The sequence below is a fragment of the Humulus lupulus genome, chromosome X, assembly GCF_963169125.1.
Source record: "Humulus lupulus chromosome X, drHumLupu1.1, whole genome shotgun sequence".
Lineage (NCBI taxonomy): Eukaryota > Viridiplantae > Streptophyta > Magnoliopsida > Rosales > Cannabaceae > Humulus > Humulus lupulus.
In genome coordinates, this window is record NC_084802.1 from 186,394,752 (window position 1) to 186,466,840 (window position 72,089).

Below are 72,089 nucleotides of genomic sequence, written 5' to 3' on the forward strand. Positions count from 1 at the left end.
ATGTATTCAACCAATGAGAAACACTAGTTATATTTAGAAATTGACATACATTTAAAAAATGAAAAAGTTTACAATATTATGTTTTCATAATAAATGCACATTTTTCATCAAGTAACCCTTCCAAAAATTTGAAAAAATCAAAATTTATTTTTTAGAAATATTAATTAACAACTATAAATATGAACCATTGATCTTAATCCAATGATTAATATTAAAGTAATCATCTATGGGTAGTAACCATTAATAGTGCACCCATATATATATATATTAAAATAGTGATCTAGTTTTTATTAAATTTATAGACAATGTTTACAACTCTAAAACCTAAGCAAACGTGCATTGCACGTTGCTTCTACCTAATTGTCGTACAAGTATATAAGTGTCAAGTGTATAAAAAAATTTAATATACAAAATTTTAAAAACAAAAATATTTTTTATAAAGTCAAATAAAAAATTATTTTTTCAAACACTCTTAAAATTAATTTATTAAATATAAAACGAACCAATTCCAAGTAATTAAGTGTAGAGAATGAAATAATTATTAGAATGAATTATATAATCCTTTTATATATTTTGATTAAGAAAATAAAAATAAAAACATATCAGAAAGATTAATTTAATTATTATAAAAAAGTAATTCTATTAAGAAATTTAAAATAATTTAATTTCACATAATCACTAAATTCATATTTGTATATATTTATTAATGTAAAATTCTTTATTGGCTAACTTTAATTTAGAAAAAATATTTTAAAGTTATTGAGGAAAATCAATAGCATATTCTAATTGATTTGTGATTTAATTATCAATTGATTCATCTGTTTTTTAGGGTGAAAATATATATTTTAGTGTGAATACATTTTTTACCTTATTTATCACAAATAAACATTATTTGATAAAAATATGTATTTCAATTATCTTGAGATTATTTTTAGGGATTATGTTCATTATGGAATAAAGAAGGTGTCGAAAATGAACATGGTCAAAAGAAATGACCATGTTCGTTCTGTCAGATAAAACTGATAGCCTTGATGACTCATCAGTTTCATTTTCTGTCGACACAGAATTCATCTAGCTGGCTGATTTCCTAAATCAAAGGAATTTGCAAATTGATTACAAAGATCTCAGAAAATGATGGCCTTGGACGATTTCTTTTCCCATAAATACATTGCCAAGGCCTTTGGAAATTTCACCTCTTCCGTTTTGAATATTTGTAAACATTATGTTATTTTGAAGAGTGTTTTATTTGTAAATATTAAGTTTGTTCACCTTAATCTTTGTGAGAGTGCTGAGTGTATTTGTGGATATCTATCTAGTCCCTTGTAAACAAGTAGTGTCTATTGTGAACGTGTTTTATAAGGATCTTCGGGAGAGGTAACTATCTAAGTCCCACTTCGGTAGGAAGTGAGCACTCGCTTTTCTTTGAAGGGATTTCAAGAGAATCATTGTTTCATCAAAACCAGATTCGTAGAGAATAGTACAACAAGATTGCGACAATAGATTAAGATGGAATCTTACATTATTTGAGTCAATGCTTTTGTACACATTATTTCTTTACTAATTGGTTTATTCTCTGGGCGTGGCCCCGTGGATGTAGGTTATCTGAAAGGATTTCTGAACCACGTAAAAATAAGAATTTTTACATGTTTTTCTGTTTCTATTTAAACAGTTGCATAAGTAGTGTTAACAAAACTTAAATCTGTCAAAACAACTTAATCAGTATTCCGCATTTAATTAAGTTGTTTATTTTAAACCACTTGTTAATATTAAAATACGGAATTTCAATTAGTATCAGAGCAGGTCACTAATCTTTTAGTGAGATCTTGTGGTATTCCGTTTGTTTGTTTGTTATGTCTTTCTTTGCAGAAGGTGGCTCAATAACACATCCCCCATTACTGAATGATTCTAACTATCCTTATTGGAAGGTTAGAATGAGAGCTTTTATTAAATCTCAAGAAGAAAAGGTGTGGAGATCAATCTTAACCGGTTGGACATCTCCATCTGAATCAAATGATGTAACAAAGGTAAAATCTGAACTTAACTGGACTGATGCTGAAGATAAATTGTCTAGTTATAACAACAAAGCCTAGCATGCTATCTTTAATGGAGTTGGTGAAAGATACATAAAATTAATCTCCTCTTGTGAATTTGCCAAAGAAGTTTGGGAAATCCTTCAAACACAATTTGAATGAACTGTTGATGTCAAGCGTTCTAGGCTTGTTATGTTAACTACAAGATTTGAAAATCTTAGAATGACAGAAACTGAGTCTCTCACTGATTTCTATGAAAGACTATCTGACATTGCTAATGAATATTTTTCCTTGGGTGAAAAATTGGAAAATAATGTGTTAGTTCGAAAAATTGTTAGAGTGCTTCCTAACAGGTTTCAAACTAAGCTCACAGCAATCGAGGAGGCAAAATATCTTGACACAATGAAAGTAGAGGAGTTGATGGGTTCACTGCGAACGTTTGAACTCAATCAGCAAATTCACCAAAAGGAAAAACCAAGTGCTCCCAAAGAAAATCAGTTGCTCTCAAATCGTCAAAGATGAAAGATTCAGATGAAGATGATGATGATGATGAAGATGAGATGGCTTTGTTGACCAAATTTTTTAAAAAATACATAAAAAGATTGGTAACAAAATATCCACAGTCAAATCTTCCAAAGGTAATCATTTCTCTAAACTTTTTGACAATAGCGATAAAAAAAGGTGTGCAATGCAGGGAATGTGAAGGATTTGGTCATATTCAATCTCAATGTGCCAATACACTGAAGAAAAATAAAAATGCAATGGCAGCTACTAGGAGTGATCAGGTGTGATGCCCCTAAGGTAGGGTACGTCTGCCACATACTTGTAATTCCAAGGTTTACGAGTATGTTAGGCACTTGACCAAATGAATTAAATAAAATGATACTAAGAAATACAAAAGAATTAAAACTTTTATATAAACTTATTAATAAAAATTATTACACGTATGAATACTTTAAATTTAATGTAGCAATATGAAAAACCCTAAACCACTATTGCATTGCAACTGAGTCCGTGCTCCACAAGTTGTTCAACATCTAAAGCCACACCTAGAAAAATGTTGGAAAATAACATAATGAGCTAATGCTCAGTAAGTAAATCTCATGCATACACATACACATGAATGTCGTGAGTTTGAAGTCCATATATACTAATATGCTTGTTGACGCCGTTTTTCGTCAACAGATAAAAGAAGAGCACAAAAACAATGAATGACAATGGCCAAACGGAACAAACAAATCAAACACACGATTTTTTACGTGGTTCAGCAGTTAAATCTGCCTAGTCCACGAGTCTCTATTATTAATCTCAAGATTATCTCTGAAAAATTCTTTAGCATGAATTCTCCAGAGTTTTCTCTCCAGGATCAGAATTTCGGTCCTTTACAATGGTGCATGGCTTCTCTATTTATAGAGAAGGATGCAGAATACTATCCCACATATTTTGGGTAGTTACTCTTTTGTGAATAAAATAAATGGCTTTAAATGCCTATAATCAGATAAAAAAGGAAACGTCCCTGAAGACCAGGAAACGCATAACTGATTAAATAATATCCCACGATTCTTGGGGATTTACATTAATAAATGAGGATTACATCTCATGTTTATAATACTTGTTGATATTCAAAGCGGCGATCGCGTATCTCTAAGGCTCTTGCCTCCCAAGTTTCCCATCATTGCCCGAGCCAGTGACATCTCCCGAGCTAACGTGGCTTTCGAGATAGTACGTCGAGCTCAAGACCCCTGCTCCGAAGTTCCTGAAGATGAGGGTGCTCTCAGAGCTACCTTTCGAGATCGAGATCATTTCGAGGTCACGATACTCGAGGTCATGTATCATACTTTGCAGGCTCGATTTACAATCCTAGAGCATGCCCTAACCCTCACGAGACCATTTATTGCGAACTCAGCTTTCGAGGTCATATTTACTATAGCTCGAAATCTGGGTATAACAATGCTGACTTATATACTTATGCATTTCATTTATTGCTCATGCACTTTCAAACTTTACTTTTATGCTCTTTCTTTTACTTTCACATTTTTATGGGCCCAATTTCACTTGTGCACACTGTTTGATTCGACCAATGCCTGCAGGGCTTATTACACATATCATATAAAATCTCATGGGTTCTCCTCCGACTAGCCATCATCACAGCTAGGCTCATCATAACACTCATTTCATCGTTGTCATAGCAGCCATACTTATTACACATATAGAGGAAAAAGATGGGAACATGGCAAACATATCTGAATGACCAACTCTGACCTAGCCCACACTAGTGGGCAGCCACTATAAGCCTTAAAGACCTTCGTTTTCTTTACTGAACTTACTTAATTGCTTCATCGAAACAGTGACACCTTTTTTTTTTAACATCTTATTATCACTTTGCTTAAGCCTTGTGTCATTAAAATGTTTAACTTTACATAAGACTTTTCAAGGCATTTCACATCTTTTCTCATATTCTTATGCATGGTCTTATATCACATAATAATGTATCACGTAACTGTACATGCCATGCATACATGCTGATGCTGAAATGTCAATGTTCATGTTTGTGATTCATGTTTGATGGTATTCAATCAAGGCATTGTATCACAACTCATATAACTCAAAACACCTTTAGTCATAATACATGAAGCTTTGGGTTGGTGGCGTTGTTATATCTTAACGTAGAACTATGGCTCAGGTCTAATGTAACGACCCAAAATCGCTAATAAGGCTTAAGGGCCTTGATTAGTGTGCCAGAAGGGCATGTTGGGATTTATGTGTGATTTTATGAGTTAAATGCATGGTTATGATTTAAAGCGTGTTATGTGACTATTTGATTATTTGAGATGCATGACTATGTATATTAGTATGCATGTAGGCCCGGATTGTGTTAGAAGGGCATAATTGTAATTTTGGCCATGTTGGGCATAACTGTATTAATATGTGATGATTGTTGAGACCACAGTGGTATGTGGGTATATCCGTGATTTGTAACTTTCGGCACGAGGCGATCCTAGAGCTGGATAGCGGGGAAAAGTCACAACGGGGCATTATGATTGACTTTGGACAAGTCAAGGAGTATTTTTTATATTGGGTTATGAAAATAAATAATTGGAGATATATTTGAGGTTAGGATGTCTAGGCGGGAATACTGGGGGATTTTACCATTTTTGCCTCGGGGATATTTTGGTACCCCGAACCTTGAGGTAACCAACTTAAGTTATAAAAACAAAACAAATAAACCATTTGGAGACTTAGAGAAACCGACCCAGCCTCCACCCTCTCTTCTTCTTCTTTCTTTCCTCTTTCTTTCATGAATCCACAGAAATCTTAGGAGAAATCAAGCTTGAATTTCTGAAAATTGATGGTGGGATTTGGAGGTTTAGCTCAATGGTAAATCAAGAACAAATCAGGGTAAAGGTAAGCAATTAATTCTTTTCTCAAGTTAAATTCTAAGATTTTGTTGGGTTGTGAATGTTTATGGATTTTGATATTCAAGGTGGAGTTTGAGGCTTGAAACTTTGAAGATAGGTCATGGGATCCTTTGGGAAACGATTCTACAACTGAGGTAAGGTTTAAATTAAAGTTTGATGGTTGAAATTGAGAATTTCCATGGTTGGTTTTGAGTTTTAGGTTTGAAATTTCAGAAATTTGGAATTTGGGATTTGGTGAGTGTTAAGGTGGATTTTTGGTGGAATTGAGTTGTTTATACCATCCTAATGTTGTGATTATTAATTGTTTTCGAATTGGGAGCTTTGGGATGGCTTAAGGTGAGGTTTTAAGCTTGAAAATGGTGGGTTTTTCTGGGTTCGAAGGGTCGGGCCGCGGCATGGTTCTTGGAGGGCCGCGGCCCTTGAAGGCTAAGATGTGCTGAGGATGGAGGGCGGGCCGCGGCATGGTCCTTGTAGGGCCGCGGCCCTTACCTGTTTCTGGGCATTTTGTGGCCCTGTTTGGGGGCCATGCCGCGGCATGGTTGGGCCATGTCGCGGCGCTTAAGGAATTTTGGGATTTTGAGAATTTAAGCTTGGGAATTTAACCACGGGTGCTCGGGATTGAATCTTTTTATATTTTTGGTGAAGTTCAATGTTCCGGGGACTAGAACTTGGTTTAGAAACTCATTTGAGATTAATCTTATTGGTATCCATTATCTTGGTTGTGACTAGGTGTTAAGCTAGTGCTCGGGAAGTGGATCGTGCTCGGGGGCCGTCATTTTTCTATTTAAAGCATTTGGAATTAAGGTAAGAAAACCGTAACACCCGATAATAGGGCATGGCCCCACTGTGTGATTGTAGGGCATGGCCCCGGATTGTATTATGTGTAAATGTTTAACCTTAAATGAACAGTGATGTGTGTGAATGTTCATTTCGAATGTACTATATGTGTGATTATGATGAAATGAACGGCAAGGGCCGAGTACGGCGTAGGCCGGGGCGGCCGTGGGGCCGAGTACGGCGTAGGCCGGGGCGGCCGTGGGGCCGAGTACGGCGTAGGCCGGGGCGGCCGTGGGGCCGAAAGTAACACCTAGCACATGGGATGCTATAGTCAGGGCGGGGCCCGGTGGATACATGTGTTATGCTATATTCAGGGTGGGACCCAAGGGATACATGAGTTATCCTCGCGGTGAGAACCGATACCCCAGGCTTCGGTAAGGCTCTGGGGCGGCTTGGCCGTGTTTGCTTAGTCTAATGGTTGACTTGTTTATCTGTGGGCTATCTGATATGATTAACTATATATATTGGCATATGTTATGTTCTGCATGAGTTTTCTTGCTGGGCTTCGGCTCACGGGTGCTCCGTGTTGCAGGTAGGGCAAAGACTGAGTCAACCAACCATGAGTACGGAGAGCGTGAAGCGACGCGTACATGTTTGGCCTGCCCGACTGCTTTGGTTGGGGGTTTGTTCGAAAATGGCTGTAATAATCTATGATTTTTATGATCAATCAACTGTAAACTCATTTCAAGATGTAAATAGTTTTCAAACCTTATTTTGGGATCCCAAATGTTTAATACTAGAAGTTTTATTGAAACGACGCATTTTTCTAAGATTACAGCCTTAACTTTTATTTAGTCACACTTTTGTTTAAAAACCTCGGTTAGCGAGCTCTTTGCACACTGTTTCGTCTTAAAACTCACTTAGTAACGGCTCTAAGGAAGTAGGGCGTTACATCTAAGGTTTCCAGCCTAAAACCTTAAGGCTTCATATATCATAACATGTAATAAAATCATGAACATAGAAGGTAATCCACGTATTCATCAACATGAGAACACATATTTGCACATAACTCAGATCAAACTTAACCAATTAAGACAACTTTCACATATCATGAAACTCATCTATTATATATCATATAATCCATTATGATATACACACCACATATAACTTGTATAACCATTCATAACATACTCATCATATGCATCATCATCCCATATTTAACTCATCAGACATACACAATCAATGTATTCATGCATCTCACACTTAAGCACAAAATGTGAAATTTACTTACCTTAGGTCCTTAGCTTATTTTAAAACTGCTCACCAAGAGTTAATCAATCCAATCCATACAGATCCTATTCAAGGTACATCATTTATTAAATTCTATAAAAATCGTAAATATACACTATTGATTGTGTATATTAACAATACCAAAAACCACATAAATGATAATAATAATAATTATTATTATCATCATAATGCTAATACTCTTCATGCATCATAATCCTCTTTACAAAACACTCTTTAGGTCTTACTCATAATATAATGTATTTTTTATGATACATTAATAATAATAATAATTTTTGTCTATAAATAAACTTATTTCAATATTAATAACAAAATACCCCAATAACAATACGTATGTGAGTGTATATATTCAAATAGTCATTCTATAAAAGAAATCATATTTTTAACATAAAATTGTAATAATCGATATAATGATAATAATATAAATATAAATACTTGTATTATTATTAATTAGTCATAATATCAATCCTAGTAATATAATAGATATATTTTCTCCAAAATTCACTGGTCTTACAAATATCAATAACTGTAAGAAACTAATATTTGATATTTTAATATTCAAATATTAACGAAAATATTTATATACAATAATAATTATTAAATAATAGGTTTACTATAAATCACATTTTTCATATATATATATATATACATACATGAAACTATATTCTTGATTTACTTAACAAAATAATAATTAAAATTAATTAATCGTAATAATTTCCATATTAATAGAAAATCAATTAAATATGTCTTTTTAAAATTTATTAATTGTCTATTATTTTCTATAAAATTGGGCAGCACAATGACTATAAAATGGACAAACCCAAAATCAAAACCTGTATAAAAAAAATACATATAATCTCAGACAGCTAGTATAATTATTAAAAATATTCACTACATCAAGAATATATAAATATATACTATAAATACACATAATAACAATTATTCTAATTAATCACAATATAGGTCAAAGAAATTATACCACAGAGCCTGTGCTGGTCATTGGGTCCCCTGACATTGCTTTGTCGTGGGGGGTCCCAGACCAGAGCCTGAGTCCATTTTCCTCCTGCTTCCTGAGGGACATTGTCCCCTGCCATAAGGGTTTTGTCCTCTAGTTGTTTGACATCTAGGGCTTCTGGGATGCTTTTCGTCCCTATTCTATCTGTGTTACTGAGTATTATCTCGACCAGCACGAGGGGGTGGTTGCTGCTCATTATTTTTGTTAGGATTCTGGGTTTGCCTTTCCTGCTGAGTAGCCAGAGGTTGTTCTGGTCTCTATGGACTCCTTGGGTGTGGCGAATTTTGAGGACACTGGGGTTGATCTGATTGTGGATTTTGAGGAAGGTGAGAGTTTGGTGGCTGTAACGCCCTGGCTACCCCAGAACAGTTACGGTGAACGGTGGACCGGAAATTTGACTCGTTACCCGAGTCCTTTGGTCAAAACGTGCTCTAAGTGTAATTAACAGGTTAAGGTGTAAAACCAATAAAAAGGAAATGGAGATTTTATTACAATTTGCTCTGCAGAGCTAAACAAAACATTTACAAGTGGTTCTCAGTACAAAATGGTCATTACAGTTTTAAATTTACAATCCCGCCGACCTAAGCGGCAAAAATAGGGTAAACCCCCTAGTTCCTCTGAGAACACCATGACCGTGGCGGTCAAGTGGCCGCATATGTACACAACACCCCATCAGCTCTCCACTCGAGGCTAGGTGAGCTTTTCTTTCCCTTTACCTGCACCACATAGCACCCATGAGCCAAAGCCCAGCAAGAAAACATAACATTTTTCAATAACATTATCAAATGATTATCATTATAATCATACTGAACATAAAGCTTTCCAACAAGCAAATGAACATCACATGATTTTAGCGGGAGAGTGGCTGTTAAGTAAGCCACTAGCCTCCAAGCTCTCTTTTCTAGCGGGAGAGTGGCTGTTAGGTAAGCCACTAGCCTCCAAGCTCTGTTTGTTCATCGACCCTCAGGGTCGGTCAGGCATTAATGCTCCTTGAGTCATTCAATGCTAATAATCGATTAGATCTAATCTCTATTGGCTTGCGTGAACCACGCTAAGTCCATCCTTGACTAATAAGTCAGCGCTAAGTGACCAGTGTCCAGTATCACCGCCGAACCTGACTAATAAGTCACAGCTTCACAGCTGACACTAACACCTTTGCCAATTCTGACTGACAAGTCAGTGCAACGTGACCAGTGCCCAGTACCACTGCCGAACCTGACTAATCAGTCACAGCTTCACAGCTGATACTAGCACCTTTGCCAAACCTAACTAATTAGTCAGTGCTATGCACAAGCGAACAACATACGCTAAGCATCCATATTCAATCCGTGTCCATATTACACAATCAACATGCCTTACAAATATCCATGCATGTCACACTTGGGGTGCAGTTTTCTTACCTCCGGTTCGAGCAAGAATAAATAAAAGAGTGACCCTGAGAACGATCGACTTTTTGGTCCTTTAGCGGTTACCTGGTCATAACCAAATTATAGGATTCATCAATAAAAATGATAACTGAGGGTTCCCAAACCAAATCCCAGTCCCCGAGACCTCAAAAATTACCCAACCGGGTACTAGGTCCAACCCCGAGGCCTATGGTTTGAATCCCTAAGCTAAAAACCACTTTTAGCAAAATTTGGCCTTATGGGTCACGGGCCCCCAAAAGCCGTGCCGCGGCACGCCCCCAAGCCCCATCTGCCAGACGCACATGGGCCGCGGCACGCAAAATCTGTGCCGCGGCACCCAGCCCACTTCAGCAACTAGCCCACGCACAAACCAGACTTTTCCCCCTGTGCGTTTTTCTCTCAAACCAGCCTCTCAAACCATAATAAAACCTCCTCCAAACATGTAATTAAACCCCCTTACAACATCCTTATCTCACTCACACCAAACCCCAATCAACTAACACCAAAAACCTCCTTTGATTCATACTTCCCACATCAAGAACATGAATTGAAAACTATAAACAAAAACAGAGTACCAGCTGTGTTAATGGCCAAAACTCACCTTGAAACTTGTCTTGAACCTTCCACACAAGCTAACACAAGTCTCCAATCCAGCCCTTAAGTTTCCCTAGCTTGAATCTCCACCAAGAACTCAAAACCCTCAAAGGAGCAATTGAAGAAGATGATGTACGGGTAAGGGAGAGGCAAACCCCTGTTTTTGTTCTGTTTTGTTCTACAACCTTCAGCTATCAAACATCATATATATATCCACCCCTAAAAAGACCAAAATACCCCTTATGTCATCTTAAGCCTCCAAAGCCACCCCAAGGGCAAAATTGGTACTTTACGCTAAACCCGTTAATTATAATTAACGCTTCCCAATTCCCGCTAATCTCAATATCCTCAAACATCAATATTTCATAACCCGTTACCCTAAAATCCCCGGTAACGCTATAACCTTTAATATCACCTCGAGACTCACCCCGAGCTCAAACCTGTTATGACCAAACCGATAAATCATGTTCTAAGATCGTCTCATGTCGAAATACTCGAACCAATCCACATTATAATGTGGTCTCACAGTATATCATTATCATACAAACAAATATTCAATTATACCCTCAACGGGAAAAATTACCATTATACCCCTGTAAAACGAATGTGGACTCACATGCATGCATTTAACATCATATGATAATATAATTCTCATAAACATGCATAAACACATTTAAATGGCATAATTAAGCAGTTATGGCCCTCCCGGCCTACTAATCCAGCCATTAACCACATTAGGGAATCCGGGGCATTACAGTGGCAGATCTAGCTGAGAGGTTGGTGCAGGTGGAACAGGCTGTCCTCGAGCCAACTGAATTTCTGCCTCTAAAGCCGTTGTGGCATCTCTCTGTCGACGATCCATGTCGACCTGCTGCTCGTTCAGCTCTCAGCGTTGCCGATCGATCTCTGTCTGTTTCATCACCATAGTTTCAGGCACATTTTCTTGGTTAGCTTTTAGAGTAGCTAACTCTTCTTGCAACACTACCAAAGTTGTTCGCAAGGTTTCAACGTCCATCTCCCCCTCTTCCAATTCCACTTGTGGCTCGTCCTACACTACACCTTGTGGAGGAGGTGGATTTGGTACACTTTCAGATTTCTGTCCAGTTTGACCCGCTCTCCTGGAGTTCTTCGCCATTGTTATCTTGAAGTTCTTGAGTTCAACTCTCAATGAAAGCACCAAAATGTTGACCCTCGATTCAGTCAACGAAACATAGTCACTAAAAACGATAAAATGATAAAACTGAACACAAGAAATAAAACGACATAATGATTTTATAGTGGTTCAGCCCCAAATATTGGTAATAACCTACGTCAACTTAGTGTTTTTATTGATGTAAACAACAAAACCTACGATCAATGAACTAAGTTTCACAAGCTCCAAAGTTGAATATAAATAATCGTGTATAAAAGCATTTGCTCTCACTCAAAATACAAAATACTGCGTATCCTCTAAATAAATTCCATGAGCCCTATTTATAGGCTTAAGGATGTACATATGGGCCTATGTGCCATTCTTAACTTGTGCTACAAGCATATTTAAATAATAACATAAATAATGATATTTACAAATAGAGAATCAAATATCCTAGAAATATATAATTCACAACCGTCCCTGAACTCTAACTTCGGTCTTACGAGCAGATGTGGTTGCATATGTCAGAACATTTTCCCCGTTGCTCAGCATACTCTTTGTGCCTATCAGTGTAACACCCTACTACTCGAGGATCGTTACGTTGTGCATTTTAAATAGTGATAAACTCGCTAACCGAGCCATTTGGTCATAATCATGTAACTAAGTATGATTAACAATTTAGGGTTAAAAAAATTGGTCAAAGATACAACGTTTCACTAAAACGTTTACTGTATACATTGGGATCCAAAAATATAATTTAAAGGTTAATTACAATAAAAGATTTACAGCCAACCGACCTAACAAAAAAATAGGGTTTAACCCTAGTTCCTCTTTAAACCCTCGGCCGTGGCGGTCGAGCAGCCGCATATGTACACATTGTCACCTAAGCTCTCCAACTCATGGATGGTCCAACTTTCTTTTGCCTTTACCTACACCACATAGCACCCGTGACCCGAAGTTCAACAAGAAAACTCAATATGCTCATGAACAAGTAATAACATGTTACTAAATCATAGTAGGCAAGCCTAGCAGTAATAATCCTACTCATGCATGCTAACAACTCCAAATAAATGTTTGTGGAGTCCCGTGCTCTAAGTAGATGACTAATAAGTCTCTCGCTCTGAGGTAGACGACTAATAAGTCTTTCTCTGAATAGACGACTAATAAGCCATACTTTATTTAGATGACTAATAATTCTATCCTTATGTAGATGACTGATAAGTCTATCTCTGTATAGATGACTGATAAGTTTATCTATGAGGTAGATGACTAATAAGTATATCCTTATGTAGATGACTGATAAGTCTATCTCTATATAGATGACTGATAAGTCTATCTCTGAGGTAGATGACTAATAAGTTTCTCTATATAGATGAATCTATCCTTATGTAGATGACTGATAAGTCTATCTCTGTTAGATGGCTGATAAGTCTATCTTTGAGTTAGATGACTAATAAGTCTATACTTATGTAGATGACTGATAAGTCTATCTCTGAGGTCCCATGCCTTCCTAGCCATGTGACGTATCAGTCACCTGAGCTTATAGCCCTGGCTCTATGTAACTAACCTTTAGACTAGACAAGCGCTTTTAGTTTTCATCGAACTTAAGATCGGTCAAGCATTTCTTACTTACGATGATAATGTTTATGTAGATTAGATCTAATCTTTTCGGCTTGTGTCAAACACGCTAATACCATTCTTGACTCATAAGCCAATACCATACGACCAATGCTCAGTACTACTATTGATATTGACTGATAAGTCACAGCTTCACAATCAATACTGACACCAATGTCGATCCTTGACTAATAAGTCAGTGCTTCCTCAATGAGGTAATGCAAACAGAATATATCATATGTCAAATATTTAGATATAAGGCATTTAGCATGCTTAATCAATAATCAAAAGCATAATTATAACCATGCACAAATACAGAGACTCAAGCTCTGATCAATCTCATATTCAACATTCATGCCATGCCCTAATCTCATGTATCTTATGCATTGTATGCATCACATACTAGGTGCAGTTTTCTTACATTTGGTCCAAGCATAGGTTACCAATGAACAACTCTTACGCACGATCCTGTTTCCATGCCCCCGGCGATAACCTAGTCACAACCATAAATGGTGTTTCAATGAGTTCAAGTTCCAAAACCCAAATCCCGGGACCAAACTTGCACTCTCGGGACCTCCAATTCAACCAAACAAGGTGGTAGAATCATCCCCCGAGCCCTCGGGTCAAAACCCCAAAAAGTACCAAAAAACCAATCTCTGAAGACTGTGTAGCGCTACAACGCTACCTTTGGGCGCTACAGCGCTACAAGCAGATCCAACTCCCCCAAATCAGAGCACCTAGCGCTACAGCGCCCAAACCAGATTTCTGGGTTCTAACTTCGTGTTCTTTGAGCTTCAAAGCTCCAAATCCGACCCCAACCTATCCAAATCTCAAAATTAAAGTTCCCAAACATCCTAATCTCCCAAAACCAATAAAACCCAAGCTTCAATTCATCCAAAAACTCATCAAAACATAAAATTCAATCAAAGCTTAAAAACTTTAAAAATTAAGAACTTAAAACTTGGATTACCTCTGATTATGTCGTTTCTCACTAAATCCTCCAGCTAATAAGCTTCTAATCTTCCCTAGAATCGCTATGCCTCGATCCTCGCTTGAATCTGAGTCCTAGAACTCAAGTTTTCTTCAAAAATGTGATCGGGTGTCGAAAAGGGAACAGGAGGAAGAGAGAACGTTCTGAACGTTCTTTTATAATTCTAACAGATTACTTCATGCTTAAGTAACATCAAGCAAATCCTAATGTTCGGGGTCCCGAAAACGCCCCTGGGGGTAAAATAGTCAAAATTCCCAGAATTTCCCCATGGTCTTACTAACTTCCAATTTATCATCAAATATTTATTTTCATTACCCAATATCCCGGTAATGTGCTAAATACCCCCTTGACTCACTCCGAGTCAAGTATAAATCCCGTTGTGACTTTCCCATTAGCTTGCTTCCTAGGATCGTCTCGTGCTGAGTAACCCTAGCATAACCAAATAATAATGAAGCACTATACACATACCACATATATGCCAAATATATCCAAAATGACCAAAATATGAAAATCACCCAATTAAACAGAAATGGGTCCGCATGCATATTTAATACACCTAAGCATGCATATCAAGTCATATTATGATATTACTCACATAATCACATAATGATACACATAAATATCACATAATTCCAAGATTTGCCATCTTGACCCCCTAATCAAGGCCTTAAGCCTTATTAGGAAATTTTGGTCATTACAATCGGGCAACTCAACTATCTCTTGATCCTCGTTGGTCGACCAGGCCTTCATCAATAAACCAGTCACGTGCAGTCCATGTGCACCTCAATCGTGCCACGTCACTATGCAAAATATTTGGGTAAACACTATCATTTTATTTATTTATTTAGAAACGTATGACTTTAATATAGTGGTATGTGTATAATAGTTTTGTTTAATTATTTTTTATTTTAAAGTTATATTGATTTTTTAAGTTTTTTATGGATTGTTGGTATATTATTTTCCACCTAGTGTATATATTTTTTGTGGTATGGTATATATATATATATTATGATACTTAGTTTCTATCTTATTATACATAATGGTGGTATATAATTTTGTTAGCATAATATATACATTTTTTAGTAATAACTTTGTAAGTTTTGTTGGTATATTATTTTGGAACTCAGTATATGTATTTTGTGGTATAGTATACCATTCAACAACCCATAAAAAATGAAAAAAAATCAAAATAACTTTAAAGTAAAAACTAATTAAACAAAACTAATATACAAATACCATAATATTTAAATATTTAGAATAAAATAGTAATTTGCTAAATGATATATTCTGTTGTAATATTAAAAATGTAATTAGGTTATTTTATTACAAAATTAAAAATATGGACATTTACTTACTTTCGTATACCATTAAAAGTCATTTTACACAAAATTTCTAAATAAATTAGGTAGGAATGGTTCAATGGAACCTGCATAGGATTTCTCCAATGATTTTTGAAGTTTCAAACTTGGGACAAGTGACTTCTAATAAAATACTTTGACTACAGTGTGTTGGTATTCAGAAAAAAAAAAAAAGAAACCCTAATTGACAACTAATTATTAATTTAAATAATAATAAAAAGAGGAACTAAGTTGTACTAGAAGGTCTGTATCAGGATTCAACCATTTTTTTAAGAAAAAAAGAAAAAAGAAAAAAGAAAAAAGGGTGGTGTGGTGTGGTGTGGTGTGTGTGTATGTGGAAGGAGTTTCCAAGATGGATCAGAAATATATACATGCAAGTGTGAAGTGTGGACTACGTTGGATGAGTTGGAAAGGAAACATTAGAAAAATGAACAAGTGGGTGTTGTTATTGGTTTTTACCAGGAAAGAAAATCCACAACTTGAGCAGCTGAGAGAATAAACTAATGTGATTGCTTGCCTTGCATGATTCATTGAATGAATGAATATATATCTAGTTTTTCTCTTATTAAGAAGAATATTGATTTCTATTAACGCAAGCAAGCAAGCAATCACCTTTTTGTTTATTTAAGCTATCATATTTTAATATATTTATTTATTTACATTTTTACATGTTCACGGTTTAATTTTATCGATTGAACTATTTTCTAATTAAAAATACATATTTTTTATAAATTGATATTTAATTAACAAAATATTTACATGGATTATTCTTTTTACAACAACCTCCACTATTAGAACACTCACAAATATTCATTCTTTTTATAATACACCAACAGAATTTATTTTTGTTTTATTTTACATATTAATTTTTACAATATATCATACATCAATTTATTTATAATTAAATATTATATACTTATTTAAAAAAAATATATTTATTTAAGAAAAATATACATTTCTTCTATATAAAAAGTGTGTAGATAACGAAAATTCTTAGTTTTAATGATTTTTTATTTTTTTTCTTTAATTTTAACGGAATATTCTTATATTTAACGGTAGATTGTAAACATGACTTAAACTTAAATAAATAATTAAAAAAATTAAAATAGGATATGTTTTAGATATTTTACAATAATAATTATTTTAAAATAATAAATCCATATATTTTATAACTTAAATAAAATTTAATTAAACTTAAATTTAATATTATATTAAACATATAATATATAATTTTTTGTTGTCACCGTCAAATTCAAAAACTAAAACAAACATAAACATAAACTTAAACAAAATAAATTAATTAATTAAAATATGATATTTTTAAGATATTTTATGATAATTTAATCAATTAAATCATGTTTATTTAAAAATAATAAATGCATACATATCATTTTTTTTTATCTTATAAATTTGTGTGATAGTTTTTTTTTATCAAGGATTGAAGCTCTTTTTCTTCATCAAAAAACCAAAGGACATTGTGAGATACATTAGAAACTAAAAATAGTTGATGCATGTATATTAATATCTACACTATGACTTTTCTATTATTATTTTATTTCTATTATTAATTTCTTTTTAAATATTATTATATTTTATATATTTGTCATGTAGTCATGTAAATTTATATTCATGTCAACGTTGTTTAGATATCATATATGTAAAGATTATTGATATAAATATTTATATATACTATAGAACTATAATTAATTTTATTATATATATATTTTTAAAATATTGTACCGATTTTTATTAAAATTATAATCAATATTTATAATTTTAAAACTAAACTTACTTCTATTTAGTATATATATATATCTTCTATATAATAAGTGTGTAGATAACGGAAATTCTTGGTTTTAACGGTTTTTTATTTTTTTAAGGTTAACTTTAACGGAATATTCTTATATTTAATAGAATATTTTTATATTTAACGGTAGTTTGTAAATACTTAAACTTAAATAAAATAAAATAAAATAAATAATTAAAAAATTAAAATAAGATATTTTTGAGATATTATACAATAATAATTATTTAACAATAATAAATAATTAAACTAATTAAAATATGATATTTTTGAGATATTTTACAATGATAATTATTTAAAAATAATAAGATCATATGTTTTATAACTTAAATATCATTTAATTAAACTTAAACTCACTTATCAGAATAATATCATATTAAATATATAATATAATCTACTATGAATTAGCAATAAATTGTTTTTTTTTTTTAAAACTAGCAATAAACTTAAATTTAAATTTCACACATTATATTTAATATTACATTAAATATATAATATATGATCTCCTGTTGTCCTTCCCAAATTCAAAAACTATAACAAACATAAACTTAAACAAAAATAAATAAATTATTTAATTAAGATATGATATTCATTTGAAATTTATATGACATTAATATAAATTTAATAAAAATAATTAATAAATTCTATAAATAAAACTAAACAGTGCATATTAAACATTGCATTGCATGTATCTAGTATATAAATACAGGTCGATTTTTTTTTAGAAGAAAATAATATATTATACAATAATACAAAAGTGATTGTGAGTGCCTTTAGACTCGGCAAGACTAAAGTTAAGAGGTAAACAAAATGCAGGAGAGGAGGCTTTAAACAAGTATCTATTTGTTTATATAAAAAAAAAATCCAAAATGAAATATTTAATTAATAATATAGTCCCAATTGTGAGGTAGATCATTAGATTGGGTTCCCTACCACGAGGAGAGGAGTCAATTATTTAAGGTTTTAAAAGAAGAAAAAATAAAAAGAAGAAGTCAATAATGGGAATGAGATGAGATATTTGAGAATAGAATGAGTGGACACGACTCTATCACTTTGGTTTTGGTTTTGGTTTTGGTGTTGGTGGTAGGCCAATCTAATCTAGGCAGCCATATTCTCCAATCTAATTACACACGGATTCTGATTCACATTCACATTCACATTCACTGCACCAAACCTTTTCCGCGTCCTTACTATAATTAATTGCTACTACTATTCTATAAATTATATTTTCATTTTCACTCCTATAATTCAAGTATGATAATATTTATTAATAACACTAACAACTTTTATATTCACTATAAATGAAGTGCTTTATTACATAATCGATCCAATGTTCATCCTCACCCAATCTTTTATATCCAATAATATATATAGGAAACGATTACAATGCATCTTTTTGTTTTACAACATTGGTGTATTTTTTTTTTATTTTGGCACCTGAAAATATATAGTCCCAATTTTTTTTATATGACGGTATACATTGTAGGTATTTAGAATATCTTACAAATTTTCAAGAAATTGTGAATAGTTTACGAAACCGAAAACATAGTTCAAACTGTCGAATTTTACACGCGTACACAAAAAAAAGGCATGCATGCAGCATAGAGTTTAGACCCTGTTTCGGTACCATAATTTATTCAGAATTTATTGAAAATTTGTAGGATGTTCTAGATAGCTATAATGTACACCATCAAATAAAAAAAAATTAAGATTATAACCATTTAGGTGCCGAAATAGAAAAAAGATGCACTGGTATTGCAAAAAAAAGAAATGCGTTGTAGTCGCTCCCTATATATATATATATTTTTAATATCACGGTAACAATAAATTTCTTAAATAAATTTGGAAGGAATATTCTGCAAATTAGTTTTTTTCTTCTTCTTTCTAAGTGGTTGTTTCTTGTTTTTAGTAAAAATAACTATATTTACTACAGGTACATAATATTTATATACATTTTTTTTTATTTTCAATATTATTTTATATTTGAATTGATCTATATTTTGTAATATAATTTATATCTTGCGTTTAAATTTTATTTTAAACAGTCTAATTAACTATTTTTTTAAAGACATTGTCAAGCTAAGCAAGACATATTACATTACATTATACCGTAAATAGGTGCCATTTGCGTGCTTAAAAATAGTCACTTGCGAATCTATAGGTTTTTTTTTTAATATAAATTTTATAGCAGAGTTTTTTTATTCAAATCAGTGCTGGTCCATCATATTTTCTTTTGGGCAATGATAACTTCATTAATTATTGTTAACTCATTTTTTCGTCAAACTCACCTAACACTCAAAGGATAATATTAAGAAGATTTGTAAGAGTTAAATAAAACATATAAAATGCTATCAGTGCCAAAAAATAATGGATAGAGAGAAAATCTTATAGTGGTTTAACCCACAAAAATGACCTACATCTACTTAGTCACTATCATTTATCTTGCCAGCCATGAGTTATATTTGTATTTAACTTTTAGCTATTTGGCTCCATTGAAGATGGAGAACTCTCTCTATAAAAAGCAATCGCCCCTCTCTCTCCCCTTATTTTTGGTCCTTACTCCTCTTATTTATATTGAGGATGTAAACACCTATTATTGGCTAACTATTTTAATAAATATATTTTATTATTTAAATTGTATTTTTCGAAATTATATATTGGGTATTTAAGTGATTGTGTCTCATTTTAGTAAGAATCAATTCTTTACTAAATGCATTTTATATATCGTCAAGTTTCCTTAAATATTTTTGGTGACCTTGTCTATAATGAGCATGTGCATTAAAGAATTATTATTTGTATATTTTCCGTTGATTTTATCTGTCTAAAATAAGGAAATTGAATGAAGCTTGTGCCCAAAGAAAGGAAATTTTGAAATGAATGAAAAGTTATTTTGAGTAACTTCCGAATTTGGTATAATTTAGGTCATTAACGGGATTGGCTGGCTTAGGGGTTTCTAGAACTCTATAAATACTAGACCTAAGTAGCAGTCATTCTTACCTCTTCACAATTTCTAACGCTTTATGCTTTTGAAGGGTTATTTTATTTGTAAAGAGTAGTTCTTGTTATACTATATCTTTGTTTGTTTGTGATTTGTATAGTTTATTCTTGAACATGTCATAAAGCTTGTGTACGTGACATACAAGTTTTCGGGAGAAGATTTCCATAAATCTTACTTCGGGATGAAGTAAGCACTCATCAAGATCATAAGGGATTTCATGCTCTTGGTGATTGTCAAAATCATATTATTAAAGTGGAGTACTTCAAGGTTGCAACAAAGTTTTAGAGGGAGGCTAAACTTGTATAAGTCAATTGCTTTTTGTACTCTTGAGACTTTACTAATTGATTTTAAATCTGGACGTGACCCTGTGGACTAGGTTTTTCGAACCACGTAAAAAACTTCTTGTGTCATGTTACTTTTAGTTTATTTACTTTCTGTTCATATATTCTGATTCATCAGCAATTTGTCTTGATACATCAGAATATCTGTCTGTTCAAACAATTGTTTAACTATTCCGAATTAATTAAATTGTTTGTTAAATTCAGTAGGTAATCTTAAAAAATGGAATTTCAATTGGTATCAGAGTAGTTCACTAAACTCTTAGTGAGATTTTGTGTTTTTCCTTCCGTTTTTTTGTATTTCTGTTTGCAACATGTCATTTTTTGCATAAGGAAGTTCTATAACTCGACCACCATTGCTTAATGATTAAAATTATCCTTACTGGAAAGTTAGGATGAAATCATTCATCAAATCTCAAGATGAGAAGGCATGGAGAATTGTTTTGACAGGCTGGTCAGCACCAACAGAAGTTGACAAAAAAACTGGAGAAACAGCGGTAAAATCTTAGTTAAATTGGTCAACAACTGATGATTTATTGTCTAGTTACAATAGCAAGGCCTTACATGCCTTATTCAATGGTGTTGGTGAATGATATATTAAACTCATATCCTCTTGTGATTCGATCAAAGAAGCTTGGCAAATTCTTCAAACTCAATTTGAAGGAACTGCTGATGTCAAGCGTTCTAGGTCCATTATGTTGCAAACAAAATTTGAGGATCTTAGGATGTTTGAGACTGAAACTCTTACTGAGTTTTATAAAAGATTATCTGATATTGCTAACGAATTTTTTGCCTTAGGAGAAAAATTAGAAGAATCTGTTTTAGTTCAAAAAATTGTTTGTGTCTTACCTGACAGGTTTAGCACCAAGCTAACGGCTATGGAGGAGGCCAAAGATTTGAATACCATGAAGGTAGAAGAACTAATGGGTTCTCTTCGAATCTTTGAACTAAATCAACAAATCAGACAAAAAGAAGAATCGACCAAGTAAAAGAAAACGAAAAATCTATTTCCTTGAAAAGTAATGAGAAGGTAAGTTTCTGAGGATGAAGATGATAATGAGTTGGCCCTATTGACAATAAATTTTAAAAAATATATGGAAAAATTAGGCAACAAAAATAATTTCTCTAAAGGTAATATATCTTCAAAATCCTCTTTTCCTAATAATAAAAATGGTATTCAATACAACAAATGTGAAGGATTTGGTCACATTCAATCAGAATGTGCAAATACCTTGAAAAGAAATAAAAAATGTATGAATGCTACTTGGAGAACAATGACTCTGAAAGTAGTGATGAAGAGAGAGAAAATGTTGTTGTATTCTCGAATTCTCTGTGTTTTTTGCAGAAAAATAGATAATTTGTTTGCCTAAACAACACTGTGTTCGGTAAATAAGGTTACTGATAATACGACAGGTACTACTGATGTTGTCGACACTGATTCTGATAAATCAGAAGTCAATGAAGATTCACTGGAAGAATCTTACAAAAAAATGTATGATGAATGGATTAAGTTGTGTGTTGTGAATAGATTAAATGCAAAAACCATTAAAACTCTTTCTTACATAAATGATGAACTTGAAACAAATGTTAAAATTCTTGAAATTGAGATTTTTGATAAAAATGCTGAAATTAATTGTTTGAAAAAAGAGCTTGATCTTTTAAAAGAAATGTTCAAATGCTTAATCCAGGATCTACAATTTTTGAGGAGGTCCATAATACAGGTCAAATAAATAATACTGGATTGGGATCTAAAAGGTTTCAATCAAAGGGAAATTGTAACGCCCTGGATAACCAAGACTGTTACACTGTGTATTTTAAAATAGTGCATGACTTGCTAATCAAATCGTTTGAACAATAATGTGTTCCTAAAGTCAACTATCAGGTTAGGGTTAAAAGATTTTGATTGTAAACAATTAATTTTCATTAAAACAGATGTTTGGTACATGGGATCCAAAAAACAAGGTTGAAGTGACAATTTACAATCCTCAAAAGTTTAATACAAACAAAAGCCACTCTAATGGCAAAATACAAGTTTTAGGCCTCTGTCCCTGTACTCTCCATCGGTCGTGGCGATCAAATAGCTGACTATGTACACTCCGCCCCCAGAGCTCTACAACTCATGGTTGATCCACCTTTCCTTTGCTTTTCCCTACACCACGTAGCACCCGTTAGCCAAGGCCCAGCAAGAAAACCATAACAACAAGCACGTATAGCAACAATAATATCCAGTCAATCATAACTCAACCACTTCAAACATTTAACATAATTCAAATATAAAACTAAGCAGTGGTAAACACTTCATCTCAAACACATATCAAAGTCAATTACGCAAATGCTTAGGGTTGGCACGCTTAGACCAAGCCCTCTATTTATCTGGCTGACCCCGGCTCGCTTAGACCGAGCTGCGTTCAATTCGCTTATCATCAGCCCCGACACCCTTAGGCCATTCATTTTCAGATGTCATATTAATTGTACAATCACACAGTATATGTATTTAATTATTGGGAACCACAGTCCCGTTCACAACCACAAGGGTGCAGTCTTCTTACCTCGAATCCCGAGCAGAGGATACAGAACGGTCCCGAGCATGATCCTCAGCCTTGAGCCTTAGTGATAAACCTAGTCACAGTATCAATGGGTAACCATCAATTTCTAATCCAAATAAATACTTAGGAAACAATAGCTAGCCTTTGGGACCTTGATTTCTACTAAACCGCGTAGTAGAAATCGTCTTGAGTGCTTAGGTTTGAATTCCCGAGCCTCCCCAAGCCTTAAACTTCATTTCCCTTAATTCCCTAATTAGTGTCGCGATTTGCCCTTAAGGGTCGCGGCCCACCCATCAAACAGAGATGAAATCCCCCCCTGCTGGGGGACACGGGCCGCGACCTATCCTCCCCGAGTCGCGGTGCGCGCCTGGAAAATAGAGGCTCCCAGCCTCAAAACTCATGCGGGTCGCGCCACCTGAAGAATAGGGTCGCGACTCGAGCCCCTAAACCCAGAAAAACCAACTTTCCCCAACGTTTTCCCCCAGCTAACTCCTACTAATTCAACCTCAAACACATTCCCATACCCAAACCAAGCCTAGCAACGAGTCCAGGACCCTTATCCAAGTATCTTAAGCATAATATATCCTAGAAAACTTTGCTGAAACCACCAATTCAGTCAACAACAATTCACCACTAAAGGACCCAAACCAATTGATCATAACACCCATATTTTTAACAGAAATCCAACAAAATTCTTACCTTAATGGCTGCTAAACCCTCAGCTTCAAACCTTCAATTCCAGAGCTTAAATTCCAAAGTTTTCCAGCTGAAGCTCAGTAAAATTCTCAGCTTGTCTCCTTCTATGTCTTCAAGCTCACTTGGGTTCTCAAGGGAGAGTGAGAGTGAGAACGTGAGTGGGAGAGAAAGGGTGAGTTTGAGAAGTTTTCCTAGAGTTTCTGATTACTTCCTACACCTCTGAGTATATCTCTTAACCCCTAAAAAGACCCTTTTGCCCTTAAGTTAATTCAACCTTCTAATGATTTCTAAGGGTAGAATAGTCTTTTCCCAAATTCCCGCTAACACCTCAAGTGTTCCTAATGTTAACCATTAACCTTTTCACATCTAATTAATTACCAAATACTTTCTCATTACTCAATAAACCCCAAAATATTCTCCAAGTTCCCAAAATACCCCTAGGCTCACCCTAAGTCGGGTATTAAACCCCGTTGTGACTATTTCGCTAATCCGCTCACTAGGATCGCCTCAAGCCATGTACTACAAATATATCAACATAATAATGTGGTCTCAACCATTTATCACATATAATCACATTTATGCCCTTAACGGGCCAAAATTACAAGTATGCCCATATAAACAGTAGAGGGCTCACATGCATATTTAATAGTCATAAATATGCATATAATATACTCACATAATCATATTAATCATGCATGTCACATAATCATACATTTAACCAATTAAACCTAATTTTATCCAATTATGCCCTCCTGGCATGCTAACAAAGACACTAAACTCTATTAGCAAATTTTGGGTCATTACAGAAACACTGTGTTTGTTCCAGCTCGCTCATTACCTGCTGCTTTTTAAGATCTATCATTGCAGGTTCTTGATCCATCAACATCACAAACTGTCACATCAACCAAGAGACAGATAGGTAAGAATCTGACGTCCAATGAAATGACTAAGAAATTTATTCCCACTTGTCATTTTTATGGTGTCAAAGGTCACATTCGACCAAAATGTTTTACTATGATGAATGTTTTTAATACAAATTATTTTCATCATGAAAAATTCAAGGTACAAACGAAACACTATGCGCCTAAACAAAAATGGGTGAAAAAGAATGCGAATATTTGTCTTGCTACATTTACATGTCATAGAACTCATACATATAATTCTTGGTATTTTGATAGTGGATGTTTTAGACATATAATAGGTAACAAAAATATTCTTATTAATTTTAAAGCTAAAAATTGTGGTGCAATCACTTTTGGTAATAGTGAGGCAGGTAAAGTACTTGGAAAGGGAACCCTAAATTTGGAAGGGTTACCTAAACTGAAAAATGTCTTGCTGGTCATCTAACCACACAAGTTATTTATCCATCCTAAAAGTATGCACAACCATAATGGCCGACTGACGAGTTGAATTTTATTTCAGAGTTGAATTTGACTCACTCAATCATATTTAAGAGTGATAATTTGGCAGTAATTTTCTCTATAAAAATCAAGTGATTAAAGTGAAGTTGTTCCGAAAAAAAAAAAAAAAAAGTGATGTTGTTCTATTATGTTTGTTTAAATACTTAGGAGTTTGGGACGGAACGAGTCGACCAATATTGCATGAACTAGAAGCACCGTATTATCTTACGTATACTAGGTAGGTATGTCCAAATTAAAGCAGAAAATGAGGGCAATATTTACTAACGTTCCTATTGGTATTAAGAAAAAGAATAACTGAAATACACTAAACCAAACCAAATAACTACAAAGTGTCTTTAGTTGAATTTTTTTTGTAAATTTGTGGTGTGTGTGCTTAACGGAAGCAGAATATATATATATATATTATAAATAAGAGTTTTATGGAGGTAATGTGAGATTTTAAAATTGCTCTAAATAGCTTTATTTATTTTTTTATTTAATCTAATTTTTTATTCATTTTATAAATTATAAAAAAAAATATAAGTAGTTACATATTTTTAAAATTTAAATAACATATTTACTATATCTATTTTACACGGTTAAAAAACTAAAATTGCTCCAAAAAACTTTATCTATTTTCTTCTTTAATTTAATTTTTTAATTAATTTTATAGTTTATAATAGTATAATAATTTTAAAAAAATGTAAGTAGTTACAAGTCTATCTATATTTATATATTATATAAATAATGACTTCAAGGAGATGATGTGACACTCTAAAATTGTTCTAAAACACTCTATACATTTTCTCCTCTACTCTAAATTTTTATTCATTTTATAGATTATTTTAATATAATAATTAAAAAAAATGTAAGTAATTACATATTTTTTATATTTAAATAAGATATTTATAATATATTATTATTTACTCTATCTGTTTTACACATTTAAAAAACTAAAATTATTCCAAAGCACTTTATCCATTTTATCTTTTAATCTAATTTTTTTATTCATTTTTTATTTTCTCCTTTATATATTATATAAATGAGAGCTTCAACCAGATGATGTGACCTTTTAAAATTGTTCTAAAGCAATCTATCTATTTTATCCTTTAATCTAATTTTTTATCCATTTTATATATTATAATAATAAAGTAATTTAAAAAAATGTAAGTAATTACGTATTTTTAAATTTAAATAAGATATTTACAAGATATTATTATTTACTCTATCTATTTTACCCATTTAAAAAACTAAAATTTCTCCAAAACACTCTATTTATTTTCTCCTTTAATATATTTTTTTATTCATTTTATAGATTATAATTATGTAATAATTTAAAAAAAAATGAGCCATACACATTTAAAAAAATATGTAGTTGCATGATTTTTAAATTTAAATAAGATATTTACAAGATATTATTATTTATTCTATCTATTTTACACGTTTAAAAAAAGTAGTAAAAATATATATATAAAAAAAAACGTAACTACACCTATAAATTAATACATTCAAAAAATATATTTTATAAATTAATGTAGTAATGTATTTTACATAAATGTTATTTTATTTTAGATGTATGTGTTTTAAACAATGTAGTTTAAAAATAGTATCTATTTATAGATTAATAAAAAAACGTAAATTGCTATTAATTAATACTTAAATATCTAACTTTTTAAAAAAAAACAAAAAGGTAAAAAATTTCAAATTCCAAATGAAAATATCTTAACAATTAAAAATATTAATATATGTACACATCAATATGTGTACATATAATATTAATTTGATTAAAAAATTATTTAAAGTGCTATTAAAGTGTAAAAAAATTCAAATTCAAAAACAAAATATCTTAACAATTAAAAATGTCAATATATATACACATAATATTAATTTGATTGGCTCTCAATTACTCAAGTGAGTAATAATCAATCATTCAAGTTTCAAGGTATTCAATCTCTTTATATATATGAATATATGTGTATATATACAAAATATATATATCTAAAATTGTTAGTTTGTGTATATCATATTAGTATCATTTTCAAGTGTACCAATATTTTCTTAAGTTTTTGTATATCATAATTTATTTAGCTTCATGGCTTGGCTCTCAAAAGAGTAGTAATCAATAATTACAGTTTCAAGGTAAAAAATCTCTCTTTATACATATACATATACATATATGAATATATGTGTATATATATAGAGATTGTATAACTAAAATTATTGGTTTGTGATATCCTATGAGTATCATTTTCAAGTGTACCAGCATTTCCTTAAGTTTTTCGTGTATCATTCACATGTACATGACTTTAATGTATACCATGCATATTTCCACACATTATGAATGTTAAACTATGTTGACACTGCAAAATGATTTTCAAGTAAGTTTTGTGCACCTTGCAAATGTAGAGAGAGCTCACTGATTGTGCAATATATATATATTTATTTATGGTTGATTTATAGATTTTGGTATTTTTCTTACGTTTTTGAAGGAAAAGAAATTGAACGTGGATCGTAATGCTATGATATTGTTTACTATATATACTAAAAAATATATTTGTATCTTCGAATTTAATTAGTTAACAAAGTATTGGTATTAGTATTGTTTGAATTTTAGTTCTCTATATATCTATTTTCTTAGGCTATTTAGGTTTTTTACCCCCCGAACTATTACCACTAGTGTATCGTGCCCCCTAATTTTTTCAAGCTGTTAAAAATTCCCCCCGAAATATTTATAGTAATGTAAAGAAGGACTTCCGTTAACTTTCAACACAGAATGCTGACATGGCTCATTACATCCTGATGTGTCTTGGCCATGTCAGCGCTATGTGTGTAATTTTATTGTTTTTAAATATGGTTTTTATTTTTTTTAATGTATAAAAAATGATTTAATTTATTAATTCTATTTTTTAGTGTTTAATTCACTAATCTTTAATATGATTATAGATTTTTTAATTTTAAGATTACACACATGGCGCTGACATGGCCAAGACACATCAGCATATAAACAGCCATGTCAGCCTTCTGTTAGCCACATGTGTTGAAAGTTAACGGAAGTCCTTCTTTACATTACTGTGAATATTTCGGGGGAATTTTTAACGGCCTGAAAAAATTAGGGGGCACGATACGGTAGTGGTAATAGTTCGGGGGTAAAAAACCTAAATAGCAATTTTCTTATTATAATATAATTATGTTTTTTATTCAAAAGTGAATAGTTGTACAAAATATTATAATTATATCATCAATTATCAATATAATTCTATGTTTCTCTAATTTGATATTTTATAAAGCTTGTAACAAAATGATATTACTAATGATATTGTTTGGATTTGTGATTTGTTTTCGCTATAGTAAATAAATGTTTTTAAGATTGTAATTTGGTGGACATTCCAGCAGCAACAAAAGATGCGAGATTGATGTGGCACTCTAAAATTGCTCCAAAACACCCTTTCTATTTTCTTATTTTTTAATTTGAATTCAAATTTGATTAGATATTTAATTACGACAACTGTTTAATTAAATTATAAATATAAATAACTGTTAACTTTTCTCATTTTTTATTTTACTTTTTTAATTTATGACTATTAATTAATTAAGGAAAAAGATCTATATATTTTCTTTTTTTTTTAATAATAATAATAATAGATGCCAATTAAAAATATCCATATATAATAAATAAATAAATAAATAATCTATCTATTTGTATTTTTAATCTTTTGACAAAATACATTGCTAAATACACTCTATATTAGACTCTTTTTTGTAATCTCTTAAATCAATCAATTGCACGTGAATTCCATTAATGATTTGAAAAAAATATTAAAATATAAAAAATTGAATAATATCCATATGTCATGCATGGATGAAAGAGAGTGTATAAGAGAGTGCAATAGAAAGTTTCCTTAGCACTCATCTAAAAAACAAATAAATGATCCAAACAGGTAATCCACATTTTGTCCACAAGTTAATTTTAAGAAATAAATGGTCCAAATATGTAATCGGCTAAAATACAAAGTTCAAAACGAGTTTGGGCAGCTTTGTTCCTTTTGTTCTCATTCTTATTCTTTACCAAAATAACTATTTTAAATTAAACATTAATAAATATTTTATTAAAATTAAAAAAAAAGATTTAAAACTTATATATTTTCATCCATTTAAAATATAAGATTTAAAAAAAAAAGTAAAAAAAAAATATAAGTTTTAATTATTAAAAAATCTCTCTCTATACATATACATACATGAATATTTGTGTATATATATATAGATTATATATCTAAAATTGTTGGTTTGTGTATATCCAAAAAAAAAATTGTGTATAAAAGTGTAACATTTTGAAGACATTGAGTATATTTACCTCGAAAAATTTTATGTATAAAAGTGCAACATTTTGAAAATATTGGGTATTTTAGCCGCCATTTATTATTTTAAAAATAAAGAGTCAAAATGAGTAATTGACCAATATATAGTAATCAAATAACCGATCTATCTATTCCTATTTTTAACATTTTGACAAAACTTAGGTCCACAAGTTAATTTTTATAAATAAAAGTCCCAACGGGTAATCGGCTAAAATACAAGATTCAAAATGGTGTGAATCCTTACAAAAAAAACTTAAATTATATATAATTTAATTTTTATAAAGAATTTTGAACCTTTTGAATAAATACATGGTCCAAAATAAATTATCAAAACGGGTAATCGGCCAAAAAAATAATCGATCGATCAATTCCTATATTTAGCCTTTTGACAAAACACGAGGTCTAAAAGTTAATTTTTAAAAATAAATGTTTCAAACGGATAATCAGCCAAAATAAGTCTTACACAAAACATAAATTTTTTTATACATAATTTAGATTTTTTATTTAAAAAAAATCATACAAAGCGTATAATAATGATGATAATAAAAAAAATAAAACCACACGTATAACAACCTTTTGAATTTTGTTTTCGACACATTAATTTTTCAGAATTTTTCGAAATCCTGCAAGATGTTTGTTATACAATAAACACTATTATGAAAAAAATTATGGTCAAGATGCTCTCACATGTCCTTATAAAGACCATGTTGTACGAGTAGGGTAAAAATAAATCCCTACCCTACCATAAAATCTCAATTTTTTTTTTAAAAATATATATTTTTTAATGTTTACAAAAACTACGTAAAACACAATTATATTTTATAGTTAGCATATAAAAAATCCTAATTTTTGTTCTAATAAAAATTATACTAATATATACACCATTTATAAATTTTTGTAATATTAGAGAAACCAATATATATTTATAAATTCCCACCAAAAAAATATATAAATTTATAAATTACTCCTAATCTCCGGCTCGGTCATTGATTACATCAGTCAAAGTCAATACATAGTATTCAATTCTTATTTATTGTTTTACTTATAATTGTCCATGAGTGATCATGTTGGTAAGGCAGTAATTTTTACAAATAAAAGTCTTTAGAAAAATTATATTAGTGTTTCAATAACTTATTTATAATTTTTTTTTTTTTTAAAATTATAAAATTTGGGTGGGACATGATTGACAAAGTTGAACAAAACAAAAATCTCAACCAAATTAGCCAAACGACATTATCTTAATCCTCTTTTATTTTTTTTTAATCTTATGATGCAATAAAAAAAAACAATAGCCATTGGTTGACCTGAAAATAGAATTGACATCTACACCATAATAAACCTAATTATTTGTACTTCCTAATCACATTCACCTTGAAATATTTTGTTTGTGTTGCGAGACTCATCTTAATCCTAATATCCAAACACGCCAAAACTTATCTTAGCATCCAAACAACCCTACTTTACAAAAAAAAAAAAAAAAAAAACAGAGCGGTTTCCGGTTTTCATTTAGGTGGGAGAACAATACAGGGAAAAGCCACTTCTATGTTCAAATACATTGCATGTGGGTTAAACTTGCGTGTATGCTAGTGCACCGTAACCTCATTGCTCTTGTGATAAAAGCTCTCAGTACAACAACAGCCACCATTCATTTCTTATTTTCTTCATCACCCAAACTTTTTTTTTTTTAAAATTTTTTTTTTTGCCCTATCTAATAGGGTTTCCATGACCTTGTAACCTTAATCTTTCTCATGCATCCCTGCCTTGAATCGCTATACATCGCCTTGGTTTCCCTAATCGTCTTCGGTTCTCTCTTTTTTGCCTTCTTTGGAGGGTTCTTCGGTGGAAATCTCTGCACTCTATACCTCCCGGGGTTTTTTGAGCAGTACACATGTCGAAGATCTTTGGTTTCACCGGTAAGTCTTCAATTTTCTGACCTATTTGTCATGAATTTTATGTGTTTAGCTTAGTTTCTTCTGATTATTACCCATTTGTTGTTATTTTGGGCTGTTTAGATGATATTTAATAGATCGGATTTTTTTATTTTTTATTTTTACGGATCTTGCTTTATTTTATAAGTTTTTTTAAATAAATTTTGGCATAGTAGTTGAGTTTTATTCTGAAATATTGATATGTAGGTTTAATAGTTCATAAACTTTTTGGTTGCTAAGAATATTATTACTTTGTCTGATGAGCTGGGATTTGGTTTGGTTATAAATTTCTAGTTTTGTTTGGGCTGCGTGTTAATGTTTCTATTGAGCTCGAGTCCTAGTGTTGTTAACTTGTAACTTTTGTGTTTTATTTATTTTTGGTATTATTTGATCTTGACATGCAAATTTTTGTTATGAAATTAATGGCTTTCTGAGCACCACCGATTTGAATATTGTTTTTGTCAGCTATTTTGATAAGGTTGTTTGTGATCTGTGGATATTTATGTATAAAAGATTTGATTTTTTTTTTTATAAAAAAAGCACAAAAACAGATACAAAACCAACTGGAAGACTGGATTGAATCAGTCTGTTTTTGCCGCTAATAATTTTTGGAAAATAATTTTAAACGCAAGTTACGGATCGTGTGAAACTTTGGTAGACTAAACTAGTTTTGGTTCTGATTTCTCAGGTAATGATGATTTTTGCTCTTTGGGTTCGTTATATTCAAACCCTAAGGAAGCCAACCTCTTTTTGTCCCTTGGTAGTCATGTGGATGTCTATTTTCCTTCTCGGAAGAGATCTCGCGACAGTGCCCCATTTGTTTTCGCTGAAGAGAGGTCTCAGAAGAAGAAGAAGGCCTCTATTGATGTTCTACCAGATGAGTGCCTTTTTGAGATCCTCAGGCGGTTGCCTGGTGAGGGGAGGAGTACTTCTGCCTGTGTTTCAAAGCGCTGGCTTACACTTTTAAGTAACATCCGGAAGGAGGAATTATGCAAAGAAGATATTACCGAAAAGAAGGCTGAAGATCAGGAATTTGAGAGTGATGGGTACCTCTCCAGGAGCTTGGAAGGGAAGAAAGCCACGGATGTTAGACTTGCTGCGATCACAGTTGGAACTGCTAGCCGAGGAGGATTGGGAGAACTTTTTATTCGAGGAAGCAATTCTGGCTGTGGAGTGACAGATCTGGGTCTCAAGTCAATTTCCCATGGATGTCCTTCTCTAAGGGTTCTTTCTCTGTGGAATGTGGATTCTGTTGGAGATGAAGGTCTCATTGAGATTGCAGATGGATGTCATCTATTAGAGAAGCTTGACTTTTGCCAGTGTCCTGCAATCTCCGACAAGGCTTTGTTTGCTCTTGCAAAGAACTGTCCTAATTTGACTGAGTTAACAATAGAGTCATGTTCAAACATTGGCAATGCAGGCTTGCAAGCTGTTGGAAGGAGCTGCCCTAACCTGAAAAGCATTTCAATAAAAAGCTGCCCCCTTGTTGGGGATCAAGGGATTGCGAGCTTGGTATCTTCCACATCTTATGTCTTGACAAAGGTGAAGCTTCAGGCATTGAACATCAGTGATGTATCTCTTGCTGTTATCGGACATTATGGCAAGGCAATCACAGATCTTGCTCTTACCAGCCTCCCTAATGTAGGTGAGAGAGGCTTCTGGGCCATGGGAAATGGTCAAGGGCTTCAGAAGTTGAAATCCTTGACAATCGCATCGTGTCAAGGAGTCACAGATATGGGGCTTGAAGCAGCAGGAAAGGGTTGCCCAAATTTGCAACAGTTTTGCCTGCGGAAGTGTGTTTCCGTATCCGACAATGGATTGGTGTCTTTTTCCAAAGCTACTGGATCACTTGAGAGCCTTCAATTGGAGGAGTGCCATAGGATCACCCAATATGGGTTTTTTGGTGCTCTTTTAAACTGTGGTGCAAAGTTGAAGGCTATTTCTCTTGTTTACTGCTTGGGAATTAAGGACCTGAACATGGGATTATCTAAATTGTCTCGTTGTGAATCTTTGCGATCTTTGTGCATTCGCAACTGTCCTGGATTTGGTGATGCTAGCCTGACAGTATTGGGAAAACTTTGCCCTGAACTGCAGCATGTGGAATTTAGTGGTCTCGAGAGAATTACAGATGCTGGTTTTTATTCACTGTTGGAGAGCTGTGAGACCGGCCTCGCCAAGGTTAACCTCAGTGGCTGTGTCAATCTTACAGACAAGATTGTTTCTGCAATGGCTGAGTCACATGGCTGGACTCTAGAAATGCTAAATCTTGAAGGTTGCAAGCAGATTAGTGATGCAAGCTTGGTAGCTGTCGCTGATAACTGCTCATTGCTTAGCGAGCTTGACATCTCAAGATGTGCAGTCACTGATTTTGGGATTGCAGCCTTGGCTCGGGAAAACCATCTCAATCTGCAAATTCTCTCTTTGTCAGGTTGCTCTTTGATATCAGATAGGAGCTTGCCTGCCTTGGGAAAAATGGGTCAGACTCTTGTGGGGCTAAATCTTCAGCACTGCAAGGCAATCAGCAGTAGCACAGTTGATCACCTTGTTGAGGAGCTATGGAGGTGTGACATCCTTTCCTAGATGGGAACGAAAGTGAAGAACTCTTGCCGCATGAATGGCAAACAAAACAAACAGCGAGGGAAAAAAACTAATCAGAAAGAAGCAGAATTTTAGTCAGCTTTTGTGAGTAGCAGTAGTAACGTATTTTCGGGTCCATTATCTATGGGTCTCTTTTCATCCAGTGTCCAGATTTCCTTTTCCAGGGAGGGTGGCCGTAAACTTTTTTTACAGGTTTTCTGCAGCTGCAGGAAATCTGTTTTTTTCGACTCTCTTAACGAGAAGTCTTTTTTTGTTCACGGCCATATTTCCCTGAGAAGTCCTCTTCAGGTCACTGGATTTAGGTTCTCTTTTATTTTGTTCTGGTTTTTTTATATTGCTAGGTTTTCGGGGCTTCTGTTTTTGCTGGCAATGCATTCAAGTGCTTGTAAGCTGTTGTATTCTCTGGAAGTTCCGACGCCTAGTTTTAAGTCAGTCCTATCGTTGGTTTTACCGAGTCTTCCACGTTTTTGAACTTGGGGTTCTTTACGTGATGGTTGGGTCTTTTTATATTTCCTTAAAAGGGTAGTTCCTGGTTTTGGGAGTTCGCATATATATAGTTGCTTTTGGCAGTACAAATTTTTGGTGCCTAGTGTTTTGGGATCTTGGCCATGGTAGCAGGTTATATGCAAGTCTGCCATGACAACCCTCTCTTTGTTGGAGGGTTGTTTTTTTTACATCTTTTACCAAGCCCCTACTTCAGGCTTCCACTTGTTTCATCAACTGCCGTGTACTCTGCAACCTTTTATTATATGTAATGAATGAACTAGCTATCTACTCTTTTTGGTCGTTGTATCTTTGAATGATAATAAATAAAGATCAGTGTATTATAATCGCTCTTTGTGATCTATTTACTATTCACCTCTCAGAAATTTGATGTTATAAATTATAATCACCAACGCTATGGATTGTGGGACGCTACTGTACATCTGAAGGTGCTGCGAAAGAGATAATTTTTCCTTATTGGACCAAACCAAATTCAACCATATGATGACATTGATGTTGATTTCTTGAGTGGGACCATGCTGTCCATTTAAAAGAAGCTTCCTCATTCATGCATCTTACCTTTTATGGATGTGTAGTGTATGAATGTAACTAGTTTTATAAAAAAATATATAATAATAAAAAAACATACTTTCAAATGATGGCTTTCTTGTTTGGCATTTTATGGCCAAATGCAATCGAAGAGCCAACAGCATATAATGGCTCAAATACCCACCATGGTCAAAAAGTCATCTGACAAATACAAAGAATCTAATTTTCGAAATAATAATAATACAAAAAACCCTATATTATAAGCATTGTTTTTTTTTTTGCTCAAATAATATTATAAGCATTGTTTGGAAAGTAAAATTGAGATAGACTTTGATCAAGAAATATAGGATAAAAAATATAAAAAGAGTGAATAAGTTATTATTACTGAATAATAAATTATGAGAAAATAAATTAGGTAGAAAGATATAATATTTGTTTTACTATTAAAATATATGAAGATGAAATATTTTAATAAGATAAAATTATTTTAATTTTTTTTAATGTTATTATCTCGTATCAGGAAGAATCTAAAATTATTTAAGCGTTATTGGTAATTAATATTGAATTAGATAGAATTTGATCAAGAAATATAAAATAAAAAAGAGTAAATACTCATTTGGTATTCTGGGTTTTATTGAAATACAAGTTTGGTACTCTCAGTTTTTTATAATTATCAATCGATACCCTCTGTTTACAAAAACTACATAGTTTGGTACCCTTCGTGCATTAAGTTTGTTAATATTCCCAGAATACCTCTCATTTAATGATTTATTTGATTTGCAATTGTTGTATTATTTTTAAATGATTTAAATATATTTTCAGAATTTATAAAATAAAATAAATATTTAATTAAAACTTTAAAATAATTTTAATAAACAAAATTATTTTAAAACTAAATTTAATTAATTAAAAAATGGAATCAAAAAATTAAAAAGCTAATTAAAATATTATTAATTAACTTTAAATAAACCTAAATTTTAATTTAATTAACAAATTAATCAAACTTTGAAACAAGAAAAATGCGGGTGAGATTTGGGAGGGTGGGGAACTAAGATGGTGAAGGTGAGAATGAGTGAAATATGATTTTTTTTCATTAATTAAGTTAAAATTTAGGTTTATTTAAAGTTAATTAATAAGATGGTTATCGGTTCAAGGACGCAAGGTGTTGACTGTGAATTTAGCCAACGACGTAAGAACGTCAACTACGACAAGCCTTCAAGAGAATAACAAACGACAACAGACAGTTTTTATCAATGAAAGTGAATAACATAAGATTTTATAGTGGTTCAGCCCCGATAATCGGTAATAGCCTAATCCACTTAGAGATTTTATTACTGTATTCACACTCAAGATCAGATGAACCGTGTCAACTGAGTTTTCTTCAGTGCAAAATATTCCAGAATACAAAAAATGGTTCTCTCAGGAAAAACACTTTCTCTCTCTAGAACACAGGTTCACTCTTAATTTTGCCAAAAGTCCTTTTATGATCCTCCCAACTCTCTATTTATAGACCTGAGATTCTCAACTGATATCCCCTTTAGATCGGGATATTTCATTATTTACCTAATATTTATATTACAAAATAAATGTTTAAAATACAACTGATCCCTAAATTCGAGTGAGGATTGAGAGATTCCCGGACGCTTAGACCAATTCTTACTGAAGTAGTTTCGGGCAGTTTGACGTAGTCTCTCATGCATGTTGACTACTCTTCAAGCTTTTCGTAGGTCAAAGGTGGTATGTGCATGGCTCTCCTCGGACCAAAAGTCATGTACATTTAGCTCTCCTCGAACCAAGGTGGTCCGAGGGTACTTACTTTGCTTCTTACTTCGGGCAAATTCGAGGCATTCCCCTTCATTGTGTTCGATCGGACACAATAGCCTTCTTCTTTGGCTTAAGATGGTTCAAACCACCCTCTTTGGCTCCTCTAGTCAAGGTTCGATTGGACCTTGCACTTTCCTCCTCGGACCAAGGTGGTCCGAGCCATCTCTCCTTGCCATCTCCTCGGAGCAAGATGGTTCAAGGCACTCCCATAGGCATCTTGTTCGATCGGGCACAATGCCCCTCTCCTCGGACCTAAATGGTCCGAGCCTTCTTCGTTCAGCCAAGGTCCGATCGGACCTTGGGCCTTTCTCCTCGGACCAAGGTGGTCCGAGCCACCATTTACATCTCCTTGGACCAAAATGGTCCAAGGTACCTCCTATGAGTATGTCCGATCGGACATAGTCCTCTTCTCCTCGGACCAGAATGGTCCGAGCCTCCTTTGTTTAACCAAGGTCCGATCGGACCTTGGACCTTTCTCCTTGGACCAAAATGGTCTGAGGTATACTTTTCCTCCTCACCTCATTCAAGCCCAAGTGTACCTCTTCCACATCATACCCGATCGGCCATTATGTGGCTTTCCCTTTGAGTAAAACTTGAGCCTTGGTTATTTTCTTTGAACTCACTCGAGCCAATCTTAACAAGAGGTCCCCTAAGCTTAGGTCCGATCGGACCTAATGCTTTTATCCTTTGAACCAAAATCCAAACTTCCCCTTCAACTTCTTGGACTTGGCTCCAATTCAATTATTAAGGTCTTCAAACTGAGATTTGAGCCAAGCAACCCTCAGTTCAAATATTCTCTTCGGTCGGGCGCATTTGGCTTGACCATCTGTCCAATTCCTTAACTGATGTATTGGGCCATTACTAAGCCAGATCACCCCACTAACTCTTGCCATGTGTCAATTTTACTGCCACGTCATTCTTTTCAAATTTTTGGGATAACACAAGGTGCCCCTGTTTTTTCAGGGTAAGAAGGGGTAGAGAAAATGCCTCGAGCCAATGTTTGAGTACTAAGGCGCTACGACGCTGAAGTAACCCATGCCATATTTAATTAATTTTTGAATATTTTAATTCCAATTTTTGTTTGTTTTTAATTAATTAAATTTATTTTAAATTTGTTTATTAAAATTATTTTAAAGTTTTAATTAAATATTTATTTTACTTTATTAATTCTGAAAATATATTTAAATAATTTAAAAATAATAAAACAATTGAAAATCAAATAAATCACTAAAATGAGGGGTAATATGAGAATATTAAAAATTTAAATGCATGGAGGGTACCAAATTATGTAGTTTTTGTAAACAGACAGCATCAATTGATAATTATCAGAAACAGATGGTACCAAGTTTGTATTTTGATAAAACACAGGGTGCCAAATAAATATTTACCCTAAAAAAATATAGAACAGATGAGTTATTATTTGTCAATAATAAAGTACGAGAAAATAAATTAGACATACAAATATAATATAGGAAATGTACTTATGCTTTGTGTTTAAACAAAATATAATTTCGGTACCTTATGTTCTTGACAATGATTATTGAGTAACCTATAATTTGAAATCATACATATTTTGACACCATGTGTTCTTGATAATGATTATCGAATACCTTGTAATTTGAAATTGAACATACTTGATACCCTATGTTATTTATAATAGTTATTAGGAACATTGTAATTTGAAAATCAATGTGAAGTGGTACCCTGTTATTAGGGGTGAGAAGAATATCTACTTAACCGCAAAAGTTGTCCAACCCACATCGCCCCGCGCGGTGCGGTGTGGTTAATTTTCTTCTCGGTGTGATTAATTTTCTTCACGGTGTGGGTTGGGATCTAATTTTACTCACCAATTATACACAAAATCAACAAGCATAATTAATCATGAAATTCATCTTTAAGTCACACTTCTCAAAACTCGTTCCATAACCTTCATGCTTAATCAACACAAATCCAAACACAAAATCTAGCATGCACCTATTAATATATTAACAAAGTTCCAAGAATGGATCTTGATATTTATTTTATTTTATAATTGGTTTATAATTTGAATTTTGAATTTTAAATTTAATTAATTATTTTATAAATTTATCATATAGAAATTGTATCAAGATACGCTTAAGTGAAAGAATATATTCTAGATAGAACATTCTAAACTTTTTACAGAGAAAGAAAAATATAACGTAATATTTTCATATCTCTGAAAACTGTCTCAGACTTAATATTCCAAGATCTCATGTGTAATGACCCAACTATTTTTAAGACCTTGGATCATCAAAGCTACTATTTTTTTAGAAACATACATAAGAAATAACATAACTTTATTTAAAACCCAAAATATTGTACCAATAAAAAATAAGGTAAAAATATAAAATAAAATGTGATATGATATGAGATCCCATTGTTTATAAAACATAAAACATAAACTTTAATTGTTTAAATACTGATTGCGGAAATACATCAAAACATAATTTAAAAGACTAAAAGAAACATCATCCTTGATCGTCACGCAGTTCATTCAATTCATTCATCCTCAACACACAAGTCAAGCTGCCATGAATCATTCCACCAACCATACTCATTTTCCTGCATCACACTAAAAATAAAAGAGTGAGCCTAATGCCCAGCAAGGAAAATCTACTAAAAACATACATCATAAACCATAAACATAAGACTATAATATAAACATACACTATAAAACATATGACCATAAAAGAAAACATATATTGTATAAGACTACAATATTAATAGCCATCATAAATTCTTGGGGCTTGTTAGCTAGGCAAGTCATATGCCCATAAATTCTTGGGGCTTGCTAGATAAACAAGTCATATGCCCAAGGACTATAAAACATATTCTTGGGGCTTTTTATCTAAACAAGTCATATGCCCAAGGACTACAAGACATATTATACATATACATATCATAACATATAAGCACATAAAATCTATCATATTTTCCTTACCAAAAGCTAGGATATTTGGGAACAAGAACAGGATTATAAGACTCCTATAAACTAACAGTAAAAATGGTGAGAATCTCTAAAGAATAAAGATGAAATGAGAACTAAACCATCAAGAAGAAACTTACCAAGAAGGACCTTAAGTTTCAAGAATCTTAAATACCTAATCAAGAATCATAAACAAGAGTTAGGATTTGAATAAAAGAAAACTAAAGAACTATAAAGAACTGAACTTAGGAATAAGAATACTTTGAATGATCTTATGGATTAATCTAAACCTTAATACTGAAATGATACTATATCTCACTTCCCAAGTGTTTAGAAAAGCTTAAAATGATAAAGCTTTTATCCCAAAACCCAAGTGTATCTCTCTATAGTAACACTAGCACCTTGGAGGCTCTGATCAAATGCTTAAAGAATGAATAAAATGGTTGAGTACTAGGTCCTATTTATAGAGTTCAAGGAGTGAAACTAACCCCTTTTAATTTGAATAAATAAATGATTATAAAATGAAAAGGATTTGAATTTTCGTTCAACAAACGCCCAGAACTTGGTCAAAATCGTTCAAAGGTAGGTCTAAGTGGTTAAAGCTATTTTTAAATTCAAAATCATAAACTTTAAAAAAAAAACCACACTTGGAGTCGATATATCGCCCCCCATAGGCGATATATCGCCTCCCCCTATATTCCCGAGCCCCGTTCAATCATTCGTGCAAAGTCAACGTATTTTTCGTATCTTTCGTAGGTGATATATCGGCCCCTAAGCTGAGATATATCGACATACGTTCATATATCAAACACGTATTTTCACTTTTTCAGCATAATTTGAATTGGATAAACAACTTTGACTGAGTCATAGTATGATCCTAACAGCTGCTGGAAGGTTCTAGAGTTTCTAGATCTTTCTTTTATTAAAACTATTCATCAAAATACTTAATTCCTTAATAATCATGATTATGACAAGTGCCATGCTCTTAATGGTCCTATCTAAACCTTAGGTTATAATAAATAATATATCTAGGATCAGTAATATTAATCAAACCTTATGTTATAATTAATATTCTTAAACTATAGGTTAAACTTATAAAATCCATAACTATTGCTATGAGTTTCCAACTAAGTCCCGACTTGAACCAAAATCCACGGAATCTAACATACTACAAACTAATACTAACTACTACTAATATCTAGCTAGCTAAGTAAATATTATGGGACTCTACATCATGAGTTGAGTATATCTTGTGAATTATAAAATTTCTCACCATTACTCTACATGCCCACACATGTCTTGAGGTGTAGAGATACATCTTGGAAAATCTTGTTCTAAGTATTCACAAGCCTGCTTTGGATTGGATGTTCGTTGGAGTTACTAAAAGATAGCACGGATTCTTGATTGTTCAACAATTAGTAAATCGTCATATTTTTCTTTCTCTTTTACATATTAATGCATCCGGTTATTTAAAGAATGTTTAAATAAATAATTTTGAAATCACTGGGCCCACCACCTCGTGCTTTCTGTCGAGCATATGGCAAACCAGTTACCAGCACTAAATATCATTCTTTTATAATATATGACATTGTTTATTTATTTAAATTTTATATGATAATTAAAAAACATAATAAAAATAAAATAATATATTTTCAGAATAAAACTAAGCAAACGTGCATTGCACGTTGCTTTCACCTATTATATATATAAATAGGGAGAGTCTTAGATAGGTGCATCACTTTTATCTCTACTGGTAGGGGAAAATCTGTTCTCAGCATGTAGAGAAATTATAACCCAATTTTTTTTTATATGATAGTTTGTAGTTATAGCAGGCATTTCACTAGTTTTTAAGAAAATTCGAATAATTTACGACGCCAAAAACAGAGTTCAAAATAGTCAGTTGCACGTGTATAAAAAAAAAAGTACTCGTGCAATTGATTGTTTGAAATTTGTTTTCGACACTGTAAATTATTCAAAATTTCTCAAAAACTGAAGAGATGTATGCTATAACTACAATGTACACTGTTATGTAAAAAAAATATGGGTTAAAATTTTTCTACATTCTGAAAACATATTTGCCCTTCCCGATAAGAGCAAAAGTGATGCACCTACCTAAAAATTTCCCTATATTTATATACTCTAAAGTTATTATAATATATATTTACAATTTATGTACAAAGTATGTTCGTAAAATTATATATATTATAAGGTACTGTTATAGTAGTGATCGTTTTTAATAACTACCTATAGGTACTTTTAGTATTTTCGGTACATGAAAAAGTTATAGTGTATAATGTAGCTACAGGAGACCTTCCACAAATTTTCAGGAAATTCCAAATAATTTAGGAAACTGAAATTAGGATTCAAAGTGCTTGTTGCAAGCATACAATAAGTTATTTTTTAATCTTGATTTCGGTATCCTAAATTATTTGGAATGCCTTGAAAATTTGTGAGAGGTCCCCCTGTAACTACATTGTACACCATTGTGTAAAAAATAGAGTTGCAACTTATCCGTGTACCGAAAATACTAAAAGTACCTATATGTAGTGATTAAAAACAATCACTACCCAATCATTTTTCATATATATATATATATGTATATATAGAGTATATATCACAATATTCTATGTAATATTTTTGGAGTTAATTTTTTAATAATATTTTGGGTATATGATATGGAAATTAATTTTCATAAAAATACTTAAATGAGTAGTTTGTTCTTAAAAAAATGTTAAATAAGTTATTTCGCATATTTTTTAGCCAAAGTTAAAATTCCCATATATGCCCAAAAATCCTAGGAAAAAAATCTCATTTCTAAAAGTGCTCCTGGCAAGTTGCTTTTAGAAAGTACTCGTGTAGAAGTTTTAAGCCCCAAAAGATTTTTCAGCGAACTAGAAATAGGGCTGGCAATTTGTGTTATCGTGTCATGTTCATATCGGCACGATAAAGGTAAACACAAACGCGACACTATTACTAAACATGTCAAAATCTCAAACACAAACACAATTTTCTTGGCAGGTCACATAACACAACATTAAACTTGTCGTGTGACTCGAGACTAACATGTTTAACACATGATTAAACATGTTATTTGACACAACACAAAATTTATGTGAAGTTGACACCATTAAACATAATCATAAAACCAATCACACAAACACTTACAATACATAGTTCAACAATATAACACAATCACAGATACAATACATACAATTTGCAATTTTAATCTACTCAAATATAATATAAACATGATAAATTCAAAGTTTTAGTCTCTAAATTATAACTAATAACAAGTTGGCTCAATCCCCATTGCTTGTCCCATTAAGTTTGTAGCATTGTCTATGATGTAGCAATTGTCGCGCCAAACAGCGACTAAAGAGAGATCAAAGAGAGATGGAGACTTGTGACTCCAACTAGTCACCACCCAGAATAATCACCACTAGACCGGAGAGAGATCAAACGAGAAACAAACAAAAGAGAGGAAAGCATAGAGGTCGAAGTGTGGAAGACAGGAGGGTAGGACAGTTGTTTTCATGATGGGAGAATGGGGAAGATATATTAGGATTTTCAACTTATTACTTTAAGTTTTTATAATATTTTCTTAATTGAGTTAAGCGTGTCATTTTTGGGTTAAGCATGTTGACCTAAAAATGACTTGTTTATTAAACATGTCGACACGATTATGATACGAAAATTAAATGTATCACCCAAACTCATTTATTTTGTGTCATTTTCAAGTCGCATCATCGTGTCGTGTCAAAAATTATCAGCTTGACTATAACTCCATAAATTGCTAAAGAAATATAGATATATATTATATATACTAGTGGGGAAAGGCACGTGCGTTTATCTCAGTCATATTAATAGTCAAATACTTTTAGGGTCAGATGATTATAATTCATTATCCTGCTATATGTGACCTCTTTTTTAAGAGATTCTTCTCATAGCATTACATTCACTGAAAATACATGTTTACTACATGAACATTCAATGACTTCGAAGATTGGGATCCCTCTGTTTTGATTACTAATAAAATCAATAAAAGAGTGAATTTTTCCCATGATATCTATGCTCATTTTCATTGTTCAAATCTGTCATTTAGCTAAACAAAAAAATTGCCTTTTGTTTCAAACAATAATTTTGCATTTGTTGTGTTTTATCTCATACATATGGATATTTGGGGTCCATATCAAACTTTGAGCATTGAAGGATACGGATATTTTCTCATAATAGTTGATGACAAATCTAGATATACTTGGATATATATCTTAAAACTCAAATCAGATGCTTCTACTGTCATTCAACATTTTTTTACTCTCATCTACACAATATAAAGCATGCATAAAATCAGTTAGAACTGACAATGCAAAAGAGATAAATCTTGCTACTTTTTTTTGCAACCAAAGGTGTCATTCACTATCATTCTTGTGTGGATAGACCACAACGAAACTCTGCAGTTAAACGAAAACACCAACATATTCTTAATGTTGCTAGAGCTCTAGCTTTTCAATCACATTTACCCTTGTCTTATTGGAGTTATATAACACAAACTGCAGTCTACTTAATTATTAGAACTAACCATATTCTATTATAGGACAAAACACCTTTTGAAATTTTGCATATAAACAACCCTCTTATGATCATTTAAGAAACTATGGCTGCCTTACTTATTCTTCTACTTTAGACTCCAAAAGACACAAATTTTAACCAAGATCCTGTGCTTGTGTATTCGTAGGTTACCCTCCAAACATGAAGGCATACACCTTGCTTGATTTACAAACACATCAAATTTTTCACTCAAGAAATACCATCTTTCATGAGAATATATATCCATTTCAAGATTCCAATGACATCCTCAATATTGACTTTTTCTATCACACTTCTATGTTGCCTAGTACTACTAATGATTATACTACAGGTACATTATCTCAAGGTCAACAAATGGAGTCTACTCATTCTTCTATTCCAAGCGCCTTGGATGTCTCTGCCTTCATCACAGAACCATCATCCACAACTCATAAACTGCCTACTGTTCAAACAGGCCGAACCATCACTACAACAACTCACTTAAATGATTATTTATGTGATTATGTTCAGCTTTCTTCATCTACAACTCATCCTATCACTTTGGCAGCCAACACAAACATAGATACCACAAGCTTCTCTAAGGCATGTAAAGACAACAAATGGAGACAGGCTATGCTGACTGAACTTACAGCCTTGGAGCAAAACAAAAAATAATTGGAAGTCAAAGTTCCATGGTTGAATGACAACAAAAAATGAAGAAAGTTCCAAATATGCCATTCAAAAAATAAAATAAAATAAAATAAAAATACAATGGAAGAGCTCCATCAAGATTAATTAACAAAAATATGAAATAACAGAACATATATAATACGCATTAAAATTTTTCAATATAAATATAAGTTGATTACACATAAAAAGTTTATATATATCAGTGTGATTTATGTAACATAAATCATCTTTTTCTTTAGGTCTTTTTAAATGAAATATGAATCCTTTTAATAAGTATTGTAAGAGAGAACTATAAGGGCTTTAGAACTAAAAAACTGCTCAAAACACAATGCAAGACCAAAACACAGCACAGAACAAAATACCAAAATAGAACAAAAACTAAATACATATGAAATGATGTTAAGAACAATGAAATAACATTAAATATATATGTATCCTGATAAACACCGAATTAACTATTATACTTGATGCTTATTATATACATGCATATCTATATTCAAAGCTCCTCAAGCCAATTATAAACCACAAATCTAAGAATGAAACTATCCAAATTAGAATCCAAATAACAAACAATGATTACATGTATATTTATTTCTTACCTCTGAATATATATATATGTTCCACAATGTAGCATCAGCTTACATTGCATTCCTTCTTTTACCCTTCAAATGATACATATATAATAGAGTTTGTACTTTTTTAGACTCAATGTTTTGTCCAATTATTTGTTTGGACCATGTATTTTGTTAAATTATTTTTTGGACTATGTGTTTTGGATAATGATTCAAATAGAACCCTAAACTCAATTTTGGTCAAAATTTTTTGAGTTAAAATTACAAATAATTCACCAAACTAACAATTTAAAACAAAAATAAAATTATTTTGTCTAATAACTGTGTTATTATATTTAATTTTTTCTTCATCAATTTTTTTTATTTAGGAATCTATTTAAACTATTTTACAAAAACACAAAATACAAAAAAATTTGTAATAAGACAAAACTCATATTAGTTGAAAAAAATATATATAAATATAATATTTATACATATATGTATATGTATATAACTTGAAAGTAAAGGATACTCGTAACAAAGCCAATGACACTTGAAAATGATGAACAATGACTATAGAAACATATATATACATATATGTATATAACTTGAAAGTAAAGGATACTCATAACAAAGCCAATGACACCTGAAAATGATGAACAATGACTATAGAAACATATATAAATATATATATATACACGTAAGAACTGAAAGCCCATAAAGGAAAACGACAAGAATTAAACTATATATGAGCGTTAAGATTTAGATATAGAAGAGGGAAAAATAATTGCAGTTGTAATTTTGCAGGCTGAAAAGAAATTAAGTATAATTATGTTGCTATATATATATATATATATATAGGAGGAGAAGGAGAAGGAGAAGGAGAAGGAGAAGGAGATAACAAAGTAAAGATGGAAGTAGTCTATGAATGAACGAGGGGTCGAAGCTAGACATATTCTTTTTCTCTTTGAACCCATAATCAAATGCAAAAGAAAAAGAAAAAGCTACCAAACTATGATCAAGCTTTGGTTATCTAAATTCTGATATGCTTAAAAGGAAAGCTTGAAATTCTGATCAAATTTAAACAACTCCATAAAAGGAAAGGATAGACAAAAAAGAAATCCAGTTCAGACTAACTTAAAATAAAAAACTCATTGAAAACTTCCACAAGTGGACAGATGAATAAATAAATAAATAAGAACACAAATTGTTAAAAAAAAAAAAAACTTCATCACCTTCAATCAAAGTCGAGGAAGATATCTAAAATACAAAGAGTGAAAAAAAGACAAACCCATAACACAAAAGCATCAAAAAGGTATTCATATGATCACTAAATAAACTCTATTAATCAACACATAAATAATGGAAATAAGCAAACATAGGAAAGAACGAGACATAACCTCATAGAAAGCCATCTGTGTACCAAATTATTGGAAGAAAAACCCCAACTGACCAGTTCTACAGAGAGAGAAGAATAAATGGATCGTCTGTAAAACTCTTTCCCTATCCTAATTATAACATCAAACTTAGTGGGTCGGTCGATTTACAGTCGGTGGTGTTGGAGAAGGATGACAACACATGTCAAGAAAAAGATAAAATAAAAAAATATTTTGAAAATACAATAAAACCTTATAATTATAAAAAGCTGAAATAGTAGAAGAAAGCACGATAATACATCATAGCCATAGGATAAGATTTATATATATTTAAGGAGTAGTCTTACAAAATTCTTTAGTGACTCAATCACTTTTAATTTGTTTCGTATTATGTAGCATTTCCTACGATTAAATTTAGAATGAATAAGTTATTTCTAATCTGTATTATTATTTTTTTTAGTTGATTTAGAAGCTCTATTTTTCAATGGACCAGATTTTTTATGGATTTTGTTGATGTTTTTGTTTCTAATCATTAAAACTCGTGATTAAGTGGTTTTCGATTTGTATTTGTTTTTGTTTGGGTTGCGGGATTGTTTTCTTTTTTTTTTTAGGAGTGGTTGCCAGAAGTTGATCAAGAATCAGTTTTTTTTTTTAACAAATAATAAAATTGAAAAAGAAAAAAAAATAGTTAATGTCGTAAATTTGGAAAAAATAAACATTTATCAAGAAAAGAAACCTTAATTTTATATATTTATTATCAATGAATAATCTCTCATATTCACCAAGCATAATAAAACTGAAAGATGGAAACTTGAAAACTTACAAATAATAATGAACAATGCTGACTCATTCCTAAACTGTATAAAAAAAAATTACTTACCCACTTAAAAATATATCAACCATACAATTACATATCAATGTGTAATTGTGCCAATTATTTCTCAATAATAATAAACAAGGGTTGAATTGGGCAATAGTGATTGTTTTAGAGTTGCTAATTCATCTCACTATTCAAGTATTTAAAATTGAAATACATCACACTTCTTCCCACTATATTTTACATACCTAGGTTGGTCCAAAATAAATCGCCAGATACATACCCACTTCACATCGAGTACATAAATGGGTTTTCTTTTTAATAATAATAACAAAAGGGATAATCCATGGGGGAAGAGGTTGCTCATACCACAAAATTAGCCTCCATTAACTAACAATTCCAATTTGTTTTAACAGAATAGAAGGCGTAATAATACTTCAACCATGAACTATCTACTAAAGATTTGACCAAAATTTCCCAATATGTTTAATAATATTCTGGCTAAGACAGACTTTGACAACATATTAATTAGATCACAACTTGCAAATAGTTACATACACTGCTGCAAACTGGAATGCAGAATACCAATGACAAAGACCAGCAACCTCTAAAGCAATCAAACAAAACTACCAATGCTGCTGACTATGGACAACATGACACCACAAACCATAATTGCCAAATTCTCTCATGCCTTGTTCCTCCAATAACTGTAGTTTCATTCCTTTTTTATTTCCATGACAGGCGTCATTAGGAGAGCTCTACATGTGCACATCAAAAATGTGTACCCCTTTTTGCATCAAAGCTCCACTGCTGCTCTTGGTTCTTGCATGGAGGTGGTGTAAGTTTGATCTTCAACCACAGGGCTATCATCCATGTAGGGCTCAGTTGCACTTAGCTTCGCTACGGGAACTCCCCCCTGCTCTTGGGTGAAAGATCCAGTTTTGTCAGTTGCATTAAAGTTCAACTTCTCTTCATTAGCTGCGTTCGTTACAGTATTTTCCTCTTGGTTTGCAATGGATATGTTATTTTTCCCCTTGGATGCAATCTTGTGCCCCTTTATCGTATTGGATATGGTGGTCTTTTCAGATGGCAAGGTGGGAAGAGATTTGCGGTGTGGCTTCCTTACTGGTACAGTTGGTCCTTTGGCAGGAATTTGAGCTACTTTTTCATCGAGACTTAGCCTGCTGGATTGATTAGTTGAATTATTGTTTCCTACAGAGTCTGTCGGAGGTAAGCTCTTTCTACGTCCCAGCTTTGGAGATTTAGCTCGCGTTGTTGGTATCTGCCACAAAGCAATACAGATACTAAGGCCTAAAAACAATTGGAAAGCCTAATAATTACCTCACGTCCTAGCATGATTCATGAGAATCACTTTCATATCTTGAATCGAGATGGAAACAGTTTGGTTCAAATTATTAAACTGTTAACGACTGCTCGCATACCAAGCAGCGCACGAAGTAAAGGGGAACAAAAATTAACACATCTGGAATATTCTCAACGCCAAGTCAGTTATAATAAAAATCTGTCTCCTCACAAGATGATTCCATCATTTACAACTCAGAGCCAAGAATCAAAGACATAACTGTTTAATATTAATATTTATCTATATATTAGAAGAAGAAAAAAACCTCCAGAAAAGGGGAACAAATGAGAAATGAAACAAAAGTACAATAAAAGCATAACCCTTAATCTCTTTAAATATAGTTCTATAGGAAGGAAGAATTAATAAAAGTATATCATGGGAAGGGTACCTCTAAAAATATTTTCAAAGATTGAAAAACTTCACTAAAGTCAGTACCACTAAGAAACCAGGAAACATTGAAAAGACACTTAAGAAACCTCTGATAGATCAGCTATTGCGACATCTAATCCTCCGTAGCTTGTAAACTCTTTAACTACACATATTATTCTATCATCACAATTCTTCCATATTCCATGAATTCAATCCCAACATACAAAAAAAAAATGGAAAAACAAGTACGTAATAATTTAAGAAAAGAATGCAATTTTAATCAAATGTTCACTACAAAATAAAGAATTACCTTCTTTAGCTCTACCTTAGGAGGTGGAGGCTCCTGGTAGAAGCTAGGCATTGGAGTTGCTTTAAAGGTCAGGCTCTTCCTGAGCATCTTAATCTCAGCTTCCAGAGTTTCCTGTTAAAGATGATGTCAAAACAAAACAACTTTTGATTTTTTTTTTTTTTTAAATACCTATTAACAGCCATCTATAACAAATAGACTGTCACCTTCGACTTTGCTTGCAAGTTGTTCTTCTCTAACTCCTTTGCATGAATCTTCTCCTCAAGTTTAGTGTAAAACTACCAAACATAATAGCAATGAGCAAACACAATAATTCTGACTTTAACTGAACTGGCAGATAAAAAAATGGCAAGAGTTGGAAGCCCCAAGCTTACCTCTCTCCTCTTTTCAGCTCGTTCATCACACTTAAAACTGAAACCATAGTTTGGAAGCATACCCATCTTGCGAGATCTGGCATCTTCTGATGTGGGACTTCCGCAAAGTAGTTAAGAATAACTGATGGATTGAACACAAGTTAATATATACAGTAATACATGTCAAAGAATAGAAAGAATAGAAAAAAGGATACGAGGAGGATTTAGCATCTGCTTCCACTTCAGCTTGGTTAACAAGTTCTTTTTTCAGAGGTTTCAGCTTCGGTTTATCCCTGCAACAATTGATTCTATCAAATTTGCCACAAACCCCAATAAGGAAGGGGAATAGAGAGAGGTTATAGCTAGACCACTGACTATAAAAACATTTGGAAAAAGAAAAAAAAATGATCTTAGTAATGAGGAAGGGGAAAAATTATCAATATAAATAAGCCCAGGATAAGGACAAATGAAAAGCACAAATCACTACTCACGTAAGGTCCTCGGGAAAGGCTACCTCAGGCTTTCCAGATAGCTGATGAAAGCATAAAAAACAATGTCAACAGCATCAGATACAATAGAGTAGTAGCACACACTAAATAAATGTTTGCCACAGTCGCATCAACAAAATGATAGAAACGAAGGAAAATTCAGTGCTCTAATATCAGATTTTGTTATATATAATAGAACCTTCTGTTCAGTAGATGATCCACTTCTAATTGTTTTTCTTGGCTGTGCATTAGAAGCGATTGAACCGTTGGGAACAGTAGATACAGCCTCAACATCTTTGCCATTTTTGTTCTTGATCTCTGAATTTCCCGAAGCAATTTTGGGTGCTGAGGGTTTCCCATTCTTGCTCTTGGCTTGACCCTTTTGCAGTTTGGTCTGCTTTGAATGATCGGAGCCTTTCCCTTCTCCTTCCTGTAACAAAGTAAGTTGAAAGGCTTGAATCGGATAAATCACAAAACCAACAATAAATAACAAACACTCCTACCTTTGCAATAGTCAGTCCATTGCTTTCATTATGGCCAATTGATTCCTCTTCAGAGAGACCATCATCCAACTTAACACGAACTTTTACATTCCTATTTTGTGAGGCTGTCTCATTGTTATTGAAATCGTCTACAACCATAAAATCCTCACCAGAGGCGGGAGTTTGAGCATAAGAGCCATTCTGATGGACCGGCCCAAGCCCATCAGTGCCCACTACATCATCTGAATCCATTTACACACGGGAAACTGCAAAAACAAACATGCAGTGAAGCAAATTACTAACTCAGTAAAAAAAATTAACACGAACTATGAAATTGTGCACTGAAGAAACAAATAAATCTCAAAACCATAAACTTAGAACATGAATTTTCATTAATTTACAAAGCTTTTGCATTTACTTAAACGAACATTTTCAGTATATGTCAAATACCCAATAGAAACCTCTGCAATCACAAGAGTTTTAACAAATGAAATTATAAAAGATAACTTAAAAATCATCGAATTTCGTTCCCTAAAAGTTTCCCAGCAACCAAACAGGCATTACAGCCCAAACACAATCCAACTTTCTTTAAAAAAAAAACATGAATCTTGGCAATAAATTTCAATAGTAAAGAAAGAGAAACAAGTTAATCATAATCAAATCATTGCAAACAAACATGGTCTTAATTCGCAAAGAAAAACAAGATTTATCAACCCCAAAAAATCCTATAAACCACAAAAACAATATATCAAATCTCCAGAGACAAATATCTAAACTCTTCACATTGATCCGCTTGTATTGAACACAATGCAACAAACAGTTAAGAAAAATCAATGTTCCTTGATTTATGAGACAACCGCATAAAAAAGAAAATAAATTAATTAAAAAAAATAAAAGAACCCTCACTAGAGATAAGGCTAGCGAAACACAAGATTTGAAAACCACATCTCTCATTTTCTTAGCAGACAAACATAGATTTAGAAAAAATAAAAATAAAATTAAAACCAACTGACCTCGTGATACGTGAAAACAAAAATCAAAAGTTCATTATCTTCGATTCAAAACCAAGGGCTTCGAAGGATCTGAGAAAGAATGGTTCGAGAATGCGAATGGAGTAAATGGATCGAGGGATCCGAACCCAAAAGCTAGATCTTTAGGATTCCATACATTTTTCTTTTAGGTTTTTCTATGATTTTGTTTTGAAATTTGAAAAAAAAAAATTAGTAAGAAGTGGTGGTAATGGTATGAACGGAGAGAATGGGAAGAGCACTTTATACGAGTGGATTTCAAATCCACGTTTTGAAGGTCATCAGGTCAGGTGTAAAATTACTATAAAATACAACTATACTTCTTATCAAATGTATATATACGGTTTTCAGACATATACGGCCGTTACTTAACGTCTTAAACTGACTGCACTCGGTCACAATCCCACTCAATTTTAGTTAAATCGCCATTTGCACAATAATAATATAGCTATTTAGGATTTTTACCCCCTAAACTATCACTTGTACATTATTGTGCTCTTAATTTTTTTAGGCCATTAAAAATTACTCCCGAACTATTCCCAGTATTGTAAGCTGAGACTTCTGTTAGGTTTCGTCCTACGTGGCTAACGGAATGCTGCCGTGGCTCTTTAGTCACTAATGTGTCATTGTCACGTCAGCGCCACCTGTGTAATTTAAAATAAAAAATAATTTAAAATTCAAAATTATATATTTTCTTATCAAAAATCAATAAATTATATTAAAATAAACTAAGATTAATATTAATCAAAAAAATTTATATTAAAATAAATAGAACTAGATTTAAAAAAAACAATTACATTTTAGATAAAAAAAAATTCTCCATAAAAAATGACAAACTTAAAATTAAAATTTTCTTTTATTTTCTTTTTATTCTCTCACTTTCTCACTAACCGAACAACAATTCAACTCAAATCTAAAATAAAAATAGTCTCACATTTCATCATTATCATCATCCTAATCAAAAAATTTCAGCCCAAATATATAGTAATTGTCAAATTAATTTGTATGCACCACCAACAATAACACTAAAAAGAATAAAAAAGAAGAAAAAAAATGTTAGAGATATCATAGAACAGAAACAGCTGAGAGAGATAAATGGGTATTAAAACCCAAATCTCACTGCTGCGGCATTGAACCCAACCAACTTCGCCGGCACTATTGAACCCAGCCACCTTTGTCGGCGCCGTTGAACCGAGCCATCCCCGCCCCCAATGTTGATCTGATCTGTTTCAGATCTTCATATCTCTGTCTTCTCTCTTTAGATCTCCATTCTTCTTCTTCTTCGTTGGAGCCTAGTAGATCTTATATCGCCACCCTCGCTCATCTTCTTTGTTGGAGCCCAGCCCCGATGTCATCCAGATTGGAAGCTTTACGCCCAATCTCGCTCGACTGAAGTCTCCGCCCAACCTGGCTACAACATAAGGGAAGAAGAAAAAGAGGCACGGGTTGAATGGGTCCTTTTTTTAAAAAAATAAAAATAAATTGTTATGTTTTATTGTAATTTTGATAAAAACCCTTTAAGCTTATTTAATATTAGGTTTGACCAAATTAATTTAAAATGGTTTTAATTTTTTTTTTAAATCTGGTTTTATTAATTTTTATATATAAAATTTTGATTAATATTAATTTTAGTTTATTTTAATATAATTTATTAATTTGTAATAAGAAAATATATAATTTTGAATTTTAAATTACACACGTGGCAATGACACATCAATAACTAAAGAGCCACGACATAATTCCGTTAGCCACGTGGGACGAAACTTAACAGAAGTTTCAACTTACAATACTGTGAATAGTTCAGGGGTAATTTTTAACAGCTTGAAAAAATTAAGGGGCACAATAATGTATAAGTCATAGTTCAGGGAGCGAAAATCCTAAATAGCCTAATAATAAAGAGGACAAAATGTTTTTTCCCCTCTAATATAAGAATTGTAGACTTTTGTTCCCTAAATTGTATTATAATATTTGTAGATTTTTGTACCTTCCGTTCAAAATATTAACAGTTTGTTGATGTAAGAGTTAAAAATTAACTAAAAATAATATTTTATTAATTAATTGATTTTAAATTAAAAAAATAATTAAATATTTTTAAAAATACAAAATTAATAAAAACTTATTTTTAAATTTAATAAATTATATAAAATCCAATAAATAAAAAATCAATAAATATAAATAGATTGTAATCCAAATATAATTTTTTAAAAAAACTAAAATATATTTCTAAACTAAATATTGGTTTTAGTTTTTTTTTTAAATTATGTTTATTAATTTTTATTTATATGATTTTATAAAGTTTCATAAATTTAAAATTCAGTTTTTATTACTTTCTTATATTTATAAAATGATTTTTATATAATTTTTTTAATTTAAAATCAATTAATTAATAAAAAAATTATTTTTAAATATATTTTTAACTGCTAGGTCAGCAACCCGTTATTATTTTGGACGAGAATGGCAAAAATTTACAAGTACTATAGTTTAGGGGGTAGTTTTGCAAAACAAAAAAATTAGGAGGGTCGAGGGGAAAATAATATTTGTCCTAAAGAGAAAGACCAAAAACTACTCACTTTTTTAGTAATCCTTATTAATTACACAAAATTACATATCAGTCCTATTTTAATTAAGTTGTACAAAATTAGTTTATTTTGTTGGAAAATATATTATTCTAATAGATACTATTATATACACATAAAAAAATATTCATTTCATCCCAAAATAAAGGTACTCAGCCTTTTAAAATTTTGGAGAAATGTGTACAAGTGATTAAAATAAAAATTAATAATATTTATTATATAGTTAATGAGACATAATATTAAAAATTATATGTAAAAATAAAATAATTTTTTTAGTAACAACATACCAGCAAAACTATATAAATTAGGAGTGAAATGTAAAAAAGAAAAAGAAAAAAAAAAGAGTAATTGGTTGAAAAAAAAAACAGCTTTTTTAGGAAAATTTGTGGCATAAATCTCTATGTATACTAAAATCCTTATGTAAATTTTTTAGCAGCAAAAATTTATACCATTACACATTTGGTACAGGTGTTGGTCCCTTAGCTGTAAAGTGTGTCAAGCAGTACATGTGGCAGCACCTGAATGGCGGCAAAATTCATTTTTGAGAAATTTGCAGCATAAATACTTATGTAGTTCGTTTTGTTGCACATTAATGCTTTAATAAAAATTGTGTTAGCAAAAATTAAATTAAATAATTTATTCACCTCAAAAAATTATTATAATCTAATTAACAAATTATTGAAATGTTAATTAAAACAAAACAATAAAAAATTAATCTTAAAAAAATGGGGGGTCATGCCGCCAATAACCATAAATTCATCTTAGTTTTTGTCTCTGCACCTATCCTTTGTGCTCCCACTGAAGAGGGAAATTTGTGATGTATTGTGATGCATCTAAGAATGGCTTGGGGTTTGTGTTAATGCAGAATAGGAAAGTGGTAGCATACGCCTCGAGACAGTATGAGCAGAGATACCTATGATCTTGAATTGGTAGCAATAATGTTCGCACTAAAAATATGGAGGCACTGCCTTTACGGAGATAAGTATGAAATTTACACTGATCATAAGAGTATGAAGTACTTCTTCACCTAGAAAAAAAACTGAATATGAGACAATGGAGGTGGTTAAAACTAGTGAAAGACTATGATTGTGAAATTCTATACCACCCAAGCAAGGCCAATGTGGTGGCAGATGCATTGAGTAGGCGAGGACATGGAAGCGTCTCAGCTCTGAGCACAATAGATGCACCTCTGTAGAAAGAAATTATTAACGCTGGTATTGAGTTAGTAACAAGAGTCCTAGCAAACCTCACTCTAGAGTCCTTCCTATTGGAATAGATCAGAGAAGGGCAGAAGGTGGATGAAGCCCTAATGAAGCAAGAGGTTTTGGTACAGGAAAGTGTTAGCGGTGACTTCACTATTGTTGACCCAAGATTTGGTCAACTGACATGGAGTCAAAATATGCTTGATGTGAATGAAAGAGATGAGAAGAACGTAATGACAAAAGTAAATAAGACACAGTATTTTATAGTGGTTCGGCCCCAAGATCTGGTAATGACCTACGTCCACTTAGAATGATATTGATATAAAACCAGAAGAGTGATCAAAGAACTAGGGTTCAATGAGTTTCACCACTTTCTGAAGAACAATACAATATTCCTAGGATAATTACTATAATCTCTCACGATTCCAAAAGCCAAAAAAGTCCCCCTCCCTTGAGCTATCTCTTGCTATTTATAGGCTCAAGGGGGATTACAAAAGATTGTTACAGATATTCTTTCCTGAATAATCGGATACTCAGGAGATTGTGTGAGATAAATTCGGGATTCATAAAGATCTTCCCATAAATGTCGCCTTGTACACGGAACTATCGACCAGACTGGTCGCGGGTAAGACAGGCTTGCACTGCTTCTTATGTGTCCTCTGGTCGATAGTCTAGCAGAACGTTTCCAAGTGTCAGCCACGTGTCCATGGATCACTTGCCACGTCACCCATGCTAATTTTATGGATAACATTTGCCCCCCGAGTTTATTTATCACGAGCAGTAAATAAACTTTCGGACGAACGACTCTTCGGTAACCCCACCTGACGTGTCAGAAACCTTCGTGTGTTCTTGAAAAAAGCAACCTACCTCTGTCCAATCACGTCCTTTCGGTTCCCCATAAAAGATTTCGAGGGCCATCCCGCTTCTCCATACTTTGAAAAAGGGAAACTAATGATTATACTTTTTACTATCAGAAACAAACTTATATAAGACCTTCGAAGCCTTTATTTTCTTTTTACGCACGCCACCGTTTCCACAAGAAAACCTAAAATCCAGAGCCCTTAACGTTCCTGAAGACCGTTCCGTCTGCACTTTCAGGACCCCGTCCGAGAGCTCCTTGATCTCCGAAGATATTTCTTCCACCTCCACGATCACTTTTCTTGGTAAGTTTTCGAGTTCCCACGCTTCTAATTTTTTGTGATGCATGCTTCTGACTGCGTACTGTTTGAGTTTATCTGCTTCTAGTTCGAGACGCTTGTAGACAGAATATTTTGTAGGCGAAATAGGGTTACGAGTTAGTTTAAAATCTGGGATCATGATTTTTAGGACGTAAAATCGAAGTAAAAATTTGATCTTTAGGCTAGTTGAAAAAATAAAATTTTCCCGCCCTAAGGGGAGTTGAAAAAGCTTTCTTAGAAAAACTCTTTACTTTCACCCTTTGATCCGTTTTTCAAACTGTTCGTGTAGAAAGATTTAGCTTTTGTTAGAATGCTGTTGTATAAAAACTTAATTTTTATACTCGACCAGCGTTATTCTAAAAAGCTTTTAAAAGTTTTCTATCCTCACGTCCCCATTCTTCTGTATGCAGACTTTAATGCCAGATTTGTGGGGAGGTGAAAGGCCTATTGACGACGACCTTCTCGCCCAACTGCTCGAGGGAGAAGATCAACCAGCTGACTGTGTCCACGAAATCCCTTTTTCGCGATCCTCTTCTAAACCCCATCCTTCTCCTTCAATGGCCCGTTCCAAATCTTCAGGCAAGAAAAGACCCGAGTCTGAAAACAACCTAAATTCTCCTGCCCGTCCTGATTCGCAGGCAAGGGCTCCCTCGACCAGTGGTCGAGAAAATCTTGTTCCTGACCCTAATATCCAAATTAGGGCCAGCCCTCGCCATCAGAACTTGCCTGATGTCGAGTGGTATACTTCCCCAGCCAGTTCAGTAACTCTTCGAATGATTGCTAACTGCTTCAGAAGATTCCCCCTCACAGGGGTTTCCATTATACAACCTGCCGCAGATCAGAGGGCTAACCTCCCTGGAGGTATCAACAGCGCCTGGTGTCAGTATCATATTGAGGCGGGAGCTTATCTCCCTCTTCATCCCTTTTTTGTGGGGTGGCCAATTATTTTGGTGTCGCCCCCTTCCAAATAACTCCAAATGGATATAGAATGCTGGCTGCACTCTATATCCTGTATAAACTTAAGAAATGGCCAGAACCTTCACCCCACGAGGTCAACTATCTCTTTGACCTCAAGTCCAACCCGCAACAACACGGAACGGGTTTCTTCCATTTTTGTCACCAGGAAACCAATCGAACATTCCTGAGTGACACAACGCATATCTCGAATGTGGGGCAGTATAATAAGGAGTACTTCCTCACCCCGGACATATCCAGCAACAACCTGGCCTTCGCACGAGGAGGTAAGCACCATTTTTGACTGGTCGATACTTTTACTCAAGGTGTCTCCCTTCGTTTTTCTCAAACTGTAATCTGCTTTTCAGGCCCTTGGTTACGTCTGACCCTAACACCAACCATGGTGTTGAGGTCTAATACTTTGGCCAGGATGTCCGATGCAGCAAAAAGCGTCAAGACCCTGGTGACCGAAGAAAACTTGAGGCTGTTTGGCCTCCTGGCTCCTCGCCATGAAACTAGAGGGTCCGTGGTGGACGAAGCCACTGCCAAGGGGGTTCCCGAGCAGCAACCTCCTGTGTCTCCTCGGAGGAGGAGGCCAACGAGGGTTACAATCAGGGAGCCCACGGGCAATCCTTCTGCAGAAAGATCTTCTGCTCCCCAAGGCAAGGGGAAACAAAAGGCCAAAGAGCCTATTGTGGACTTGGGAGAATCCTCTGATGATAATGGTAAAGTTATTTCGCTTTTAAATGGTTTGCCAATTCCCTGTCATTTGTTCGACGGGGAAGGCAACTTTACGTATACTCCAAAATTAGGGCCAGACTTCTTCATGCCAGATAATGAGTATATGACTAATAGAGTCAATAGTGTAGCGACCAGTAGTTGTAGCTCGGGTATTCACTTTGTTGCCTTTCTTCTGTTGCATATAATATATTTTCATCTGCCTCTTATTCTTATCAGTTTCCTGTGTTTACTTGCATGCAGATATGGCCACTCCCAATATCTTTGACATGTACCAGGCCGAAGAGGAAGAGGAGGTTCCCTAATTCCAGTGGAGATCCAAGAGGAGAACTGGCGAATCCAGCCGAGGCCCTCCACCCAAGAAGGGTCGAACAGAAGACCTTCCCAAGGACGCGCCAACTGGGCAAACTCCTGGGCCAACGGGGCAAACTCATCCACCAGCTCCTACTGAGAAGCAGACTCCTCCTGCCCCACCCAATCCTCCGGCTGCGCCTGTCAGAGAGGAAATTATTCGTGACGAAGCTCTCGGGGCTAAACTCATGAGCCGTACCCTTCGATCAGCCAGGGATCGCCTTGATCGCATTGGCAAAGGGGACCGGGTCAGAGATGCAATGGTCGAGGCTGAAAACTTGGGGGCTGACCAGGTTCTGAACAGGGCCCTGAATGAAATCTCCAGTGTGAGTACTTCCTCACTTTTTTAAGCCTTAGTATTTTATTCTTCATGGCAGGCTCTAACTCTTTCCTTTGTTCACAGGCCTTGCTATCTGTTATCACTGCTCGTACCCGTATCCAGGCTTCCATCGAGCAGGCCAAGGAAAAGGCCACCGAGAGGCATCAAGTGAAGGCAGCTGAGGAGCTTTCGGCTGCAGAGGCTAGGCACGCCAAGGACTTGGAGGCAATGGCTCGAGAAAGGGATGCTGCAGTGACCAAACTGTCAGAGGCTGAAGCCGCAAAAGATGCCGCAGTGAAGTTGAGGCAGCAGTATCGAGAGTCCAATCAAACCCATCTTCGCGAGATCAAGCATTTGGGAGAGACACTCAAGTCCAAGGACGAGGCTATTGTCACTCTTGAAGGCAAGGTGAAGCAGCTGGAGCTTGACAACTCCAAAAATCTTGGAAAGTACAAGAGGACGACACTCCGATGTTTCTACAACTTCTGGAAACATAATCAGGGTGCCGACTTCAGCTATCTTTCGGAGGAAGTCAGGACTGCTGAGTTGGCTCGTTGCACTGCCCAACTGGCCGAGGAGGAGGCAAGATTGAGGATCCCTGCCTCTCCAAGCATCGTTGGCGTGGAAGAAGAAGAAGTTGTCGAGGACGCGACCAACCAGGATGCTACCCAGGACCCTCCGGCCCCAAATGCCTCTTAAACTTTCTCATTTATTTTTTCTTTCTTTTTGGCTATACGACCCACGGGTCGTGATGTAAAGACAATAATTTCTTTTTAAACTTTGCTGCATGGGCAGTAAACCCTTTTTTCTTTTACTTGAACAGTTACATCCAAGCAGCGATGCTTGCGGTGTAAAAGCTTAAATCTTGATGCTATAATATCTTTATTTATTATAACATTTGTCCATATGACCGAACTTAGCATAGTACTTTGACATGATTTAACAAAACATAAATTTTGAAAAATACTCTAAGTACTGTAGCATGCTTTCACTCATTTTGTTCATGTGTTTACATACCTTGCGAGTATGCTTTGCTATCGATGTGCCTTATATGCCCCCCAAGTGATCGAGGAGCTTTAGGTCCTTGGTCACTTGCCTTGACCATGGCTTGTTCGAACATTCCTGTTCGTGCGGAAAAATGATACTTGCAATACAGCAAAACAACACACGTAATGAACAAATACTTGTAAATGTAAATTCACAAAGGTTGGCAAGAATGACTGGCTGCACACAGTCCCTTATAATCTCGTATTAAAAATGGACTAAACATGTCTTTACGAGTGATTCTATAATAGAACCTTACATATACGAGCAGTTAGCCATACAATGTGGCTAACCCTCTTTGCAAAACTTGTAAAAATTGAAATTTAATACAAGCCAGTCCTTTAAAAAGGACTGTTCATTGATAATACTTGCGCAGGTGTTCTCCATTCCAGTAACGTGGAACGAGATCTCCGTTCAAGCGTGCAAGTTTGTATGTGCCTAGATGAAGGACTTCTTCAATTTGGTAAGGTCCTTCCCAATTGGGTCTGAGCACTCCAGCAGTAGGGTCGCGGGTATTTGAGAAAACTCGTCATAACACCAAGTCACCGACGTTGAATTTTCTTTCTTTAACTTTGGAGTTAAAGTACCTGGCGACTTTTTGCTGATATGCAGCAACTCGGAGTTGAGATTTCTCTCGTATCTCATCGATTGAGTCTAGGGACTCCATCATTAGCTGGCTGTTCTAATCTTGGTCGTAAGTCAAACGCCGATGTGAGGGAGGATCTAACTCGACAGGCAACATGGCTTCATATCCGTAGGTTAGGGAAAATGGAGTATGTCCTGTCGCTGTACGGTGAGACGTTCTATACGACCAGAGGACTTCAGGCAACTGCTCTGGCCATGCTCCTTTAGCTTCTTCAAGTCTTTTCTTCAGGGTGTCTTTGTCTTTAAGAGTCTTGTTTACGGCTTCGACCTGCCCGTTTGCTTGGGGGTGTGCAACTGAAGAAAAGCTTTTAATAACTCCATGCCTCTCGCAGAAATCGGTGAATAAGTCGCTGTCAAATTGGGTCCCGTTGTCTGAAACTATCTTCCTGGGCAAACCATAACTGCATACAATGTTCTTGATGACGAAGTCAAGAACTTTCTTGGTCATGATGGTTGCGAGTGGTTCAGCTTCGGCCCATTTGGTAAAGTAATCAACTGCCACAACTGCGTACTTTACTCCGCCTTTCCCTGTAGGCAGGGATCCAATCAAATCTATCCCCCATACTGCAAAAGGCCACGGGCTCTGCATCTGCTTCAGTTCGTTTGGAGCTGCTCATGGAATCTTGGAGATCCTTTGACATTTATCACATCTTCGTACATACTCCATCGAATCCTCATTCATCGTTGTCCAGAAGTAGCCTTGCCTTAGAATATTTTTTGCCAAACTCTGCCCCCCGGCGTGATCCCCGCAGAAGCCTTCATGCACCTCCGTCATGAGCTCCTTAGCCTTTTCTGGTGTAATGCACCTGAGTAGTGGTATCGAGTATCCTCTTCGGTACATAACACCATCGACCAGTATGTACCTAGCAGCCCGTCTTTGTAGAGTTCTGGCTTTGTTCCTATCTGTTGGCAGCGCACCATTTGTCAGATACTCCAAGTAAGGCGCCATCCACGTATCCTCCATTCGAATCTCCATACTGGACTCAGTTGCTTGTATGCTCGGCTTACTCAGTCTTTCAACTGGCACAATGTTCAAAGTGTCAGCATCCTTTGCGCTCGCGAGTTTGGCTAAGGCGTCCGCGTTTGAATTCTGATCTCGCGGGATCTGCTGGAGGGTGTACTTCGTGAACTGGGCTAGCAGGTCCTTTGTTTTATTTAAGTAGGCTACCATTTTCAAACCTCGCGCTTGATATTCTCCTAGGACCTGATTCACCACCAGCTGTGAATCACTGTAGATATCAAGCGTCTTTATGCTCATATCCTTTGCCATTCTCAATCCAGCGAGGAGTGCTTCGTATTCTGCTTCATTGTTTGATGCAGTGAAGTCGAACCTGATGGCGCAGTGAAATCGATGCCCTTCCGGCGTTATCAATATCACTCCCGCTCCAACGTGGGATTCGTTGGATGAACCATCCGTGAATAGCTTCCACGAAGGAGTTTTATCTTGAGGCTCGGGCGCTTCAGGCTGTTCGCACTGCTCACTGTCTGGGAGTTCGGTGAACTCTGCAATAAGATCGGCTAAGACTTGTCCTTTTACTGCTGCTCGCGATGAATAGGTTATGTCGAACTGCCCTAACTCGACTGCCCATTTTAACAATCGCCCAGCCACCTCGGGCTTTTGGAGGACTTGGCGTAGGGGCTGATCAGTTAGAACTGTGATAGGATGGGCTTGGAAGTAGGGGCGCATCTTTTTAGAGGCAAGGATCAAGCAATATGCTAACCTCTCGATTGGCGGATATCTCAATTCTGCCCCGATCAGTCTCTTGTTGACATAGTAGACTGCTTTTTGTGCACCTTCTTCCTCTCGTACTAGCACCGCGCTGGCAGCAACTTTAGTAATTGCCAGATAAATAAATAAAGTTTCTCCTTCGATTGGCTTTGATAAGATGGGAGGCTGTGCCATATGAGCCTTCAACGCCTGGAATGCTTGTTCGCAATCTTCTGTCCAATCAAACTTTTTATTCCCCCTAAGTAGATTGAAGAATGGGACGCACTTGTCTGTTGATTTTGAAATGAATCTACTTAGGGCTGCGATTCTCCCAGTTAAACTTTGTACATCTTTGATCCTTTCTGGCGACTTCATGTCGATCAGGGCCTTAATCTTGTCGGGGTTGGCCTCGATTCCTCTTGAATTTACGATAAACCCCAAAAACTTCCCTGATCCGACTCCAAAGGAACACTTGAGGGGATTTAATTTCATTTGGTACTTGTTTAACACATTAAAGCACTCCTGTAAATCCCTCACATGCCCTTCTGCTTTCTTAGACTTTACCAGCATGTCATCCACATATACCTCCATGTTTACACCGATTTGCTCTTTGAACATGTGGTTGACTAGCCGTTGGTAAGTCGCACCTGCGTTTTTCAGTCCGAAGGGCATTACTCTGTAGCAATACAAGCCCGTATCGGTCCGAAAGCTGGTGAGATCCTCATCAGGGGGATGCATGCTAATCTGGTTATAGCCCGAATATGCATCCATGAATGAGAGGATCTCATGCCCTGCAGTAGCATCGACCAGCTGGTCAATCCTTGGGAGTGGGAAGCAGTCCTTTGGGCAGGCTTTATTGAGGTCTGTAAAATCCACACAGGTCCGCCATTTGCCGTTAGGCTTGGGGACCAGCACTGGATTGGAGACCCACGATGGATAAAAAGCCACCCTTATGAATCCATTCTCCTTTAGCCTTTCGACTTCTTCTTTTAAGGCTCGTGATTTGTCTTTATCGAGCAGCCTTCTTTTTTGTTGCACTAGTGGAAAGGTCTTGTCTATATTTAGGACATGGTTGATTACTGCAGGATCTATCCCAACCATGTCTTTATGCGACCAGGCGAAAACTTCCTGATTCTCTCGCAAGAATTCCACTAGTGCGTGCTTCGTGGTAGGCTCTAAGTTTTTCCCAACCTTTATGACTCTGGTTGGGTCTTCTTTGTCGAGTTGGACCTCCTCCAGATCCTCGACGGGTCCAACATTTTCTTCAAAATCCCCAAAGCGAGGATCCAAATCTCCATCCTCACTTTGGGCAACACCCTATTTGGTGACTTCATCACCTGATTGGGCTTGCGTATCAACTGCCATCTGCAATCTATCTGGGGCAGTGCTCCTTGACGTCCCGCCTTTCGCCTTTGTGATCGAGGCGTTGTAGCACTCCTTGGCTTCTCTTTGGTTTCCCAAAACACTTCCTACCCCCGCGTCTGTTGGGAACTTCATGGCTAGGTGCCACATAGAGATGACGGCCCCCAGATCAACCAGTATGGGCCTTCCAATAACGGCGTTGTATGCCGAAGGACAATCGACCACTACAAAAGTGGCGAGTAATGTCCTTGTTGCAGGCGCTGTACCTGTCGTTACTGGGAGTTTGATCATTCTGGCTGGGGCGAGTCCTTCTCCAGAGAAGCCGTATATCGTTTGATTGCAGGGTTCCAAGTCTTGTACGGACAATTTCATGCGTTCCAGTGTTGACTTATACAGGATGTTCACTGACTTCCTGTATCGACCAGTACTCTCTTCACCATCATATTGGCCATTTGGATATCCACGACCAGCGGATCGGAATGTGGGAACCGGACGTGCTGAGCATCGCCATCAGAGAAGGTTATCTCACCTTCCTCTGACCGAGCCTTTTTCGGTGCACGGTCCTCCACAGTCATCATCTCGATGTCCTGGTCGTGGCGCAGAGTCCGAGCATATCGTTCTCTGGCCTTTCCGCTATTTCCCGCGAGATGCGGGCCTCCACAGATGGTTAAGAGTGTTCCAGCCACGGGGGCAGGCTGCAATGGTGGCGAGCGTTGGCGTGTGGACGCCTGCTCGTTGCCACCCGGAGCTTCTCGTTGGGAATTTCCCGAGGCCCGTACGTATCTCCTCAAGTGTCCTTGTCTAATAAGGAACTCGATTTCGTCTTTTAACTGGTTGCATTCATTAGTGTCATGTCCGTAGTCGTTATGGTAACGACAGAACTTGGTGGTGTCTCTTTTTGAAATGTCCTTTCGAATGGGTCCAGGTTTCTTGTAAGGCACACTGGAGCTTGTGGCCTGGTAAACCTCTCCCCGAGACTCAACGAGGGCAGTGAAGTTAGTGAACCGAGGCTCATAACGATTACCCTTAGCTCGTTTGTTGTCGGAGGTGGAAGGCTCGTTATACGGCCGTTTTCCATCATTCTTGCCATTACCGTTGCCGTTCCCGTTGCCTTTGCCGTTGCCATTAGGTTTGGAACCATTGGCGGCTTTGGCGGGTTCGGCGGCCTTCTTACCCTTGTTCGAGGGTTTTCCATCATCAGAATGGCTTCTTCGAGCTTGATGTAGTGGTCAGCTTGGTCTAAGAATTCTTGGGTAGTTCTCACTCCTTCTTTTCGGAGACTTTTCCAGAGGGGAGAGCAACGTTTAACCCCTGCGGTAATGGCCATCATTTTGCCTTCGTCTCCTACTATTTTTGCTCCAGCCGCCGCTCGCATAAAGCGCTGGACGTAATCCTTTACTAACTCCCCGTCCTGCTGGCGAATTTCGACTAGCTGGTTTGCTTCGGTTGGGTGCACGCGACCAGCATAGAACTGTCCGTAGAACTCTCGTACGAATATTTCCCAGGAAACAATGCTCGCGGGAGGGAACTTAAAGAACCACTCCTGCTCAGCTTCAAAAAGTGTTGCAGGGAAGATCCTGCACCGAGCATCTTCGGACACTTTCTGAATGTCCATCTAAATTTCAAACTTATTGACATGCGAGACTGGGTCTCCATACCCGTCAAAGTTTGGAAGCGTAGGCATCTTGAATTTGCTGGGAGTTTCGGCGTTAGCTATCCTTTGTACGAAAGGAGGCCTTTTCTCCTATCGTGGTCGATGTAAGAAGTCATTCCTCCGACCAACTGCTGCACAGCCTGGTTGAGTGCGTCTATCTAGGCCTGCACTGCGGTAGGAATCGCGGTGGCCTCTGTTGCTGGGGGGACGTTCTCGACGTGCCTCTCGCAGCGATCGTTGAGTACATCTCTCAGGTCTTCTTCTTTTCTTCGCTACTCGCTACCCCCGAGCCGATTGAAGACATTATTTTGTCTGGGCTGCCCCCCAGCATCCTGTCTATTTGGTTGGTCATCTTGAGGTACCTGGCTCCTGCCTTTACCTCTTTCTCCATTCCTCCCACCGGCATTTCCTTTGCCTAAGTCGGCCTCATTGTATCCGTGGCCATCTTTGAACCTCGACTGGCTATGGTGAGATTGACTGTTCCCTCGATGTCCATTCCTGGCTGAACCATCCCGAGCGTTAGAGGGTGGCCTGCGCTGGTCGTGGTGTCCCCGTGCATCATCGTGCCGTGGGGGGCCCCGGACCGCAGAGCCTAACTCTGAGTCTCTCCTGTTGCCAGGAGGGTACTGACCTCTGTTCGGTAGGTTCGGCCCATCATCCCTACGACGTCTAGGGCTGCGAGGCTGATGCTCGGCCCTATTCTGCCTCTGTTGCGGGGGATTACCCCGAGCAGCTTGGGATGGTGGCTGTGCCTCAGGATCCTGTGGGACATTGTAATGCCCCAAATTTCCTAATAAGGTTTAGGACCTTGATTAGGAGGCCGGGAGGGCCATAATTGATTTATTATGATATTTAATGAGTATATGCATGTTTATGTGAATTATATTATTATATGATGGTAGATGCATGCATATGGATGTATTTATAATGATAAGGGCATTTTGGTAATTTGGCCTGCTGAGGGCATATTTGAAAATTTGGTGCATATTGTAATATGTGAATGAGATTGTATTATTATGGAGATATATTCGAGCTATTCGACATGAGACAGTCATATATAATGGATTAGCAGTTTTGTCACAACGGGGTCAATTTTGGGGTAATATATATGTTTATTTGGTGATAGATTGGGAATATTTGAGATCAGGGTGAAATTCTGGAAGTTTTGACTATAGTGTCCCCGGTGGTGTTTTCGGGACCCCGAGCACTAGGTTTTATTTGAGGTTACTTAAGCTTGAAGTAGCTTGACAGATAAGAACGTACGTTAGAAACTTCTCGTTCTCTCTCAAAACAGTCAGTTTTACCGTTCGAGCATTTTTGAGGAAATCTTGAGTTCTAGGAGTCGAAATCAAGCGAGGGTCGAGGCATAGCGATCCTAGGAAAGATTAGAAGCTTTTTAACCGAAGGATTTGACGAGAAACAACCCAATCTAAGGTAATCTAAGTTTGAAGTTTGAAGTTTTTAAAGTTTTAAAGCTTAGAATTGGACTTTGTTAATTGTTGAGTTTTTGGTTGGTTTGAGCTTTGGGTTTTGAGGGTTTTGAAGTATTGGGAAGCTTGGGAACTTTGATTTGATGATTGGGGAATGTTTGGGTATGTTTTTGGAAGATTTGGAGTGTTTAAAACGCGTTTGGGAATGGCCCAGGGTTGGGGGCCGCGGCCCTGTTCTTGGGCGCCGCGGCCCTAGTTCGAAGAAGCAGGTGTTAGGAAATTGGTCTTGCTGGGCGCCGCGGCTTGGGCCGCAGCCCTAGCCTCAGAGAACCCTGGGGGCCACGGCCCAAGGTGCTAGGGCCGCAGCCCTTGCCCTGTTTTCACCCCGTTTGCTCGTTTTGACCTTGGGAACTTAGCTATGGGCCTCGGGAGTGTCCCTACTTCTTGGATTAGTTTGGATTGATCTCTTGGGGGTTAGATATTGGTGTGGAACCTTTGATTATCATGTTGTTGATGGTGTTTCACATTTGGTTATGATTAGGTGACCGCTAAGGGCTTAAAGGTTGATCGTTCTCAAGGATCGTTCTTATATTGGTACTAGCTCGAATCTGAGGTAAGAAAACTGCACCCTGTGTATATGAGACATGCATGGTTATCATTGAAGCATGTTGGTTGATTATTTAGTATGACATGCATGGTTATGATTGATGCGTGATGGATGTTTAAATGTAAATGTTGATAGCATAATGAATGCTTGGCAATCTTGCCCATTTGCATATAACTATTGTTGAGGCATGCTGGATGATTAAGTGGGATGCATGTAATGCACGAGAAACATGTGATTAGGGCATGCCATGAATGATGAATATGAGATTGGTCATAGCTTGAGTCTCTGAGTTTGTGCATGATCATGACTATGCTAGAAACTGTTTAGTAAGCATGCTGAATGCCCTATTCTTGGCATATGATATATATTGATAGCATCGCTTACTTGTGTATGGTACTGAATAACTAGTCAGATCGACAAAAGTGTTAGTATTATCTGTGAAGCTGTGACTCACTAGTCAGGTTCGGCAGTGATACTGGACACAGGTCAGGTAGCGCTGACTTATTTGTCAGAACGGCCTTAGCGTGAATCACGCAAGCCAACAGAGATTAGATCTAATCGACTACTAGCATTGAATGACTCAAGGAGCATTAATGCCTGACCGACCCTGAGGGTCGATGAATGAAAAAGAGAGCTTGAAGGCTGGTGGCTTACCTAACAGCCACTCTCCCGCTAGAAAAAAGAGCCTGGAGGCTAGTGGCTTACCTAACAGCCACTCTCCCGCTAGAAAAGAGAGCTTGGAGGCTGGTGGCTTACCTAACAGCCACTCTCCCGCTAAAAAAGAGAGCTTGGAGGCTAGTGGCTTACCTAACAGCCACTCTCCCGCTAGAATCATGTGATGTTCACCCATTGGTTTGAAAGCTTTATATTCAGTGTGATTATAATGATAATCATTTGTTAATGTTTATGAAAAGTGTTATGTTTTCTTGCTGGGCTTCGGCTCACGGGTGCTATGTGGTGCAGGTAAAGGCAAGAGGAAGCTGGACCATCCTTGAGTTGAAGAGCTTAGGTGATGATGTGTACATATGCAGCTGCTCGACCGCCACGGCCGAGGTTTAAAGTGGAACTAGGGTTGAACCCTGTTTTGCCGCTTAGAACGGCTTGTAGTAAATATTTTCTGTAATAAACTCTGAAATTTATATTTTTGGGATCCCAATGTATATATTAAACGTTCTAGTGAAACGTTACATCATAACCAAAACGCTTAATCCCTAAACCGCTAATCATTCTTAGATCACGTTTTGGCCAAATGACTTGATTAGCGAGTTTAGCACTGTTTACAAGGCACACCGTAACGGTCCCAGGAGTTGGGGCGTTAAAGACATCGTCATGGGGCATCTGAGGCTGCTCGGGCCTTTGTGGACTCGAAGGCTGGATCGGTGGGCTTGGATTACGACCCCTCTGGGGTGGCCTATTCACCGGTTGGTCAGGCTGCGAGGCAGGTGCAGTCTGATTTCTGGCCAATAGCAAGGCTGCTTCAAGGGCTGCCATGGCTTCGTTCTGGCGGCGGTCCACCTCCGCCTGCCTTTCGCTCAATTCCGCGCGCTGCCGTTCAATCTCCTGCTGCTGCCGCGCCATAACTTCAGCGGCAGTCTCCTGACTGGCTCTTAGACTAGCCAGCTCTTCCTGCAACGCGACCAGGGTACTCTTCAGCGTTGCATCATTCATTTCCTCCTCCTCAAAGTCCAGTTGTGGCTCATCCTCCGCCATGCTTGCAGGAGGAGGAGGAGGAGGTGGCGGGTTTGACGGGGCAGCGGCGGCCGCCTGTCCAGTTTTCTTTCCAGCTTTCGCCATTAGTTTTCTCAACAACGATAAATCAAGCTCTCAATGAAAGCACCAGAATGTTGACCCAAGATTTGGTCAACTAACACGGAGTCAAAATATGCTTGATGTGAATGAAAGAGATGAGAAGAACGTAATGACAAAAGTAAATAAGACACATTATTTTATAGTGGTTCGGCCCCAAGATCTGGTAATGACCTACGTCCACTTAGAATGATATTGATATAAAACCAGAAGAGTGATCAAAGAACTAGGGTTCAATGAGTTTCACCACTTTCTGAAAAACAATACAATATTCCTAGGATAATTACTATAATCTCTCACGATTCCAAAAGCCAAAAAAGTCCCCCTCCCTTGAGATATCTCTTGCTATTTATAGGCTCAAGGGGGATTACAAAATATTGTTACAGATATTCTTTCCTGAATAATCGGATACTTAGAAGATCGTGTGAGATAAATTCGGGATTCATAAAGATCTTCCCATAAATGTCGCCTTGTACACGGAACTATCGACCAGACTGGTCGCGGGTAAGACAGGCTTGCACTGCTTCTTATGTGTCCTCTGGTCGATAGTCTAGCAGAACGTTTCCAAGTGTCAGCCACGTGTCCATGGATCACTTGCCACGTCACCCATGCTAATTTTATGGATAACAACTATGTCCAACGGTGGATTACTGTGATATAAGGATAGGATCTGTGTGCCTAACAATGATGAGATTAAGGAAAGTATTATGAAGGAGACGCATACAACACCCTATTCCTTACATTCAGGGTCGACAAAGATGTACCAAGACCTTAAGTGTAACGCCCTGGATAGCCAAGACCGCTACACTGTGTACTTGTAAAGTGCAGGACTTGCTAATCAAGTCATTAATTTAAAAACGTATCATTAGTTTAAGTGTTATAGGGTTAAAAGACATTTTGGCCTCAAAAGATATACTTTATATGTTATAAACAGTTTACAAAAGGGATCCCCAAAAGATCAGTGTTTAAAAGCTGGTTTGCAAAATTCAATAGTTAAAGGTATACATTAGCCATACTAAGGAAAAATACAAGGTTCTGGTCCTCTTGTCCCTGTAACCTCCTCAGTCGTGGCGGCTGAGCGGCCTGCCATGTACATTCACCCTGCAGAGCTCTCCAATCAAGACTGATCGATCTTGCCTTTGCCTTTACCTGCACCACGCAGGACCCGTGAGCCGAGGCCCAGCAAGAAAACAACATACACAACATATATAGCAATCTCAAACAGGTATTCTAGTAAGCATGTTCAATTATTCAATCTATAGCAAATAAGCATACTCCAGAGTACAAACAACCTCATCCACACTTAGATCATACAACAATCTCATCTATAGCCAAGTACAACATCCAATATACACAAATACTAGGGCTGACACCTTAGGCCGCACCCCCTGTTTAACCCACTGACTCCGGCCCGCTTAAACCGAGCTCAGTGCATAATAAGCTGTCATCGGATACCAGTGTCCGAGCCGTGCCAATTGCACAAGTTAACCATGGCACGCTTAGGCCATTGGTTTACAACTTACATGGCATAATACCATTCTTTCAGTCATATATGTATCAGAGGAGCCCTTAGTCCCACTCAAATATTCAACCGGGTGTAGTTTTCTTACCTTTAATCTTTGCGATTATTGATTATAAGTGTCACTCCTCAAGCACGATCTGTTCCTGAGCCTAAGCTTTATCACCTAGTCATAACCAACGTATATGGTTCCATTAATATTCAAATATCGGTTTCCGGTTACAAAACTAACTCCCGGGAATCCGAATTCCACCAAACACGGTGGTGAAACCAATCCCGAGCATACTAGACCACATTCCCATGCCTTAAATCTCTAAAAGTTCAAGTGCATAACTAAGGGCTGCGGCCCTTGAAACTTAGCCATGGCCCTAGCCTCAAACAGAGCCAAGGATCATCCCTGAAAGAGGACACGCGCTGCGGCCCTTGCCTTGGGCGCTGCGGCGCTCACCCTTGGTTGAGCCCTCTTGGTTCATCTTCATCCTAGGGACGCAGC

At 35.3% G+C, this 72,089-nt stretch overlaps 2 protein-coding genes and 1 long non-coding RNA gene across 4 annotated transcripts; 1 reads left to right on the forward strand and 2 right to left on the reverse strand.

The window, feature by feature from the left end:
- The first annotated feature begins 31,446 nt into the window (after window positions 1–31,446).
- Window positions 31,447–35,142, forward strand: LOC133805283 (EIN3-binding F-box protein 1-like). Its single transcript, XM_062243417.1, has 2 exons — window positions 31,447–31,697; window positions 32,401–35,142. The coding sequence occupies exons 1-2, from the start codon at window positions 31,673–31,675 to the stop codon at window positions 34,290–34,292; spliced, it is 1,917 nt and encodes a 638-aa protein (XP_062099401.1). The 5' UTR covers window positions 31,447–31,672; the 3' UTR covers window positions 34,293–35,142.
- A 4,361-nt stretch (window positions 35,143–39,503) lies between these two features.
- On the reverse strand, window positions 39,504–47,577 carry LOC133805284 (uncharacterized). The gene is made up of 2 exons (XR_009878906.1): window positions 47,321–47,577; window positions 39,504–39,749 (listed from the first exon to the last, which is right to left on the reverse strand). It is a non-coding gene; the product is annotated as an uncharacterized LOC133805284 (long non-coding RNA).
- A 992-nt stretch (window positions 47,578–48,569) lies between these two features.
- Window positions 48,570–52,783, reverse strand: LOC133805285 (protein WVD2-like 5). Of its 2 annotated transcripts, none has more exons than XM_062243419.1 (9): window positions 52,489–52,783; window positions 51,497–51,741; window positions 51,193–51,423; window positions 50,997–51,037; window positions 50,721–50,798; window positions 50,527–50,623; window positions 50,359–50,430; window positions 50,156–50,266; window positions 48,570–49,395 (listed from the first exon to the last, which is right to left on the reverse strand). In XM_062243419.1, exons 2-9 carry the CDS (start codon window positions 51,725–51,727, stop codon window positions 48,910–48,912), a joined length of 1,347 nt encoding a protein of 448 aa, XP_062099403.1. In that variant the 5' UTR covers window positions 51,728–51,741; window positions 52,489–52,783; the 3' UTR covers window positions 48,570–48,909. The 2 variants fall into 2 exon arrangements, with proteins under 2 accessions (XP_062099403.1, XP_062099402.1); XM_062243418.1 differs by having other exon boundaries at window positions 50,527–50,626.
- Between the last annotated feature and the right edge of the window lie 19,306 nt (window positions 52,784–72,089).

Coding starts and splice junctions, on each gene's coding strand:
- LOC133805285 (XM_062243418.1), bottom strand. CDS start 51,727: ATGGATTCAGATGATGTAGTGGGCACTGATGGGCTTGGGCCGGTCCAT. Junction 51,424..51,496: donor ATGGACTGACTATTGCAAAG/GTAGGAGTGTTT, acceptor ACTTTGTTACAG/GAAGGAGAAGGGAAAGGCTC. Junction 50,799..50,996: donor GCCTTTCCCGAGGACCTTAC/GTGAGTAGTGAT, acceptor CAATTGTTGCAG/GGATAAACCGAAGCTGAAAC.
- LOC133805283 (XM_062243417.1), top strand. CDS start 31,673: ATGTCGAAGATCTTTGGTTTCACCG. Junction 31,698..32,400: donor GAAGATCTTTGGTTTCACCG/GTAAGTCTTCAA, acceptor CTGATTTCTCAG/GTAATGATGATTTTTGCTCT.